This window comes from Physella acuta, unplaced genomic scaffold, assembly GCF_028476545.2.
Source record: "Physella acuta isolate Inbredline_101_S28 unplaced genomic scaffold, ASM2847654v3 ptg000014l, whole genome shotgun sequence".
NCBI lineage: Eukaryota > Metazoa > Mollusca > Gastropoda > Physidae > Physella > Physella acuta.
The window spans coordinates 12623-84711 of record NW_026731534.1 but is presented as its reverse complement, the minus strand read 5'-3'; the positions used below and the strand labels follow the sequence as shown (position 1 = coordinate 84711).

At 36.0% G+C, this 72089-nt stretch overlaps 5 protein-coding genes and 2 long non-coding RNA genes across 7 annotated transcripts in view; all 7 read left to right on the top strand.

Annotated features, from left to right (window-relative positions):
* Nucleotides 1-1589, top strand: part of LOC131936298 (uncharacterized) — a 3103-nt gene extending 1514 nt beyond the window's left edge. The window contains exons 3-4 of the mRNA XM_059293221.1: nt 793-1007; nt 1456-1589. Coding sequence (XP_059149204.1) covers nt 793-1007; nt 1456-1495 — 255 coding nt within the window. The 3' untranslated portion in view covers nt 1496-1589. The remainder of the gene's footprint in view (nt 1-792; nt 1008-1455) is intronic.
* Nucleotides 1590-9996: 8407 nt separating this feature from the next.
* On the top strand, nt 9997-12754 carry LOC131936392 (uncharacterized). Its single transcript, XM_059293360.1, has 4 exons — nt 9997-10096; nt 10280-10452; nt 11727-11941; nt 12697-12754. The coding sequence occupies exons 1-4, from the start codon at nt 10060-10062 to the stop codon at nt 12734-12736; spliced, it is 465 nt and encodes a 154-aa protein (XP_059149343.1). The 5' UTR covers nt 9997-10059; the 3' UTR covers nt 12737-12754.
* A 5187-nt stretch (nt 12755-17941) lies between these two features.
* LOC131936276 (CD209 antigen-like protein D) lies at nt 17942-24456 on the top strand. Its single transcript, XM_059293190.1, has 8 exons — nt 17942-18043; nt 18850-18982; nt 20093-20253; nt 20358-20413; nt 21353-21447; nt 22402-22497; nt 23945-24086; nt 24359-24456. The coding sequence occupies exons 2-7, from the start codon at nt 18901-18903 to the stop codon at nt 24055-24057; spliced, it is 603 nt and encodes a 200-aa protein (XP_059149173.1). The 5' UTR covers nt 17942-18043; nt 18850-18900; the 3' UTR covers nt 24058-24086; nt 24359-24456.
* A 7462-nt stretch (nt 24457-31918) lies between these two features.
* On the top strand, nt 31919-34564 carry LOC131936268 (uncharacterized). Its single transcript, XR_009386041.1, has 3 exons — nt 31919-32022; nt 33487-33585; nt 34450-34564. It is a non-coding gene; the product is annotated as an uncharacterized LOC131936268 (long non-coding RNA).
* A 2806-nt stretch (nt 34565-37370) lies between these two features.
* On the top strand, nt 37371-40411 carry LOC131936261 (uncharacterized). The gene is made up of 3 exons (XR_009386040.1): nt 37371-37451; nt 38594-38696; nt 38876-40411. It is a non-coding gene; the product is annotated as an uncharacterized LOC131936261 (long non-coding RNA).
* Nucleotides 40412-44902: 4491 nt separating this feature from the next.
* Nucleotides 44903-54851, top strand: LOC131936357 (uncharacterized). The gene is made up of 10 exons (XM_059293300.1): nt 44903-45115; nt 46982-47285; nt 48323-48451; nt 49177-49238; nt 49598-49723; nt 49859-49962; nt 52872-52959; nt 53202-53254; nt 54187-54445; nt 54542-54851. Exons 1-10 carry the CDS (start codon nt 45040-45042, stop codon nt 54667-54669), a joined length of 1329 nt encoding a protein of 442 aa, XP_059149283.1. The 5' UTR covers nt 44903-45039; the 3' UTR covers nt 54670-54851.
* Nucleotides 54852-58406: 3555 nt separating this feature from the next.
* LOC131936284 (uncharacterized) lies at nt 58407-68743 on the top strand. Its single transcript, XM_059293202.1, has 3 exons — nt 58407-58514; nt 67149-67203; nt 67943-68743. The coding sequence occupies exons 1-3, from the start codon at nt 58407-58409 to the stop codon at nt 68320-68322; spliced, it is 543 nt and encodes a 180-aa protein (XP_059149185.1). The 3' UTR covers nt 68323-68743.
* Nucleotides 68744-72089: the final 3346 nt, after the last annotated feature.

The window sequence follows — 72089 nt, the reverse complement described above, 5'->3', positions numbered from 1 at the left end:
TTCAGTCATAGGTTCATTCATAGGCTCAGTCTTAGGTTCAGTCATAGGTTCAGTCATAGGCTCAGTCTTAGGTTCAGTCATAGGTTTATTCATAGGCTCAGTCTTAGGTTCAGTCATAGGTTAAGTCATAGGCTCAGTCTTAGGTTCAGTCATAGGTTCAGTCATAGGCTCAGTCTTAGGTTCAGTCATAGGTTCATTCATAGGCTCAGTCTTAGGTTCAGTCATAGGTTCAGTCATAGGTTCAGTCTTTGATTCAGTCATAGGTTCAGTCATAGGTTCAGTCATAGGTTCTGTCATAGTTTCAGTCATAGGTTAAGTCATAGGTTCAGTCATAGGTTCAGTCATAGGTTCAGTCATAGGTTCAGTCATAGGTTCAGTCATAGGTTCAGTCATAGGTTCAGTCATAGGTTCAGTCATAGGTTCAGTCATAGGTTCAGTCATAGGTTCAGTCATAGGTTCTGTGGCTAACTCACTGCATTAAGGCCGACACAATTTTAAACACAACAGTTTAGTGTCTAGTACAGGGGTCGGCAACCTGCGGCTCGCGAGCCGCATGCGGCTGTTTTGATATCAATATGCGGCTCTCCAGCTCCTTGCACTAATACTAAGAATCTTAATAAAAAATAAAATATTTGAAATAAAAAAATGTTTGTGGCTCTTTAAAACCAGGGAAATTTTGAAAATTGTAACTTATGGCTCTTCCGCTTCAAAAGGTTGCCGACCGCTGGTCTAGTACATTGCTTCCATATTTGAAGAGCTGATGATGATCTGTATAAGATTTAATCATGACAGGTGTATGATTACAACAAAGACAACGCTATGTCCATGAACGAGTTTTTTGACTTTGTGTTCGCGAACATCGACACCTCGATCAAGGAGACGGAGAACTGGGGCAAGTACATCGACGTCAACAAGGATGGGATCGTCACCATGTTGGAGTTTGACGCGGTATTCCAGGCTATAGACGGCAACAAGAATGGGAAGCTGGAGAAGATGGAGTTTCTGGGGTAAGCTCGTCCTTGTACTGACGGGAGGGGTGGGGGTTGGGGGGGGGGGGTGAAATAACATGCTGGATTTTCTGGTCTGGAAGTGTTTCTGGGGTAAGGTGGTGGTGAAGGGGGTAGTGAAACATGGTGGGGTAAGAGGATGGTATTCCTTGCGTAATTAGGTGGTTGTTACACTAATCACAAACTCAGTTACTAACCCTAATTCTGGCCCTAATCTCTAGTCTATATAAGAATTTTTAAAGTTTTATATTTGATGCTTATTCGCTCAATCAGTAGTGTCGTCAAAATATTCTTTCGTTTTAATTGGTTGATAGGGTGTTTTTTCATAGATGACATATTTGAGTCTTTGATTAAAACTGTTTCGTTTTTAGTTAGAGTTTAGCGTAATCTTAGAGCGGATAAAAAAATTGCATGTGGAATTATTGAAATGTTTTATTTCTATTCCCAGATACCTCATAAAAATGATACCAGTGCTCATGTTTGGCTAGTGAGGACGTTGTTGAGGCTGATGTAGTTTGGCAAGTGAGGACATGTTGAAGCTGATGTAGTTTGGCTAGTGAGTACGTTGTTGAGGCTAATGTAGTTGAGAAATAAAAAGTTACTTCACAAAATGTAGTTTGTTTTATTTTTTGAACGTATCAATAATAATATATTAGTATTAAAACTGATTTGGTTGTCATTTTCAACGCAGATACATGCGACTTTATAATGGGCGATATTGCTACACAGAGTGGCCACCCCTGCCTGTAAGAAAATGTTACCTAGTTCTATGTGGCGCCATCTACAGGCGCTTTCTTTAAGTTGTTAAAGTAGCTTACCCAGTTCTCGCTCCGGTAGTTGCCACCTAGCGATTTTTTGTTTTTTCAAACCAAATGTGAATATTTTGTTTAAGTTATGAAATCTACTTTCGCTTTTGGAATCAAAACAAACTCCGACGATGAGTTGTTTTATGTAAATTAATTTTAAAATAACACACACACACAAATATATTATATTTTATATAGATAGATCTAGAACACACATGTTTTTTGACGTAGGACTAGACCCTGTATAATAATAATAATTTTTTTATAGATCTAGATCTATGACTAAAAAAAAGTCCTCTTGAAAATTCCGACGTAGACAGTAACATACGACATACAGGATTTTTTTAAAATTTATAGACTAAAGTAGTCTAGATTCTAGATCTAGTTTCTTTTATTTTACAGTGTAGTTGATTGTAGACTTAAGAATTAGGAATTAAATACTAAATTAGGCCTATTAAATAGGCTACTTACTTTAAGATCTACTATCATCTAGAAATCTAGATCTAGCTAGAATTTAGATCTAGATCTAGATCTAGACTTTGACAACAATATTGTTAATAGTTAATAGTAATAGACTTAGACTCTAGCGAGATTACTAGACTCTAAATCTAGATTAGTACTGATTAGTAGATCTAGATCTATTTAATTAATAAGATGTAGAATTGTAGATAGGTGATAGCTAGATCTAGATTCTAGATAGATTCTAGATGTAGATTCCATCTCTAATCTAGATCTAGAATCTAGATCAGTAAGATCTCTAGATTCGATTAAGATTAAGTTGTATTAAGTTGTAGGCTGAGTGAGACTGAGAGTCATCATTTCCCTAATATTTTATCTAGATTACTAAAATACTAGATCTAGATCTAATGAATTCTAATTCATGAACTTATACTTTTAGAACTAGATTAGATTGAAGCAATGTAGATCTAGATCTTAGTAGCAAAGACTGAGTAGAGTCAGAGTAATGTCCCCTATCCTTGGACAAACTATCAACAAAAGAAATAAAATCAATAGTATATTGAATATACTTACCGCCACAAAACTTTTATATTCAGAAATGCATACACATGTATTTGTTCCCATCCATATGAACAAAACAGCGTTGAAAGGTTTTACAATTGTTGCATTTCTGGAACGTTTGATGATTTTTAAATCTTGAAGCGGGGCCTACTAACAAATAGCCGCCATGTTTTTGTTTTCAATGGGAATCCCGTTCACAACAATTGATTTAGTTCGAAAACTTTTATCTCTCCCTGGCTAACCAGCGGTAGGTGGCGCCACATAGAACTAGGTAATATTTTCTTAAAGGCAGGGGTGGCCACTCTGCGTAGCAATATCGCCCATTGTTTAAATTTCTCTAAAATGTAAAAGTAAAAAAAAACAACAGAAATCACGTTTACTACAATTTATTTTATTGTATTTTTCATAAAAATACTAGCAGCATATTCAACATAAAAAAAACTGCTTTGTTAGTACGTTAGTTGATGGTTGTCTAGGAAACTTGTCAATTTCATTGAAACAACAGAGACTGACAAAAATAGCTGATATTTTATCCTGATTAAGTGCCCCTGATTCTCTGGTGTCGTTAACCCTTTTTGATAACATATACATGCCGTGTTTACTGAATACACGCAGAAGAATTCAGCTAATTATCTGCCCCACGGCACATACACCACTCTCTCACCACAACCACCCCCAACCCTGTCACTCCCCTTTTTGACACACGAGCTCCAGACGGAGTTTAAAATCATCAAAAAAAGCGTGACGTCATTTATCGATGACCCATTTGCCTTTCTAAAATTACTGCATTGTAAAACGTTTTACCTCTAACCTTTAACTTGTGCGATTGTATTATATAACGCAACATTAGCTGTTCGGCCAGGAACGTCTCTACTACCTGTCAGACTAGTATGGGTTGAATATGAACAAATAAGCCTCACATCAAAACAAAATAAGGAAACCGCTTTGATTATATTCATACATCAGGTAAAAGAACACACAGGAAAAATCTACTCAAAGTAAAAAGAAATTTAGTTTGCCAACAAAACAAAATGTATTTGCTATAAATACTCACTTTAATAAATCTCCAGATGCAGTTTAGATTTGCTCTATCTTTCTGCCTAGTCTTTATCGTGTAACCTTACTAAAGCTGTGCGATGATAAAAAATTATTAAAATTAAAAACCTGGGCGCCCATTGATGAAAATGTATCATGGGTCTTACATTAAACATATAAAAAGGAAGATGACCTTAACTGATAGTTAATAAGAATTTTGATAGTGGCCTTTTTATATATTTTTATATTCTTCTAAAATTGAATATGACAATAATGTAACTTTCCCTCCCCTTTCCCACTGTCACACATCGTCACAAAAAGCCATACCCAACATTTAAAAAGACGTCATACCTCAGACAACATTTTTTTTCCTTAAAAAACACTGATTTCAGCTCATTGGCCTGAAGTCACATGCGTTTTTTCAGAAATCGGAAATAGCGTAAATGAATACTTGCGCTCAACGGAAATTACGCTACACTTGTCAAAAGGCAGAGAATTAGATCTTTTACTTAAATTTGAAATTTCCTTTATCTATCTGAAATAGTACTCAAATTATCGGCTTTTAAACACAAATTCAAATTTGAAAAAGTTCCACTTCCGGTTATCGAAAATCGCTCAAAAGTTGAAAAGGATCTACAAATGTAATATCATACTTATATATGAAGTTTCATCAAACTAGCCATAACGGTACTCAAATTATCGTGTTTACAGACACACACACACACACATACTTACACACAGACATACGGAAAAGATTGCAAAACTATGTTTTTCCGACTCTGGGAGGTGTAAAACGTCGAGATTTGCAAAAATCTAGATTTTTTTTTACAATATTTTCTCTATACTCTTTATAAGAGAAAGTAAAAAAGACGACGTTTGTTGTTTTTCTTTTAACTAATTAATTTTGGTTTGGTGTTAAAAGCTTCCTCACATCCCCGGATTTGCTTTTAATGATTTCACATTGGTACATTTCCCCCAAAGTTTTAAAATTATACTTGACTACCCGTTGTCTACTTATATAACTGTGGCGGTTAGCCATAAATGACATCACATCTGTCACTTATCATCACAAAATCACCAGACCCCACATTTAAAAAGACGTTTTTTATCTTTTAGAAACACAGATTTCGGCTGAGCATGGCTCTGACCACACTATCCCTTCATATAATGACGTCACAGGTGACCTACGCAACTCTACTTCACCTGCCTAGTGTCCCTTCAAGTCTCAGACAACATGTTTTTATCGTTTAAAAAAATACGATTCCGGCCGAGCATGTCTCTGACCACACTATCCTTTCATATGCCGAGGACAAAGAAACAGGTGAACTCTACATCACCTGCCCTGTTTCCTGCGAGGTTCCGATAGGCAGCTTCATCATTCACGTTTAAAAAAACATAAATTGATAAAAAAAAGTTACTTTGTCGTGATGTGTCTCGAACCCGTACCACCCATATGGTAGCCATTACACTGGATAACTAATGTAGAATTAGTACTATAATTTACTGCAAAGTAAGAAACCAGTTACACGAATAAGTCCTCTTATTTTAAATTTAATTAGGGCCTATATCCCAAATTAGCCAATTCCACAGGTGAACAAAGATTTATATAAAATAAGAAAGGCCTGAAATAGATTAGTATATAGATTCTAGTTCTAGATTCTAGTTTTAGAATTTACGTTAAATCTAGATCTAGATGTAGATGTAGAATTTACGTTGAGTCTAGATGCAGATTTAGTTTTTTGCCGTAACTCTAGATCTAGATTTAGATCTAGAACCTAGATAGATAAATCCCATGCTTTCTCGAATTAGAAGACCATCGAAGCTAAACAAAGATTTATATAAAATAATTAAGGCCTGAAATAGATTCTAGATCTAGATGTAGAATTTACATTAAGTCTAGATCTAGAATTTACGATAAGTCTTGTGACCTAGATCTAGATCTAGTTAGATTCATAAATTTTTCTTCTTTCGACAGCTGATCTGTAGATCTAGAGAAATGTATTGTATAGGCCTATTAAAATAAAAAGTACTGTTAAAAATTGATAATAGTGTTGAAAATGTAAATAAATCATGTGACGTCACAATTCACTCTAAGTAAAGTCATTATTCTGAACTTTTATAATTAATGTGGTTAATCCACCAATGAATAAATCAATAAATTAACTAACGTCTTTAAATTAATTTGTGATTAACAGTCTGTTTGAAAAAGAAAATTGTTCTCTACCTATGTTCTATTTTACAGCTCTAAACATATTTCAGAATTAGTATGTGCTTTTTATACATTGAAATATATTTTTGCCAAAGCAAACAAAGAACTAAATAGCGTAAAAATCGTCGCGTTATGACAGTTATGTAGTTACATTTTTTTTCTCCAAACCAAAACCTATATATACACATATACTTAAACTTAAACTACTGAACTGGAAATAGTCGTATCACGAACTAGTAATTTTAATTTTTTCGAAATTGGAACCATAATTATTACGATTGAAACTGGAAACGAAATAGTATTTAGAGACAGCATTTTAACGGCATTTTAACCAGATTCGGAAATTTAACCGGAAATTAAACCTTAATAATAACCCTAACCTTAAACCTAACGATAAGATGGTGTATATTTTACTGTTGCGATATTTGTTTTCTATGTTTACACGCCTTTCTTATTTTAGACAAATACATTTAATCATTAATTTTGTGTCTCAATTACCCTTGACATTGTGAGTATTGTGCACACCTTTCGATATTCGATTTTAAATTAATTTTTTTTTCTATTCTACATTCAATGACGTCTTTATTTGTGTGTACTTTCCCTAGTTAAATGTTTTTATAAACATTTGTTCATTTTATTTTTATTTTTCATTTTACCAGTGATAGAAAAATAAGTGCGCACTTCGGCTTTTATATATTAGGTGCTGTTATACATCTCAACAGGTTTAGGTATAGGCGCTTATGGGAGGGGGGGGGGCATTAACCCTTTTATTGCTAAACACACACAACTCACATAAAATAGTACCTCTTTTCAAAACTTATATTTTCTTATTCGTTTTAACACATTTTTTAAAGAAATTATAAATAATTTCAATATTTTCACCAGCAATTAGAATTGACTTTGATAAGCGACACGTAATCCTACTTCTCAACCTTATTTTATAAACACTAGCTTATACGTTATTAACGGTTGTGAACTAGCAATAAATAATGATGTAATCATGGTGTGTTGTTGTTTTAAAGTAATTAATGTTCACTTAGGGCGGGTAATACTAGTGCAGTGTGTTGAACTAATCAATTGTAGTTAAAATGGTGAAGCCAAAAAAATGATTTTTTTAAGAATGTGTTGTTAATGAGTAACTTTATCATCTCATTTAAATAGCTGATTGGAACTACGTCACTGAAATGGCTTTAAAGAACTACATCACTGATATAGGAACTACGTCACTGAAATGGCTTTAAAGAACTACATCACTGAAATGGTTTATTTGAGCTACATCACTGAAATGGCTTAATGGAAATAAATCAATTAAGTTGTATCTTGGAACTAGAAAGAAGGTTCTATCATCTACGTAGTACAAAATAAACAACAACGATGGGTGTGAGTTATTTTAACCGAGCATATGTTATATGTAACCGACCACATGTGTATATAATGCTACTATTTTAGGGTTAGGCTAGGATAGCATTGCTGCAGCTCCAGGTCATCCTTGGTTTGTCGTTTTTTTTTTCTTGTGGATTTCAAGTGAGAGAGTAAAACATTTTTTATGCAACAAGCACATTTTATTCACACACAAATGAGACCTGGCAACATGTCCTTACACTACCCGCTGAAATATATCAATTATTTAACAAGTCCTCCATCCCCATTCACTAAATTGAAAACCAAGTCACAATTATCCACACGAGGAGCCACGTAGAACACAACTATTGGGCGCTATTGGTTCAATGACGTTAGATTCAAACTATTATCAGAAACTATTACCAGGCTACATATGGCGCCAGTAAGTGAATTATGGCAATATATCTATAATTAAATACATTCCACCAGAGGCGTAGCGAGAGGGGAGGGGGGTGTGGACCGCACCGGCTGACACCATTTAGGGGGGTGAAACCAAGGCAAGAAATAGCAAAATATATAGAGAAAAATTTGAGGGGGCGGGGGCAAATCAAAAGTTTGAGGGGGGGGGGGGGCGGTGCAAATCGAAAATTTGAAAGTTTGTCCCCGGGAAGGGTCTCTACGCCTCTGGTGGGTGACACCCGACCTAGCTACGCCACTGCATTCCACACTTAAAAGATTTGAAAACACTGAAACAGCATTGAGCTGTAGAACATTGCCAACATTCCTCGCTTGTCCAGCAGACACTACTCCAAGTACAAACAATCTGAAACAATCTCAAACACGTCAACACAAATAACTTTTTTACACTTCTAGAAACGTGTGTTTTCTGTTTAAAATGATGCTTTGGATTACGGCTAGATTTATGTCTAAGACTAGAGTTAGCCATTTATTTTATTTCAATTAGATAGTTATCGAGGTTATTGCTTATTAAACCCAACACTAGCCATCAGGGTTTCTTTCATGCATCTCCTTTTTGTCCACACCCCACGCCTATAAGAATTCAGTTCGCTACTACATCTACAGAACTACCACATAGACAGAACTACCACAACTTTTGAACAGCTACAGAGCTAGCACACTAACACGTTTTGAAATAACAAAGCTAAAAGCAGCAAAATGTAATTTATTGTTCCACAATTTAACTCCGCATTAATGAAAACATTGCTCCAAAAATTTATACCAAATCTTTAAGTTGCCAATATTTCAATCGCTTAACATAATATAGTGATCAAGCTTAGTTAGTAGAACAGAACTTGTAGCACATGTTACCAAACGTTAGCAATATAATTATAAATATTAGTATGGCCTTCATTGAGATTACATTAACATCACCATCAAGTAATTGGATTCTGCCATTATGTCTAGTGGACCACCTGGTATCAACTGAATATGGATGACGTAAAGAGGTCTTTATTGCTGTTCAACTTAATTAGCATACAGCAGCGATAACAGTAAGGTCAATCAGTTTAGCAACTAAAAATGTATGACCTTTGAAAACTGGCGAACTTCAAAAACCATATGTTTGCGTAAAGAAAAACCACCCTAATTTGTTTTATTTATTTGTGAAAAATTTTGAATTTTAAAAATAAATTACCATTTACATTTCTTTTACATTCTTTTATTAAAGTTTATAATTTTTGCAATAATGTAATCAGTTTGAACAAAAAAAAAACAACCACTAAAATAATTTAGTGAGCAGGTTATTATCTAGATCCTACGTAAGAAACCCAATCACAACGTGCGTTTCAAAAAACGGTCTTCACCAGAATCATGTCCAGTACTGAGCAGCACTTTACACTATATAACAGCAGGTAAAAGAAAACCTGCACAAAATATTGCCGTTAGCTAAAATGTTATATAAGAAGCAGCGAGTGTCAATGTCACTTAACTTAACCACCAGGTTATTTAGATGTAATTTTTGTAGAAATATGTCTATGTCCCTTAACATGTTATGTTACATGATACTCTTGCAGAAATATATCAATGTCCCTCAACCAAATTATAATATTTTTTTTAAAAAGGTTACTGTACAGTAATATTTACAGTGTTTACTCAAACTAGAAAATAGGGAAGAAAATATATGTATATTTTATCTGCACAATCACTAACAGTAATAAACTTCGGTTTAAAAAAAAAGGTTAATTTTATAGTTAGAGACCTCTCCGTTGTTTGATGACGGAGCAGATTATCTTTCCATGACGTGTGTAAAGAGATAACGCCCACATTTAGTGTTCCACCTCTCCATTCTGATGGTATGTATATGTTGTGTTCCATCTCTCTACTATGATGGTATATGTATGTAGTTTTCCATCTCTCTAGTCTGATGGTATGTGTATGTGTATGTAGTGTTCCTTATGTCCCAACTACTGTCACATTATGTAGTGATCTCATGCTTGTTACATTAGCTCTGTAGAGCGCTTGTAATCACCACCTGAATTGTTCAGGTGAGTAGGCTACATCTTTGAAGGCTCATTAAGTTAGCATTGGTGAGTGCCCTGAATTAGCATTGGTGAGTGCCCAGAAGAGCTGACCTCGGCATACAATTAAACCTGGGCACGGGCATAAAACTTTGAAGCTGCACATGATGAGAATCGCAATTCACAACGAATACCTTGAAGGTAAGACGTAATTTTTTTGTGTATTATAATGCCACCGTACATTTGTGTATCCCAAAATGTTTTTTAGATAGCTTTAAATACTTTTGTATTTGCTATTATTATAGTGATACCTTACGAATAATTGTGTATCATTCTTGTCAGGCTAGCACATAGCTCTCACTGTATTTGTGTTTTTCCCATCAGCTGTGTTACAGATTGACCTACTGACCTGCATCATGTCGCCACTCTGGGTTCTTGTACTGCTGCCAGCCTTGACCTTGGGAGATACGGTCAGTGACGTGGTGACCTTGCACGCCAAGCTGGACGTCAACAGAGACGGTGACCTGTCCAAGGAGGAACTCCTGTCGGCTGTGAGGGTAAGGCGGGATCCTGGTCTTTGGTGTGGGTTGTGTGGGTTGTGTGGGTTGTGTGGGTTGTGTGGTTGGTGTGGTTGGTGTGGGTTGTGTGGGTTGTGTGGGTTGTGTGGTTTGTGTGGGATGTGTGGGTTGTGTGAAGTGTGTGGGTTGTATGGGTTGTGTGGGTTGTGTGGGTTGTGTGGGTTGTGTGGTTGGTGTGGTTGGTGTGGGTTGTGTGGGTTGTGTGGGTTGTGTGGGTTGTGTGGGTTGTGTGGGTTGTGTGGGTTGTTAGGGTTGTGTGGGTTGTGTGGGTTGTGTGGGTTGTGTGGGTTGTGTGGGTTGTTAGGGTTGTGTGGGTTGTGTGGGTTGTGTGGGTTGTGTGGGTTGTGTGGGTTGTGTGGGTTGTGTGGGTTGTGTGGGTTGTGTGGGTTGTGTGGGTTGTGTGGGTTGTGTGGGTTGTGTGGGTTGTGTGGGTTGTGTGGGTTGTGTGGGTTGTTAGGGTTGTGTGGGTTGTGATGGGCTGTGTGGTTAAGTGGGTTGGTGGGTTGTGTGGGTTGTGTGGTTGGTGTGGTTTGTGTGGGTTGTGTGGGTTGTGTGGGTTGTGTGGGTTGTGTGGGTTGTGCGGTTTGTGTGGTTTGTGTGGGTTGTGTAGGTTGTGTAGGTTGTGTGGGTTGTGTGGGTTGTTAGGGTTGTATGGGTTGTATGGTTTTTGTGGGTTGTGTGGTTGGTGTGGTTGGTGTGGCAGGCAGCTACTGATGTAGTGCTGTCAGTGAGGTAAAATTGTATTATGTGACATGTAGTTGAGGGTCTCTGTCAGTTTGATTTATGTGACAGGTCTATGTCAGTTTATATTATATAACATGTAGTTAAGGGTCTATGTCAATATGTATTATATAACAGGTTGTTGAGGGTCTAAGTCAGTTTATATTACGTAATATGTAGTTGAGGGTATATGCCAGTTTATATTATGTAACATGTAGTTAAGGGTCTATATCAATATGTATTATATAACAGGTTGTTGAGGGTCTAAGTCAGTTTATATTATGTAACAGGAAGTTGAGGGTCTCTTTCAGTTTGTATTAAGTAACATGTAACTGCTGGTTTTCGATTGTCTATGAAGTAAGTATGAGCCCAGTTGCGACGAGCAGACGCTGTTAAGTCTTGATGTCATACGATCTGTCTCTGACTCACTACATTAAGTCAGACCCAAATTGAAACAAAACACTTTGTGTCTAGTACATTGCTTCCATATTTAAAGGGATGATGATGATCTGTATAAGATTTAATCCTGTCAGGTCTATGATTACAACAAGGACAACGCTATGTCCATGCAAGAGCTGTTTGACTTTTTGAACGCGAACGTCATCAACTTGACCAAGGAGGCGATGACCTGGGGCAAGTACATCGACGTCAACAAGGATGGGATCGTCACCATGGTGGAGTTTGACGCGGCCTTTCAGGCTATAGACGGCAACTGGAATGGGAAGCTGGATAAGATGGAGTTTCTGGGGTAAGCTTGGGGTTGTACTGACGGGAGGGGGTGGGGGTTGGGGGTGGGGGTGGTGGGGGTGAAATAACATACTGGAGTTTCTGGGGTAAGCTCGTCCTTGTACTGACGGGAGGGGGGGGGGGGTTGGGGGTGTGGGTGGTGGGGGTGAAATAACATGCTGGAGTTTCTGGGGTAAGCTCGTCCTTGTACTGACGGGAGGGGGTGGGGGTTGGGGGTGGGGGTGGTGGGGGTGAAATAACATGCTGGAGTTTCTGGTGTAAGCTCGTGCTTCTACTGACGGATGGGAGTGGGGTTGGTGGAGGGAGATAACCTGCTGGATTTTCAGGTGGGGAAGGGTCTCTGGGGTAAGGCTGTGGTGTGAAGGGGGTAGTGAAACATGATGGGGTAAGAGGATGGTATTCCTTGCGTTACTAGGTGGTTTTACACTAATCACAAACTCAATTACTAACCCTAATTCTAGCCCTAATCTCTAGTCTATATTATAGAATTTTTAGAGTTTTATATTTGATATTTACTTATATATATATATATATATATATATATATATATATATATATATATATATATATAATTGGTGCTTTTTCGCTCAATCAGTATTGTCGTAAAAAATATTGGTTGATAGGGTGTTATTTGATAGATGTCATATTTGAGTCTTCGAATAAAACTGTTTCGTTTTCAGGTAGAGTTTATCGTAATCTTTGTACGGATAAAAAAATACACGCTGGATAACTAAAATGTTTTATTTCGATTCCCAGATACGTCCTGAAAATGATACCAGTGCTCATGTTTGGCTAGTGAGTACGTTGTTCAGGCTGATGTAGTTGAGAAATAAAAAGTTACTTGACAAAATGTAGTTTGTTTTATTTTTCTAACATATCAGTAACAATATAATCGTATTAAAACTGTTTAAATTGTCATTTTCAACGCAGATACACGCGATTGTAGAATCGTTTTAATTCACCTAAAAGGTAAAAGTTAAAAAAAAACAACAGAAATCATGAAACGTCGTTTACTGCAATTTATTTTATTTAATTTTTTATATAAATACTAGCAGTAAATCCAACACCAAAAAACTGTTTTGTTAGTATGTCAGTTGTCTAGGATACTTGACAATCTCATCGAAACAACAGAGAATGACAACAATAGCTACTGTTTTGACCAGATTGACTTGACTTAGTCCTCTTTGCTCCTTATGGAACATAAGGCCTCCAGTTTTAACCAGATTAAGTGCCCTTTATTCTCTGGTGTCGTTAACACTTTTTGATAACGTATAGAGGTGGTTTAAACTATGTACAGACACAAAGATTCAGACAACGATCTGCACTATGCCACATAAAGCACTCTCTTACCATATATATATATATGTATATATATATATATATATATATATATATATATATATATATATATATATATATATATATATATATATATATATATATATATATATATGTGTGTGTGTGTGTGACCGGAAGTGCCAGACACACAGCATTGGACGAATAAACCTGCCAGTCTGGAAACAAAATGGGGATTGTGGAGATGGCAATTCCAGTTGCCCAGATAAGCGTTGCGATCGTAGTTAAAATGTTAGTAGGATGAAACTCGAGTCAATGGTAAAAAAAAAAAAAGCTAAATTTTTTTTTGTTAAAACATTTAGTTTTTGATCTTTTGAATTTAATGTTGCTGGGATTATTTGAGTTGATGTTTGTTGGTTTTGCTTGATCAGAGCAATGCACTATGTGCAGAACTGTAAAATACGTATTTCATCATCATCATGGGGCAGAGACGAAGGTGAGATCATCTGCCTCATTGAGACCTCGGCTTAAGAAGGGATAATGTGGTCAACATTATGCTCATCCGCCTTTGTTTACCTCACGTGAGTTAAGTACCCATCAAGACGTGTACCCGGTTTCGAACTCGAGACTTTCAGGCGGGAGTTCGGATCTAAAAATGGGGAATCATTTTGGATTAAAGGACTATAACGGGTGGGGTGGGCATATGGAATATTGGTTTGTGTTGTGCAACCGACAGACTGTTTCCAAACTGAAAAGTGGTTCGTCTTGTCTACATAAAAAGAAAGGTTATAGAGTGCGTTTCTGCTTTGATAGCATTATCTAGCATCAGGTAATTCTAGCGGGCTTTATCTAATCTATAGCCCCTGCTATCACATTTCATTACATTACGGTTGGTCGGTCGGTCGGTCGGTCGGTCGGTCGGTCGTCGGTCGGTCGGTCGGTCGGTCGGTCGGTCGGTCGGTCGGTCGGTCGTCGGTCGGTCGGTCGGTCGGTCGGTCGGTCGGTCGGTCGATCGATCGGTCGGTCGGTTGTTCGGTCGGTCGGTCGGTCGGTCGGTCGGTCGGTCGGTCGGTCGGTCGGTCGGTCGGTCGGTCGGTCGGTCGGTCGGTCGGTCGGTCGGTCGGTCGGTCGGTCGGTCTGTGGGTCGGTCTGTGGGTCGGTCGGTCGGTCGGTTGGTCGGTTGGTCGGTTGCCATCTGAGCCAGTTAGAAAAAAGATTGTAATACAGGCCTGCAATTTAAAAAAAACAAAACAAAAGAAACTCTCTATTTACTTAAAAATATAGTCGTTTATGAAATCTCTGAAACAATTCAGAGAACATTACTTGAACTAACTGAAGCTGGAGTGAGCTCCCCTACAACTGCAATGAATATACACATTGCAGCTGGATCAGATACAGTGTCTCTTCCAGACTTTTTTCTTCGGGGGGGGGGGGGGACACTTGAAATTTTCGGGGGGGGGGGGGGGGTTAAGACTTTCTTCGGGGGGGGGGGGAGGGGGGGGAGCGGACACAGTTAAAAGTATATATTTTCTATATAAATTATATAAATTTCATTTCGTTTTGGGGGTGGGGAGGGGACTTTAACCCCCCCCCCCCAGAGATGCCTGGAAGAAACTCTGATCAGATAAGAATGCAGTGGGAATATTAGGGTCATGCAGCCAGTACAACTGCATTGAGGTTATTATGTAGGTCGCACGGGAACACAAATGATTTAACGTACGCCAAGATACATTCGGAATAAATTCAGACGTCACTACACTTGCTGGCAAGGGATGGTGCCATTTGCAATCAGTGTCTGTATTTTACCGAACTGTCTGATTGTCTATATTTTCAAAATTTCCCACCCTCCTACCCCCTGTCACCCTGCCCTTTCAAACAAAATGTAAGATTATATCTATTTATAGCAGAAAACGTGCGAATCCATCGCGCGTATCTGCTATGTCAGAAGACAAGAAAATTCAAACTGATGCAACATTTTATGGTGGTTTTAGAAAAGCGTTACAAATCGTGTGTTTTTAGACGTTTTGACCTTATTGCTAAAACTGAGTAAACGACACCGACGCTATATTATTTGATATTAGGCGCTGGGGCGCGTGGTTGTTGGGGCGCGTGTTTTGTGGGGCGCGGGTTTGGTGGGGCGTGTTTGGTTGGGCGCCAAGCTGTTGTGGCGCGTGTTTGGTGTGACGCTAGTTTGGCGGGGCGCGAGGTTGTTGTGACGCTAGTTTGGCGGGGCGCGAGGTTGTTGTGACGCTAGTTTGGCGGGGCGCGAGGTTGTTGTGACGCTAGTTTGTTGGGGCGCGAGGTTGTTGTGACGCTAGTTTGGTGGGGCGCGTGTTCGGGCGCGAGGTTGTTGTGACGCTAGTTTGGTGGGGCGCGTGTTGGTCGGGCGCGAGGTTGTTGTGACGCTAGTTTAGCGGGGCGCGAGGTTGTTGTGACGCTAGTTTGGCGGGGCGCGAGGTTGTTGTGACGCTAGTTTGGCGGGGCGCGAGGTTGTTGTGACGCTAGTTTGGCGGGGCGCGAGGTTGTTGTGACGCTAGTTTGTTGGGGCGCGAGGTTGTTGTGACGCTAGTTTGTTGGGGCGCGAGGTTGTTGTGACGCTAGTTTGGTGGGGCGCGTGTTCGGGCGCGAGGTTGTTGTGACGCTAGTTTGGTGGGGCGCGTGTTGGTCGGGCGCGAGGTTGTTGTGACGCTAGTTTAGCGGGGCGCGAGGTTGTTGTGACGCTAGTTTGGCGGGGCGCGAGGCTGTTGTGACGCTAGTTTGGTGGGGCGCGTGTTGTTCGGGCGCGAGGTTGTTGTGACGCTAGTTTGGCGGGGCGCGAGGTTGTTGTGACGCTAGTTTGGCGGGGCGCGAGGTTGTTGTGAAGTTAGTTTGTTGGGGCGCGAGGTTGTTGTGACGCTAGTTTGGTGGGGCGCGTGTTGTTCGGGCGCGAGGTTGTTGTGACGCTAGTTTGGTGGGGCGCGTGTTGGTCGGGCGCGAGGTTGTTGTGACGCTAGTTTGGCGGGGCGCGAGGTTGTTGTGACGCTAGTTTGGCGGGGCGCGAGGTTGTTGTGACGCTAGTTTGGCGGGGCGCGAGGTTGTTGTGACGCTAGTTTGGCGGGGCGCGAGGTTGTTGTGACGCTAGTATGGCGGGGCGCGAGGTTGTTGTGACGCTAGTTTGGCGGGGCGCGAGGCTGTTGTGACGCTAGTTTGGTGGGGCGCGTGTTGTTCGGGCGCGAGGTTGTTGTGACGCTAGTTTGGCGGGGCGCGAGGTAGTTGTGACGCTAGTTTGGTGGGGCGCGTGTTGGTCGGGCGCGAGGTTGTTGTGACGCTAGTTTGTCCAGCCTTTCGCCAGACTTGTGCTGTATTAAAACCTTCAGCTGACTAAGGCGCTCTATACAATGATTGTAGGTGCTGTATTAGAGCATCCCCGTATGAGGACCCCCGTATGAGGAAGCAGTTTGCTGAGCCTTTATTCAAACAGTAGCCTACAGATCGCATCATTTCAAACTTGACAGCGGAACAAGACCCGATGACATAAATTTGAATTCATTCTATACCTAATCTCGCTTACATATAAATTTATCTTTGTGTAATTGTCAGGGTGTAACATCATATGATTGTTTTGGGTCCACTTAATGCCCCACAATAGGGGGGGGGGATGTGGGTATAATAGTAATATACAGGAAGCAATTCATCTGAGGGTAACCGCGTTTTGAGGAAATTACCGGAGGTAATTGACGAGGTTAGGTTATATCATGCTCCTATTTACCCGTGATTCAGTAATTGTTGTGATAGTACTTACAATGATTCGGGTTATTGAAATACAAAAGTTTGTGACCGACGGACAGACAGGCAGAGAGAGAGAGAGACAGAGAGACAGAGAGACAGAGAGACAGACAGACAGAAAGACAGAAAGACAGACAGACAGACAGACAGACAGACAGACAGACAGACAGACAGACAGACAGACAGACAGACAGACAGACAGACAAACAGACAGACAGACAGACAGACAGACAGACAGACAGACAGACAGACAGACAGACAGACAGACAGACAGACAGACAGACAGACAGACAGACAGACAGACAGACAGACAGACAGACAGACAGACAGACAGACAGACAGACAGACAGACAGACAGACAGACAGACAGACAGACAGACAGACAGACAGACAGACAGACAGACAGACAGACAGACAGACAGACAGACAGACAGACAGACAGACAGACAGACAGACAGACAGACAGACAGACAGACAGACAGACAGACAGACAGACAGACAGACAGACAGACAGACAGACAGACAGACAGACAGACAGACAGACAGACAGACAGACAGACAGACAGACAGACAGACAGACAGACAGACAGACAGACAGACAGACAGACAGACAGACAGACAGACAGACAGACAGACAGACAGACAGACAGACAGACAGACAGACAGACAGACAGACAGACAGACAGACAGACAGACAGACAGACAGACAGACAGACAGACAGACAGACAGACAGACAGACAGACAGACAGACAGACAGACAGACAGACAGACAGACAGACAGACAGACAGACAGACAGACAGACAGACAGACAGACAGACAGACAGACAGACAGACAGACAGACAGACAGACAACATTAGGCTTACCATCAAGGCCAACAGCACTCCATATGTGGGGCGGGGAGAATGGAGGTTTTATAGCTGCCAGACGTCAAAAAAAGCAGGCGCTGATGCCAAGATGTTGTGCTTTTCTTCAGACATAGATGCGGGGTAAACCCGTCCGCTCGTTCTGTGTTTTACGTTTCTTTAACGGATAATACAAGGTAGGCCTACAACTTGCTTCTCATAACTCGTTTTTTTATCGCTTTGGTGATTTTATTTTGTAGACGAGTAGGCTGGTTTATCAACTTAGCTAGATACTTTTTCAAATAAGTTGTATTCATTTCGATAATTCATTCCATCAAATGCTTATTAATTTAATAATAAGCATTTATAATAAATATTTTAATGCATAATAATTTGTATCACAATCATTTTATTATACATTTCGCATTAAGTTTCTTTTAGAAATGATTAAGTAATTCTCTCCAAAAACAAAAAAGTTTTTATTTTATTTTTTTCCTTTACAAAACTTTATTTTTGTTACAAACAAATGCCAATGATTCCCCGTGAATCACCAGCAATGTATTCCAAGTTATGTTTTAATCGGTGGTTAATTGTGCTAATTAGTTAATTATGTAACAAATAATATATGTTTTGCTTGATTTGATTTATTGATGTTCTTCCGCTGACGTTATTCATCAAAGAATACATAAAAATAAAGTTTGGTTTTTAGTATAATTTATCATTAGCTATTAACGAGTTGTCATTTCAAACAAATGTGTATACATTATGTGACAAATATTAGCAAGATATAATTCAGATAATTAAAATGCGTGTAATAAATAGATTTATGCTATTCTTAAATCTAAAATAGGAACGAAACAATGTCGGTACTACTATACAAGTAAACATGGGCATGACATACATACTTTATTTGCTGCTAATCTATCTAAAAATACAGTGTAATATTTATATAAACTTACTTTGCATCAAAATTAACTGTCAGCAATTACCATTCATCATGTAGGGGGTAATAGAGTTCGGTGTAAGTGTAAATTGCAACGCCTCAAAGCTAAAGATGCAACTGGAAATACGACATATTGTGTGTATTGCAATCATGATGGCACAACTGATTGATGCGGGTCGGGAAACAAATGCAGGTAGGTATATAACAATTTAAGTTTAATAGTCTACCTAAGTTAAAATTTTAAATTCATAAGTGAATTGTTATAAAAAGCAAAAACAAATGGTAGGCTCTATGAAATATATAGAAGACAAAAAACTCTTTCCTAAATTAATAAGTATTAAATCAAGGGTGAAGGCAGTTACGTACGTACACAACACAACACAAACAAACACACACACACACACACACACATATATATATATATATATATATATATATATATATATATATATATATATATATATATATATAATATACCGCGTGTGGTAGTGTGTCTGTCAGTCATTCCGTCATCGCTATAGATTTTGGAAGTCTCTCCCTGGGCGCGGACGGCCGGGAAAACAAGTTTTTTTGGCGGCGGTTTAAATGACGCCTTGGGTTTGGGGAGATGTCTTGGCGGACGTTTGTGAGAGCATCGGCTCTCAATTTTTTTTTTAACAGTAATTTAATTTTCGTGAAGTAATACCGACACTGAAGGAATATTCGCCCTTATGCGGGGACTCCCATCCGCGCGCAGCGCAGTAAACTCTGAGGTGCGGTGCGCTGAAGGATTATCTGACCCATTGCGGGGACCCCCCTCCCCCCCTGAGATAGTATATCCAAACCGTCGTGAAGCACGGGTAGAAGCGTTTGTGTTTAGTTTTGTTCTGATCCCATGTTGGAATATGCGCCCCAATGCAGGGACCCACACTCTGATGTAATATCCATATCCACACTGTGGCGAAGCGCGGGTATAGGCCCTACGCGCAGCGCGGTGCGCTGAAGGAATAAAATGATTCACCATGGCGGAGCATGGGTATGCAGCTAGAATATATATATATATATATATATACATATATATATATATATGTATATATATATATATATATATATATATATATATATATATATATATATATATATATATATATTTATTTATATATATATTTATATATATATATATATAAGGTAGAGGTTAGAAAAGAAAGTTTTGAGAAACAAGTATACTTACATTTCACATAACAATCTAAAAAAAGGTATTTTACTACTATTTCTAATAAACGTGAAGCGCTTGTCATATTCTTTTAATATTCTGTATGTATAGAATCTTGCCCTGGCGGTATTGCTCGAATGTTCTCTGACCACTGCTACTACACGTCACAGACGGGAGTCACGTGGTTCCAAGCCCAGCAGTTTTGTACGACCCTCGGGGCTAACCTCGCCACCCTGGTGTCAGATGACGAGGTTAAGTTCCTAAACTCACAGGTAAGCCAAAGTGGTCCAAGTGATACATGAACCTCTTGTTGTTTTTCCTAGTTGATTTCATATCTTTGATTTTTTTTTCATTTGTTTTGTCTAAAAATGTGAAGGTTCAGAGAGGTATGTCTTGGATTGGATTCTACAGATCGTCTAATCAAACATGGAAGTAAGTTAATCCTATCAAACATCTTGAGGAAAGTAAGTTAATCCTTTCAATAATCTTGAGGGAAGTGAGTTAATCATATCAATAATCTTGAGGGAACTAATTTAATCATATCAAACATCTTGAGGAAAGTAAGTTAATCCTTTCAATAATCTTCAGGGAAGTAAGTTAATCCTTTCAATAAACTCGAGTGAAGTAATTTATTCATATCAATAATCTTGAGAGAAGTAAGTTAATCCTATCAATCATCTTAAGGGGAAGTAAGTTAATTCTATCAATCGTCGTGAACTGCTAATAACAGTTCTTATTATAGCTTCAAATATGTGTTACAAACTAAAAAGTGTATTCATGTTGAACCTTGTCTTTAATAGTACATGCATGTTTAATTTGGGTGGTTTATAGTTGTGTATGGATTGATACGGATTTGTAACACATACCATGGTAACTAGTCAGGGGGAATAATTTGTTATTTATTTGGGTTTGCCCCTGTGGGACCGTAACTGTTGATGTATTTTTTAATTGCTTTTTTGTGAGCGATTTTACCCGTGTTTTCATGTCATGTGACCTCTGGGATTCTGGGTAATCGTACCTGTGTCCGTGTCATTCAGACCCAAGGCTGCTGTGGGCACGGACGGTGCCGTTGCCTATGATAAGTTGCTCATGTAGAACTAATGAAGGGCTACACAGCCGTTATTGGCTTGGATGTTCATGACTAACCGTATACGAGTTTGCAATAAAGCCAGTATCTATCAACAAAAGCGTCATTTCGTCGTGTGTTAGCACTCAGGGTCAGCCCTTTTAAACTCTACACCTTACTCTGATATCATCCCTACTACGGCAGTGTTACACTGTACTTAGTGTATGTATACTTTGAGTATGTTAAAGTTGTGTATGAATTCATACATGTTAAAATGTGTTTTAGCTTTGTATTTAAACTTCCAGATGGGTCGACGGTACTGAAAGTAATTTCACTAGATGGGACAAAGATCAGGGCAATGTGGAAAATGAAGAGTGTGCTCTGGCTTCGTACAGCTTCGGTGAAGTATAATTTTTATCTCAGCGTCATTATGAAGTTAAGGGGAAGGGGAAGTCATTCTGACAAAGGGAGAGATACCAAAAACATTCGCATAAAAAAACATTAGAAATACACAATTCAAATATTAAAAGCGGTAATTATAAATTGACATCAAGTTATTTGTTGCTTTATATAAAACAAAAACGTGTTTAAAAATAAGTTTGCTAATACTTTTAAAATAAATTTTGTACTCTATCATAAAAAAGTTATCTAAACCGTAAAAAAAAGTATTTAAAACGTGGTATAAAGTGTCCTAACGTTTCAATGTAGCTTAATGGGCTTAGCTTAGTCCAGTTTTTAAAATACCAGAACTTTCACATATAATACGAAATCTGAAATCCCAGTCTGTGGTAACAATGTTCTGAATCTCTTAGCTTATTCCAGCAAGAAAGGTCTAAAATAGGAAAACTTCAGCCATGTATCTCTAATAAGAACATTTGGGGTCAAATGATCTATAAAATATGATTGCATCATAAATTGACCTTCATTTATATGCTGGTTTATATCTTCTTAATTTACAAATAGTTTTGTAACAAATGTATGTGTGTATTTATTAAAGTTTTTTTTGGCAATTTTTGTTTTCAATTTTCCACTGTCAGGGTGACCCTTGACCCTAGAAAGAAGTTTATTAAATGATCTTTTTCTACTGTTTCGGTGAAGATTATTTTATCATCATTATGTTAAGCCTTCAATTAAATATTATTTTTTTTATAACCCACTAAAACTTATCAGGAGTTAGAAATGAAAATATTAATCTGAATTATAATTTGTTCATGAAAATGTAAAAAAAAAATTAAAACATATTTTCATTTTTTTTGTTCTATACTATTTTACATACAATTGAAAAAAAATAAGAAATAAAACAATGAATTTATTATGTAATTTCAAATGAAATTGTTTTCAACATTTTTTTCAGACAACTGGCACGACTATCCGTGCCAAACTTCGGCATTTCCGTTGTGTAAGAAACATAAAAACCAAACTCGCTGGAAGCTGGTGGAAAGGACTTCAGGTTTGTCCCAACTGTCTGTAATTATGTTTGTCCCAACTTCTGTAATTAAGTTTGGCCCAATTTCTGTAATTATGTTTGTCCCAATTTCTGTAATTAAGTTTGGCCCAATTTCTGTAATTATGTTTGTCCCAACTGTCTATAATTATGTTTGTCCCAATTTCTGTAATTATGTTTGTCCCAATTTCTGTAATTATGTTTGTCCCAATTTCTGTAATTATGTTTGGCCCAATTTCTGTAATTATGTTTGGCCCAATTTCTGTAATTATGTTTGTCCCAATTTCTGTAATTATGTTTGTCCCAATTTCTGTAATTATGTTGGCCCAATTTCTGTAATTATGTTTGTTCCAATTTCTGTAATTATGTTTGTCCCAATTTCTGTAATTATGTTTGGCCCAATTTCTGTAATTATGTTTGGCCCAATTTCTGTAATTATGTTTGGCCCAATATCTGTAATTATGTTTGTCCCAATTTCTGTAATTATGTTTGTCCCAATTTCTGTAATTATGTTTGGCCCAATTTCTGTAATTATGTCTGGCCCAATTTCTGTAATTATGTTTGTCCCAATTTCTGTAATTATGTTTGGCCCAATTTCTGTAATTATGTTTGGCCCACTTTCTGTAATTATGTTTGTTCCAATTTCTGTAATTATGTTTGTTCCAATTTCTGTAATTATGTTTGGCCCAACTGTCTGTAATTATGTTTGGCCCAATTTCTGTAATTATGTTTGGCCCACTTTCTGTAATTATGTTTGTTCCAATTTCTGTAATTATGTTTGTTCCAATTTCTGTAATTATGTTTGGCCCAACTGTCTGTAATTATGTTTGGCCCAAATATCTGTAATTATGCAATCACATATTTTTTTAAATACTGGAAATAAAATAATCCATATTAGGTTTTCAGAAAATATTCAATTTATTATACTAAGAAATTTTGTATCGATACCTTTAAATTGTGTAGCCTGTTTATATGGGCGTGAAAAAATTAACAGACAATACAAACACGGTTAAACGGCAGTTCGCTTGTTAACGAAGTAGAAACATATACAGTTGTAATTATTTGTTGTAACAATATTTTTTTCTTTTGCAAAAAAAAAAAAACAATTTTGGACACAACATGGTAAACATCAGGTCTAGAATCCTCACACAAAAACATCAGACACAATCCCTTTATTTGGGATTTACATGGAAAAAAAATCAAAACAAAGAGTGGAAAAACCACCAATAAATGTTCTTTGTAATGCATGAACCAATAGACTGTCCTATTTTGTTATATATACTCTTTAAATGTTCGTACACGTTGAATACTATATATATATATATATATATATATATATATATATATATATATATATATATATATATATATATATATATATAGGCATATATGTGTGTGTATTTATGTATGGGTATGTGTACCAGTTATTAATTTTTAAACTCATCACAAAAAGGAAGGACAACTTTCAACGTAACCGTCCCATATTCCAACAAATCAAGTATTCAGGATGTGCTGATGCTACCAAATCTAGTCTTGGCAATGTTTGTTTGCTTTATTCTTTTGTAGAGAGTTGGAGATGTGTATCTTCATTGCAGGTATATTATCCTTTTTCGTGTATATTTTCTTGTATCATTAGATTAAATCGTTTTTGTTTTTTACGACTTAATTTGTCCCCCCCCCCCAACACGAATCTCTAAATCCCATCTAAAATTAATAAGCTACACTCCTCCATATGGCAATGAATTTGTTGTTATATTTTCCTTCCAAAAACATCTAAGTACTACAGTAAATAAAGTGTTGTATAATTTTTTATTTGATTAATGGTAAGCTATTAATGAAAAATGTATTTATTTATTTTTCAATGCAGGAGTATACATAATGGATGGTGCTGTCATTTATTTAAGATAAACAACAGTTTGGGAAATGAAACATTTTATTAATAAATCAATGTAAAAAAAAAAATTCATAAAAAACGTTTTAATAACAAGCTTTTATGTGATGATGCACTAAAAAGTAGAAAATAAATTATAGACTACTATCTAAATAACTATAAAGAAAAGCGTGTGTCACTTTAGTATCTATTGGATACCTTTACTAATGTTAAGGAAGACACCCACGCTTTTCTTTATAGTTATTTAGATAGTAGTCTATAATTTATTTTCTACTTTTTAGTGCATCATCACATAAAAGCTTGTTATTAAAACGTTTTTTATGAATTTTTTTTTCAGTACTTTACATGTTTTATTTACAATAGAGTTACATGACTAAAAACCATTGCGCGCCTACTGAACATCACGTTCAGTAGGCGCGCAATGGTTTTTGAACGCAGCCATTACGTGATGGCGCGGCTATTGAAGGTGATGACGCGTGTGGTGTGGTTGGCTAGACATGCCTACTAATTCGGTCCAAATTTTTATTAATTCATAAAAAATTAATTAGGCATCCAATTAAGTCAAATTTAGTTTCAGATTGCATTGTCTTCATGTCTTGACCCACGTGCCAACTGTGAATCGTATCGGTCAAGTAGAACTGTCCGAATTTTCACTCCTGCGTTTCCGTCAAGACAGACAGAGGAAGTGAGTTAAATAAAAGCTTGTAAAAAAGGCGTATATCTTGCTGTTTTCAAAGCCTGTTATTGAAATGCTTAGATCTACATACCCCGGACATTTCGTTATACTGTATTGTTGAATTGTATATTTATCTCAAAATGTTGAGAAAAGCGTTTAGTGTCAAAATGGCCTGAGACAGAATGTGAATATTATAACTAATCGAAGGTTGATTTGAATAAGGTTATTCATTCATAATTAAATATCATGTATTTTTTAAACTTTCTTAATTGAACATGAATTAGCTTGTTATTGTCTACACACATACAATATGTATCACACATTATATTAAAAAAAAAATTTTTCTAAAACTGTGTTGTGAATTTTTGTATGCTTGATGGTATTGTATGTGTTGTGATTATGATGTTACTGTAGTTATATTGGTTGTGACAGGTAGTTAATTAAAAATATAAGTTTTTGGGTTGTTTGGCAGTTAGGTGAGAGGGTTGTAGTCGGGGTAGTTAGGTTGTTTGAAATGAGAATATAGTGGAGAGTTCGTTAGCTGAGAGCGGAATTCACAGCCGTTCTATCTAACGAATGCTGCAAGTGTTGTTAGAAAAATAAAGGATGACATTAAACATTCATTTTTTTTTTGTAAAAAAAGACATACATATCGAATTTACATATATACTGATTCAGAAATAGATTTATATAAGTTATAGAGGTTTCCACATTACATACAAACCTCTAACGATGGAGCCGGGAACAAATACAGTTGGGAAACATCGTGATGTTGTTAAATATTTTAGATTTTCTACTATTTAATGACACTACCATTTTATTTATATAATACTCTTTAATAAAAACTAGACAACTAGATGTTATTGTGACTAGATGTCATTGTGACAACTACATGTTATTGTGACTAGATGTTATTGTGACTAGATGTTATTGTGACAACTAGATGTTATTGTGACAGCTAGATGTTATTGTGACAACTACATGTTATTGTGACTAGATGTTATTGTGACTAGATGTTATTGTGACAACTAGATGTTATTGTGACAGCTAGATGTTATTGTGACAGCTAGATGTTATTGTGACAAATAGATGTTATTGTGACAAATAGATGTTATTGTGACTAGATGTTATTGTGACAACTAGATGTTATTGTGACTAGATGTCATTGTGACAACTAGATGTTATTGTGACAGCTAGATGTTATTGTGACTAGATGTTATTGTGACAACTAGATGTTATTGTGACAACTAAATGTTATTGTGACTAGATGTTATTGTGACAACTAGATGTTATTGTGACAACTAAATGTTACTGTGACTAGATGTTATTGTGACAACTAGATGTTATTGTGACAGCTAGTTGTTATTATGACAACTACATGTTATTGTGACAACTAGATGTTATTGTGACAAATAGATGTTATTGTGACAGCTAGATGTTATTGTGACAGCTAGATGTTATTGTGACAAATAAATGTTATTGTGACAAATAGATGTTATTGTGACAACTACATGTTATTGTGACAACTAGATGTTATTGTGACTAGATGTTATTGTGACAGCTAGATGTTATTGTGACTAGATGTCATTGTGACAACTAGATGTTATTGTGACAGCTAGATGTTATTGTGACTAGATGTTATTGTGACAACTAAATGTTATTGTGACTAGATGTTATTGTGACAACTAGATGTTATTGTGACAGCTAGATGTTATTGTGACAGCTAGATGTTACTGTGACAACTAAATGTTATTGTGACTAGATGTTATTGTGACAACTAGATGTTATTGTGACAGCTAGATGTTATTATGACAACTACATGTTATTGTGACAACTAGATGTTATTGTGACAAATAGATTTTATTGTGACAGCTAGATGTTATTGTGACAAATAGATGTTATTGTGACAACTACATGTTATTGTGACAACTAGATGTTATTGTGACTAGATGTTATTGTGACAGCTAGATGTTATTGTGACAAATAGATGTTATTGTGACAACTACATGTTATTGTGACAACTAGATGCTACTGTGACAACTAGATGTTATTGTGACAACCAGATGTTATTGTGACAGCTAGATGTTATTGTGACAGCTAGATGTTATTGTGACAAATAGATGTTATTGTGACAACTAGATGTTATTGTGACAACTAGATGTCATTGTGACAACTAGATGTTATTGTGACAACTAGATGTTATTGTGACAAATAGATATTATTGTGACAACTAGATGTCATTGTGACAACTAGATGTTACTGTGACAACTAGATGTTATTGTGACAACTAGATGTTATTGTGACAACTAGATGTTATTGTGACAAATAAATATTATTGTGACAACTAGATGTTACTGTGACAACTAGATGTCATTGTGACAACTAGATGTTATTGTGACAACTATATGTTATTGTGAGTTCTTCTTTCTTCAAATATAGGCGATAAACCTCTGTTATATTTCACAAATCTACAAAGAATACAGTTCATTTCAGTAATCCACCGTTTGATGTAGCACTTATACTTAAAGTGCGTGAATACACAAGATAAACATCACAGGCATAACACGATTATATAGCCTTACAATTATTCTCTTCAGTCAGTTAGCGATCTCAAAAAAGGATACAAAATACAGTGATTGATCGCATTAACTTCCGATGGCCAGGTATTCAACCATCACACACGTTTCATTCCAAATACAATTCATCAATTACAGTATCAGATTTGGTTACAAAGAAATAAGAAGTAGCATACATAAAAACTATCTTACACCCGTGCTTCGTTACCCTGGGGATACGACCCTATATGGATACTACCCCAGAGCACCGCGCTACTCGCGGGTGGCGGTAGCACCTTCGGGGTGAATAGGGATATTCACGAACGTCAGCCCAGATACCTCGCCTCCCCGAACCCACAGCGTAATTTAAACTATTAAACCGCCACCAAACTACATGTTTTCCCGGGCGTCCGCGCCCAGGGAGCGACTTTCCATAGATGACCACGTTATTCATTCTCCAGCTTTGAAGAAGACAAAGTTGATATACCGTTGACGGAAGTGCTAGAATGTGCGAAACGACACTTGCGGCGTATATTATAGACTAGCTGCATACCCGAGCTTCGCTACGGTGAATCTTTTTAAAATAGATATAATATCTATCTATCTATATATATAATTCTCTTCTGGGATCAGTTAGAAAACAAGCTGCAAGCGCGCCTTTGCAGTCCCCTCTCTTCCTCTCTAACACGATCACTACCACCCCCACCCCACCCCACATGATCTGGTGAGCGGTGTTCACTCTGTTTACATTTTACAATCATAGACGCGGGTTTGGTGACGGCTATTAGGGGCAGATAATTTAGTTTGAAACTATTTTAAACTTAGAGGAGGTAACTAAGAGGAGGCTGCTTTCACGTGGGGGGGGGGGGGGGGTTAGTGTTTTTAAGCAAATATTTTCAATGGCAGCATTGGTACTGTCGAATTCACAAATTATAAATTACTGAAAAGTAGAAAAAAACAACAACTAAATAGCGGCGTATGATACGCAGCGTGTCAGCTCGTATATATATAATTCTCTTCTGGGAGCCGTTAGAAAACAAGCTGAAAGCGCGCGCCTTGCAGTCCCCTCTCTTCCTCTCTATTGCTACCACCCCCCACCCCCCCCCCCTCCCCTCACATGGTCAGGTGAGTTGTAGTTCATGCTAAATGTTTAGTTTGGCGACGGCTAATAGGGGCAGATAATTCAGTTTGAAACTTTTTTAAACTTAGAGGAGGTAACTAAGAGGAGGCTGCTTTCACGGGGGGGGGGTGAAATGGGGGTTTAGTGTTTTAAAGCAAATACTTTCAATTACTGAAAAGTAGAAAAAAAAACAACTAAATAGCGGCGTATGATACACCGCGGGTCGGCTCGTAATAATATAATTTTTAAAAACAGAACGGGAATTTAAAAACGCCAATTAACTTGTCGCCTTTTAGGTCCGAGCATGGCAGTATTACATCGACGCCATCATTTGGATTTTCAGGCTTACCTTACCAAGCCTATGTGCAGAACGCTTTAGTGTTCAAAAAACGGGGTGTGCGCAATAGAGCGACACTTGGTACCTCCTGAGACGATTTTTGTCGCCTTTTCCCGCCCCTCTCAGGGGAGTCCCTGCGGGGGTCGGGCGGGGTTTCTAACGTCGTGTCCGCGGGGCCAGGCTAGCGCTAAGGTGCACACCTTGGAACACTCGAATGCTGAACACTAATCTTGGTGTGGGTTTTGGGGAGTCTGATAATAGACTCTTCTTTTTTTTTTTTTAAATTACAGTAATACTTTTCCGATTATAGCCTTGTTGGTCAAGGCAAATCGAAATTTTGAGGGGCGGGGGGGGGGGGGGGGGGGGGGATCGAACGTTTGAGGAGGGGAAGGGGGTGGGGTGCAACTTGAAAATTGAAACTTTGCCCCCGGGAAAGGTCGCTGACACCATTAAGTGCCGCACCGGGGGTACTTATAAGCCTGCATTATTTTTTAATTTAAGATGATTTTTAAAAAAAAATTATTGATATAATTAATAGTATTATCTCCCCTGTGTCACCGGTAGGTTGCGTGATCGATGTTTTTTGAAAACTTTCGATACGGTAGACCCCCTCCCCTCCCACCCCACCCCACCCCCTCCCCTCCCACCCCACCCCCTCCCCTCCCACTCCACCCCCTCCCCCTTCCCCTCCCACCCCCACCCCCTCCCTCCCCCTTCCCCTCACCCCCTCTTTAACCCAAATAAATTCCTGTAAGAACTTGATTAAGAAATATTTTGCAGAATTGTAAAATTTTGGGCCTGTATAATTATATATGTTTTTTTTTTTTAGTGACACATTTATAAGCCGTTAAAGCATTATGGTTTTGATCTAAGTTGATAGATTAAAATCATTTTACATATTTACTAAATATTTAGTAAATCAATATCAATGTCTTTTATACACTATTATAGAATTGTTTAGCTTGTTGTATTGTCAACTGTGCTTGTCAGTAGACTATATTGTCTATAGTATGTTGTAGGTATTAACTTTGCCTGCTTTAAGAGGCTTCTCACATGTGACATTATAGGTTGTTGAGATAGTCATGAGCTTGGTGCACGCCCGGAGTAAAATGCTAAGCCACACTCTGGACCCAAGTGTACAAAATGGATACAATCCACACTCTGGACATAAGTGTACAATCTGGATACAATCTACAATCTGTCTGTAAAAGAGAAAATTCAAACGTTGTTTGGTTTTTCTATAGAAACAACACCAGAGAATATTTATTGCTCGCGACTTGCAGTTGATTACATGAGTACTAGCTGCATACCCGTGCTCCGCCACGGTGAATCTTTTTGTAATGTACTAACTTGGGAACAAAACAAAACTAAACACAAACGCTTATACCCGCGCTTCGCTACGGTGGGGATATGGATATTACCTCAGAGTTTAGCGCGCGGGTGGGGATCCCCGTATTATGGCGAATATTTCTTCGTAGCTGCGCGCGGGTGTCGGTAGCACTTTAGTGCTTATATGGATATTCACAAAAATTAAATTACGGTAAAACAAATTGAGAGCCGATGCTCTCACGAACGTCCGCCCAGCATCTCCCCAAACCCAAGGCGTCATTTAAGCGGCCGCCAAAAAAATTTGTTTTCCCGGCCGTCTGCGCCCATGGAGAGATTTCCAAAATCTACAGCGATGACGGAATGACTGACTAACCAACAGCGTTATATTATAGTTTTTAATTTTAATTTGTTTTTATGGGAGTACAAACTCAGTTTTAAATTCACACTAAGATTACGATGTTTATTATTTTAGAAATAAAGTAAAGGGCAGTAACAAGAAAAAAACACAACTAACAGTGGCTTTGAATCTGGATAATTTCCCTTTAAACGCCGCTATTTTTTGCAATCGTGCAAAAAAAATCTGGTCCGAAAAACTTAGTTTTTCAATATTGTCTGTCTGTATGTCTGTGTTAGTGTGTGTTTGTTTGTCTGACTGTCTGTGATCACGATAGCTTGAGCTTTGTTTCAGTTGTATATATTTAAATATAACAGCTTTGTATTAACTTTTGATTGATTTACGCTAACTCAAAGTGGCATTTACTCTACCGTGGCTGTTAGAAAGTAATAGCACGGTCCTACTTTAGAAAACGTCTATGCTAGATAAATGTTGAACCTTAGCTGACGGCTAAAAATAAAGTCTAACAATCTCAATAGAACAGATGATTAGTCGGAGCCTAGTTCAAGCGAATACGAATGTAGAGAAAGAAAGTGGTTTAAAATGTTCCATGGTATGAAACGTGCTAGTTCTGTGAGCTAGCTGTTGTATAAAATGCTGTATGCGTTGTACACAGAGTTTCTTCCAGGCATCTCTTCGGGGGGGCTTTGCACCCCCCCCCCCCCGAAAAAATTTTACCGCCCCCCCCCCCGAACGAAATGAAATTTATATAATTTATATAGAAAATATATACTTTTAACAGTGTCCGCCCCCCCGAAGAAAGTTTACCGCCCCCATCCCGAAGATTTCAAGTGCCCCCCCCCCGGAGAAAAAAGTCTGGAAGAAACACTGGTTGTACAGTAATCTGCTATGACTACTGTGCAATGCAGTTTTGGTTTCACAACTTTATTGTCATTTAACATTTTTGTTCGTCTAAAATATTCAACGACTTAACACATAATTAGCCGATTTTATTTTTGCGAAAAAATAACGTTTAAATAACGTCATTATTTAATTGCTGGTTTTAAAATCACAGCTATTTGACAGTTTTACAGGATGTGTAGGCTAACCTTGTACAAATCCCACTTAGCATATTATGTAATAACGGGAAAACCCGTTTGGAAATTCTTTTTCCGAGGAAATGAGTTCAGTGCGAGCGATACGTTGAAGCTACATTACTCACTCTCCTAGCGTTAATAGATTTGACAGGAAACAGGTTTAGTTTTTGTACTTATCTACGTTCTTTAAAGGTAGGGTGCTTTTAATTATTAGTAAAATACAAATTTAAAATACACATTTATTTTCGTAATCATCGAAAAAAGAAAACGAGCAATAAAATAAAGCACAAGCCTGCATATGCTCATGTGATGTGTTTGCTAAACACAAGATGGCCTAGTCTAGTTGAACTACACATAGCTGTTTATTTACATGGTGCGTTATGCTATGAGACCTACATTCACCGTACGTATACCAACAAAAACAAGTCTCGCTAGTCTCAGACGTATACTCGTATTAGGCAGTTAGGTTTGACGTAATTGTTCTTTACTGAACATATTTCTGATAGATAATTAAAAGACATGTTATCATATGTTTGTAACTTTTACAAATTAAGCAGGAACAAACATGGCAGCTTCAAAGAGCTGGTATAACCTTGACCTTATAGTGCCTGCTAATGATACTGTGTTTATATTCACAGAAGAGAAGAATGTAATATTTTGTTGTGCCTGTTTTAATTAAACTATTCGCTGGGAAAATGTCGAACGCAGAAGGATGTTGACAATTTAGTAAAAAAAAAAAATCGGGTTTTACTTTGTGTAGCTTGGTTTTAGGGCGTGGGTGGTGTACATGGTGTAGATGGTGTAGATAAGGAAGTACGTTAGTTGTGATAAGGATGTAGTGACTATATTTAGTTAGGGAGGGGGGTGATATCTATAAATAGCTTCGTATAGAAAGGTGTATCTACGCGTCTTCGTTGTATCATATACACTTGGTGTAAGAGAGCCAGCAGGCTAGCACTATAGTGGAAACAGCTGAACAGAGTGACAGAAGACCGTGGGTAGTGGGAACCTTCATCAGAGGAGATATGCTTCGCCAGGAAAAACAGGAAAAATGGTTATATATTTGGTGTAACTAGCAGTGGTATTTCTAGGCCGAGTGACTCTAGGTTGTGTAAACCGGGGTGTCACCCCCCCCCCCCACACACACACCCAACCCCCCAACCTTCGCTGACAATTATCAAACATATGGCCTACATGTGTTATACCACAACTAGAGGCTATTTGGTGTCACCCTATCCCCGATGATCCCGCCGTGCGCCTAATGATGCACTTAACGCGACAGGAAAAAGACTTTCTGAATAAAAGTAGTTAAGTTTTGTTTGGGTGTCATCCCCCCCCCACCCCACCCCCGCTTCCAACCTTGTGACGCTACTTGCAAGTCGTAGGTTGAAGCTACGCATTATGTCAGGCGTCTCCCAACCTGGTGACGCTACTTGCAAGTCGTAGGTTGAGGCTAGCATTATGTCAGGCGTCTCCCAACCTGGTGACGCTACTTGCAAGTCGTAGGTTGAAGCTACGCATTATGTCAGGTGTCTCTCAACCTTGTGACGCCCCTGACTGCTCTACTATATTATGTATTGCTGACAAAAAGTTTTAATTGATGTAATTAATCTTATTTTGTTTGAAATTTTAAAAATCCATCATCGTCTGGTTTAGATGCGACCCAAGCATTTTGAAAACATCGTTCAACATCACAAAACTTACCTGGATCAGAAAATTATCGATCTTCAGTACGTGCTTCAGATACTTAGAAACGTAAGAAAAGTATTTGTGCTAAATAAAAATATAGTTTTAAAAAGTATCTGTGTTAAATAAAAAATATATTATATACAAGTATCTGTGTGTAATAAAAAAAATATATTTTATAAAAGTATCTATCTATAAAAGTATCTACTGGGTTAAATAAAAAATAGAATAAAAATGGCTTAAAATCTACTGAAAGCTTTTACAGCTTGGATAATGCTGCTTAGTAATTATCAATCTGCCTGTTTTTTATTAATATATGATTTAAAGTGCTATGTTCAAAGCGTTTAATTCCTTCTGAATATACATCTCAACTTATCTATCAACAATATACACATTTCGACCTACGTCCTTTACACAACAAACATGTCGTCAACATCCATTACAAATTAAAAATCTACACAACAGGTCGTAAACTATAAAAATCTCCCTGACATATTTTACAGAATACACATCTCCCAAACATACAATTACACAGTACACATCGCACAACATCACACAGCACACATCTCCCCAACACCAATTACGTAATACAATCTCCCCAACCATTACGTAATACAATTTCCCCAACCATTACGTAATACAATCTCCCCAACCGTTGCGTAATTCAATCTCCCCAACCATTACGTAATACAATTTCCCCAACCATTACGTAATACAATCTCCCCAACCATTATGTCATACAATCTCCCCAACCATTACGTAATACAATCTCCCCAACACCCATTTTGTAATACAATCTCCCCAACCATTACGTAATACAATTTCCCCAACCATTACGTAATGCAATCTCCCCAACCATTACGTAATACAATCTCCCCAACCATTGCGTAATTCAATCTCGCCAACCATTACGTAATAAAATCTCCCCAACAGGCATCAGACTTAAGCAAAGAATGGCTGGAGAATCCTCACCACCATTTAGGCTATACAGAACTCAATCAACAGATTGAACATGCGATATCATCTCTATGTAACGAGGCCATGAAGATAACACGTAATGTGTAGATTTGTTAAAAATGTTGTGTCTATAGAGATAAAGATATTTTTATACAACTGTAGTTTGTCTAAGATGTTAGGAACATGTTTTGAAATAGTTTTAACTTTGAAATATATTTTAAATCCCGATTTCAGCCAATACAAATTTAAAAGCAACAAAAAGCTGTCTATTTATATACCAAAGTTGTGTCTTTCATCCTTCGATAATTGTATTGAATAGATCAAGAACCAGACAACCAATCCAAAGACGTGACAATAGTTGCCCAGCCAACACTACAGATAGACACAACTGTCAATGCCAACATTTCTACAGCGGCGGCGCCATTGGAGGAGAAAGTCAAACATGCTAAAGGTATGTCCATATTGGTCTCTTACAGTCAGGGGCGGAACTACAGTGCCGCCAGACCCCGCAATGCGGGGGGGGGGGGCACGCCATTTAGGGGCCCACGGCCGACCATAATAATTTTTTTATAGTTAAATTTTTTTCAATGTTCTTGCATTTTTTTTACTTGATGATTGTTTTGTAAAAATATTACCGTAGCTGCGGTTGAATTATCTTTATTCTATAGACACCACCCCCACGCACTTGTATATTCTCTTCCCCTTTGTTTTTAAACCACTGTGAAAGCCGAGTCCTTTCTCCTACAAACAAACTTATCAAAGAAAAGCAAACGTTCAAACCACTTCCATAACTTATTTCCCTTTTTTAAGTAGTCAAATAAGGGTACTCATAAGCTCCTTTTAATAGATTTGTACTAAAAAAATTAAAAAGCAATTACTTCTCTTAATTATTACTTTTTTATAAAGTACTTACTAAAGAATGACATTGTATAAAAAGGAAATTTATTAATAATATAAATTAAAAAAAAACAACATAAAAATAAACATAACACGAGACACCATTACTTATATACAAAGCTTTCATGGTTTATATTCTTTTGACCGACTAGAGGTTAAGGGGTCTTATAGCAAAGATAAAATAAAACCGATTTTCACAAAACACACTAATGCACTTACAATCATGACATGCTGATGTAATTTGTTTTGATTTTTTTTCGAAACTCGAACAGGCCATGATGAGTATCATGTGTTCGTAATTTGAGTTTGTATATATATATATATATATATATATATATATATATATATATATATATATATATATATATATATATATATATATATATATATATATATATATATATATATATATATATATATATATATATATATATATATATATATATGGGGGGGGCCTAAATATTTTTTTGCGGGGTGGCCCTTTTTTTCTAGTTCCGCCACTGCTTACAGTTCATATATTCTCTACAAACTGTGGTAGAACGTGCGCTATAAATAGACTACATCTTTACACAAGTGTTGCTTTTACACATATGTATAGATAATTAGTTTATTAAATTTATCAGTTACCATGTGTGTGTATCTGCAGCATATTATTGGAACTAAATTTAGATTTAACCTATTATTTTAGTCAATTATATTTACAAAAAATTTAAATACAACATATGAACAATATATTTGGTATCTTTATTACTTTTTACGCTTTTAAAAGTTTGTTCATATAAAATATTTTATAGTTTAAAGGTTTTATTTGTATTTAATTTATACATTTCAATTACTAATTACAGGAATTTTAAAAGCTAACTGTTGGGCAGCGAGTTCCTACCATGATCCCATGTAAGAAATTTAAAATCTAATCAAATATTTAACATTGGAATTGATGAAAGCGATGCAAATTAGCCTTGAATTACTTGCATTCTATATAATTGTAAAGTGTGGCTATAACTTTTATAATTCGCACTATGCAATTTACAAATGTAAAGATGACATTTAAGTACTTTGCCTTTTTAAAACGCAGACATATGCCAACGTGTTATACAGGTGTCATCAACCCAAGTTTTTCGGAAGAGTCTAACAGGTAAGGTAACATACAATGGACAGACCATATATTCAGTGAAAGTTGTAACAGACTGTTTGGTAAATTGTATTCGGAATGGTGGTTGAATACCTGGCCATCGGAAATGAAAGTGTGAGCGATCAATCACTGTATTTTGTGTGTTTTTTGGACATCACTCACTGACTGAAAGGGAGTGATTGTAAGGCTATATAATCGGGTAAATGAGATTTTCGAGAGGACCACATAGAATGGCCTAGATAAATGCAAGGGGAAGCTATGTGTTTCGAGTGTTAGAACTTGAAATGTATTCAGTACGAGCCGGCCCGCGGCATAACATACGCCGCTATTTAGTTGTTTCTAATTTTCAATAATTCATAATTTGTGAATTCGACAGTACCAACGCTGACACTGAAAATATTTCTTTAAAACACTATAAGTAGCTCTTTAAGGACCATAACCCCCCCCCCTTCCTTCCCCCCCTCCCCCCCCCTACGTTTAAAATCGTTGGCTCTGCTTGTAAACATTTAGAGTGAACACAGCTCACTAAAACCATGTAGGGGTGGGGAGGTAGGGAGAGCGTTTGCAGCTTGTTTTCTAACGGCTCGAAGAAGAGAATTATATATATAGATTACTCCTGTGATTTTAAATTGTGTATTCACGTACTTTAATTATAAGTGCTATACCAAACGGTGGATGTTTGATTACTGTATTATTTGTGGATTTTATTTGTGTAAATAAAGTTGTGAAATGAACCAGCAGTTTATCGTCTATCTTTGAAGAGAGGAGAACTCACAATAACATCTAGCTGTCGCAAAAAGTGTTACAAAAGGATTATGCAGCTTTATGTAAAGAAACAACTCTTGTGAAGACTACTTACATTTTATTGCAGCACGGAATGCCTCTTTGACGATGAGAATATGTCGCTACTCAATGAAGTTAGCAGCGTCAGTTCAGTGTCTACATATGAGTGAGTTTTTAGTTAACTGTTCAATGTTAACATTGAAATAAGTTTTAACAGTTCAGTGTCTGCGTTTGAGTAAGTTTTTAGTTAACTGTTCAATGTTAACATTGCAATAAGTTTTAACAGTTTAGTGTCTAACTATCAGTAAGTTTTTAGTTAAGTGTTCAATGTTAACATTAAAATGAGTTTTAACAGTTCAGTGTTTGAGTAAGTTTTTAGTTAACTGTTCAATGTTAACATTAAAATGAAATTTAACAGTTCATTTTTTGAGTAAGTTTTTAGTTAACTGTTCAATGTTAACACTAAAATGAGTTTTAACAGTTAATTGTTTGAGTAAGTTTTTAGTTAACTGTTCAATGTTAACATTGAAATGAGTTTTAACAGTTCATTCTTTGCGTTTGAGTAAGTTTTTAGTTAACTGTTCAATGTTAACATTGAAATACGTTTTAACAGTTCATTGTTTGAGTAAGTTTTTAGTTAACTGTTCAATATTAACATTGAAATTAGTTTTAACAGTTCAGTGTTTGAGTAAGTTTTTAGTTAACTTTTCAATGTTAACATTAAAATGAGTTTTAACAGTTAATTGTTTGAGTAAGTTTTTAGTTAACTGTTCAATGTTAACATTGAAATGAGTTTTAACAGTTCATTCTTTGCGTTTGAGTAAGTTTTTAGTTAACTTTTCAATGTTAACATTGAAATACGTTTTAACAGTTCAGTACTAACCTTCAAGAACATTTTAAGAACGATTCAATTTGAAAATTAACTACTGGACATTACCAGATACAAATAATGAATACAAAAATTAATCAAGACGACCAAGAACAATTCTAGATTGGATTCGTTCAAAACGTTTTATAACCCTCTTATTACCCGTGTATTCACCACATTACATTTAAAAAATTAGCCAGTTTGTCTAGATCTGTAGTTACCGTGTGTGACTCATGAAAATATTGCAATATGTTAGATACAAGTTTGCAAAAAGTCTGATGGCTTACTCCGCAACAAACAGCTTATATACTACAATTCGCTGTTTATAAAAACTCACCTACATATTGTTATTAGTGAGTTATATCACTCAATATAGAGTATTACATAGTTTTGTTTTGAATATGACATTATGACAATTAAAGACAATTAAAATTCATCAGGTTTTGCATGAAAGAAAAGATCCAGGTACAGGAATGTTTTCTCTTCAAAACTAAAGTGCGGAAATTTACCAGACGCATACAAGAATTTTTTTACAATATTAAGGTAGAGTTACTGTACTTTTATTGTTTAATGGGTACTGTAGAATTGACTAAGTGTTGCGAAAACTAAACATTTACTGTAATTGTGTATAACCTTGAAGTCTCTTTAGCTGATGATGTAAACATATCGTTGACACTTTTAATTTTCTGCAATATATTATTCTTGACAATCTTTTTTAAAAGGTAAAAAGGCAATGGAAAAAGTTTACCTGAAGAGAAATTCTGCGCAGTTTGAAAGAGACGCGAGAAACAAACACGTATCTGGGAAGCCTAGATGTCATCCATTTTATTTTGTGAATTAACTTCTTGTAATATGATTTTGTTAGGTTGAAACTTTATCTTGTATGAAATAGATCATAGAAGGTGTCGAAAAACAACACACAATTATTTTTTAGACCCAATGTGTTCTGAATGAGTTCATGTTTGTTAAAAAACTATGTGTAGAATTGCTCAAATCTACTACTTCATGACGTCGAATACCAAAATATGTATTTTCATTTACGACTTAATGTTTAAAATGTAACATATGATGTATCCTATAGATAGAAGTTTTGTTGTTTATATGTAGAAAATATACCAACCTACCCTCACAAACTGATGTTCATTAGATTTGAAAATAATTAAGTTCTTGCGTTGATGATAAAACTTTTCAAGATAAACTTTTCTTACTGGTGCATTTTGTATTCACATTTTTACAGTTGCCATCCTCAACATTTGTATATAAAATATTCGTTTATTTATGTCATTTAATTTCTCCGTATATTCAATCAGAAAACATTTTAATGACATATTGGAACTCTTTTATTATTAAAAGAATCTTCATCAACATTTCTACTCTTCAGAAAATTCCATCCTGTTTGTTAGCTTTATATTGTATCAATGTCATTGCTACATTATATGTTCCGTTTATTTAGATTAGCTTTATATACTAATCCCCACAACTTAACTTAAAGATGCATGGACATTTATTAATTTCAAAAGTAAACGTTGACATTGCCAGGTGATTGAACTACTTAGTGCCTTCATAATGTGGTTACTGCCCTGTTTACAATGGTGTGATTTCTATTCCACCGAAGTGTAATTCAATTCTTTGATCTTTTTTACTTATTGTTACTGTACTACTATCTTCAATTTTGAATGTAGTAGCATTGTGAATTTTGTGCCTTATTGATATTGTACACTATATGTTTAAAAATCTAACCTTAGAATGACATCGATTTTTACATTGTGATTAGTAGAGCTATGTCTGATGGATTAGCTAACTTGATATCTAGTAGTGTTTCATATTTTATGAATCAATCAATACCATTTCAACCATCTTGTTGATGAGCTTTAATAGTCACTTTCTAGAGATTATATTGTGGTTTACATTTGACCTGACCTGACCTTACCACCACCTCACCCCCTCATTAACAAACACATACACGTTTTTCTCAAAACTCAGTACCAATTATCGTAGACAGCATTTGTGCGAAAATGGGAGCAGTTTCTTGAAATATGTTGATAATATGTTGATAATATGTTGATAATATGTTGATAATCTGTATATATGTAATTATTCAGTTTAAGTTTGTACAGCTTCTGCAGATAATTAATTAAAGATTTTAAAATGGCATGTCTGTATCAAAACACTAAGTATTAAACTTCAAACATTTTTTCCCTTCTTAACTTCAGACGTAAATCATAATTCCAGAACATGTTTATGTATCTAGATAACTGACCATCTTCTAAGAATGTTACATTATACATCAATGATCTGAAATATTCACATTTATTAGTTGTTTGCGAAAGCAATTATTTTTTTATACCGAGTTATAAGCTATAACTTTTGTAAAACATGACAATATTATAATGCAGCTCTTATCTTATATGTATAACATAAATGGCAAAACTATATTATTACTTTTTTCTAAAATCATTTTCTTGAACAAAATTGAAGCTTTTAAATTTTCTCTAGCCAAATCTACTCAAAAATGTTTTTTTTTTAAAGAAGGATTTTAGCATTTAATTTGATCTAAGACACTTTATTTATATTTATAACTTAACGTTCTGCATGTATATACACACTAGCACATTCAAAACATTTTAGGTCTGCTATTAATAAAATTTACTTGGCTTGTATTGCCATAAAATATGTATATAAAAACGTTCGTAGTAAAATGTCCCTAAGATAATTTAAACCCCATTTAACGTACTACTATTTGGATGATATTAAATTTGTTAAATGGTCTTACAATCAATAATTTTTTTTTGTATCAGGCATGTTATTTTTTTATACGTTTTGTAATTCAATATATACCACGTACGATTTGTTATCGCTAAGTTTTTTAACTAGTATTTATAACATTTATTTCTCTATTGCTGAAAATAAGAATTTCCAGATCTTATTTATTTTAATTAGTAGGCCTACGGCGTAATATAACTTTTTCTTTGATTAAGAGAAAGTCTCAGTAAGATTAAAATGTGTTGCACTATTAAAAATTCATTGAAAAGTATGTGTTCCTTATTTTTAAATTTTAAAAAAGCAAATGCGAAGTTTTATTATTACTGTGTCTTCCGCTATTCTTTTTATAGCTTACAACGTATGAGTGAAAAATACATTGTGTAATGTGAGACTATAGCTGAAAAACCAATATACATTTGTTTAATGAATGTATTTATAAGTGTCTTTATAAATATCTTCATAAATGGGTTTATAAAGTGTTTATATATATATATATATATATATATATATATATATATATATATATATATATATATATATATATTAGTAAGATATTCGGATTAAGTTCTTACTCAAGATGCCTTAAAATTTGATGATAGTTTACAAAAATCATTTAGCTGAGTTTCAAACTTAAAATAAAAACAAATGTTTATAAATAATTGAATAAGAAATGATTATGAAACCGCAGCCATTTTTAAACACAACTGTAGACTATAGAATGTTGTCTCGTTATGTCATTAATAAATACACGATACCCGATTACATGTCAACAAAAGAAAGCAACTAATTGCAATTTTTTAAACAAACTCAATAATAATCACAATTTTGTACCTCTATTGTATAGTAAATATAAACTAGAACAACCCCACAAAATATATTTTGAATACAAAACATATTTTAGAAAACTATACATAGAACGAATAAAAGCACATTGAACAAGATGTAATTAAACATAACACACCAAGTGTCTTATAGTATTTCGTTAACTTCTTCATATTGTTTTCTACGAATTCAAGTTAAAATAATTTTAATTCAGAAATTTAATAATTAATAGATGTGGTTTTGTGCAACCTTTGTGATGATGCGACTGGGCATTATGCTGGCCAACAATGTACGGGCTATTGAAACAGATTAGCTATACTACATAATAAACCTTATTTTCATTATAATTACGAGAAGAAATCGCTTTTTAATTTTCTTAGTACAAAATTATTAAAACGAGCTTTTTAGGCACCTCTATTGGATTAATTTAAGATTAATTTAAGAAGGGCACATGGAAGTGTCTTGAGGTTTATCTAACTGTCACAGCTTATGTAGATTTATTGTCTATGCAACTCTGTATGGTAGTTACATTAGATCGATCACCATCGTAGTACATATGATGTGGTTTTTCTCGGATTTTGGTTCCCCCAAACGGCCTGGCTCTCCCCCTCCACCCCCACCCCTATATAGCGGGTTCTGGCCGAATGAAAGTTCCACCAGTTGCTGATAGTCTTTGCTACACCAATACAAAAAAATAATATGTTTTTAGAATTGTCCCCATTTTTCAAAACAATATGAACACAATTTTAAAAGGGAAACTACTCGCAAAATCTGCTAAAATATATTAAAATAGATAGAAATCCATTTAACGAACAAAAAAATAAATAATTTCATAAATATTTTTTCACAATATAATAATTTGTACGTACAAAGTTAAAATACAAATTGTATATAACTGTATTTAATTTTCTTATATATATGTATATTTATTCAAATTAAATACAGATGTATATATTGCTATAAACAAAAAGTATTAATAATATAACTGATTTTGGTAGATCAATGATTTATGATAATACTTCTCGTTAATTTTTTTCAATAAAAAACAAACACATAATAAAAATAAAAAAAAATAAAATAAAAAAAAACTAAACACTCCAAGTCGACAAAGGGCAAAAACGAATCACACTTATCATGACATCAATAACCAACACAGAAGACTGACCCGTTATACGTGTGTGTGTCGGCTGATATATATATATATATATATATATATATATATATATATATATATATATATATATATATATATATATATATAATACAGTTGGATGTAGTATAGTTTCTGTATAGTTAACACGTTTAGGTCATGGTGTCACACCCCCCCCCCCCCCAATGGATCTGGTAAAAAGGTATTTTTCTTCTGTACATTTTGCAATATTTAGGCTTGGTGTCACCCCCTTAAATGATGTTATATGGTGCTCTCCACACCCCCCCCCCCCCTGCCCCGTCCTCGCCACGCGTCTGCTTAAAAATGTTAAAAAACAGCGAAAAACTTGTACACGAAAAATCACAAAACATTTGCAAACAGTTACAAAACAAAACTCTCAACCCCATTATACAACATATCCAATGGTGTAGGAAATACGCTCTAACAGACACAATAGACGCCTTTAGGAAGCTTCACCTCAAAACCATCACACCCAAAGCCAGGGAAATAACATACAGACTCATCTACAATTTAACACCCAAAGCCAGGGAAATAACATACAGACTCATCTACAATTTAACACCCCTAGCAAAACAACAGAAACATTATTGCCCACTATGCAGACAAAACACACATGTATTTAGAACGCCTCACCATAGAAAATATGAAAAAGACGTTAGAAACCAAAATAACGACAAGAAACGAGACCTTCAATATTGACATATATAATTCTATACAAAAATCCCTAAATAAAGAGAAACGACGGACCTAGAGCAAAAAGCAAGGCCGTTATCTATATATAGACAGACTATCTGGAACAGTAGAATAAGAGCAAGACACGACAAGGTACAGTTCTTGGGACAGATTTATCGTAGACGACTTGACAACGACAGTATTCAAATACATCAGAGGTGTAGCGCGCGGTGGGTGGGGGGGGGGGGGGGGCGGGGTGCGGACCGCACCGGGTGACACCATTTAGTAGGATGACACCAAGGCAAAAAATAGCAAAATATATAGAGGAAAATGATAATTCCACTTAATTAAGTGATTAATTCGAGTGTCAAATAGTCTTTTAAGTGGTGCAAATCGAAAGTTTGAGGCGGGGGTGCAAATCGAAAATTGAAAGTTTGTCCCCGGGAAGGGTCGCTACGCCTCTGGGGGGTGACACCATTAAGTGTTGCACCGGATGACACCCGACCTCGCTACGCCACTGAAATACATATACCTTAATTAGCAACACCACAACGTGAAGAACATATCACTTTGCTCTGGTCGCCTGGCCCGCCCAATCCTAACCGACACCTCCCTTTTCATCACACCCTCCCCGCCCCCGCAACCCAGGAACCCCATATCATATTGCCCCCATATCTGCATCTCCTTCGTCCGCATGACCCCACCCCTTGTGTTGAAATACTATACTATATACTGATGATGATGATGTATTACCAAAATAAATAAAGATGAATGTTACTTATGCGATTGAAATATGTACTACAAACACCCCTCATTAACCAGTTATTCTTAAATTCCTTTCTAAACCCAGACAATAACACGCACTCTCATTCTATACAACTAAACCAGCTCATACAAAACGATGATGGAAGACTTGCCTACGTAACAGCATATTTCCCCCCTCCCCCCACACCCCCTTCATCACATGCCCCTTTTTACTTGGTGGGCAATTCTTTTTTCTACGAGATTCTATTCTATTTTGAAAAGTCTAAGTAATTAAAAATTGATTAAAATCATGTCTATATCACGAGTTGCCTTACTCCGTAGTGTTATATACAAATATTCGAGAAAGTTTAGGGGAGATCACTCCTGGTTTTTTTTAAATTTTATATATAATCAAACCAAGTATTATTTTCTTTTCTCGAAATTCTTCAACTAATGACGTCATTGACTGCGGCGTGAAAAAAACTCCGAAACAATACATTAAAGACTTGGTGCGCAAAAGCTAACAGAAAAAACAGAAACTCACTAGGCGCTGGTTTACACGAGCTTTGAACAGACCCACCCTGCTTGGATACTGATATCCATGTGCAACCTTCAGCACCTAAATATGTTGCCCATATGTTTCCTGAAGTTTTGTACCAGCGTGTGAAGGCTAATCATTTATTGTGTACATAGAGCATACAAGCAAGCATTTTTATGGCTCCTACACATTTTTCAAGGATGATCACCATTTTAGCTCTTGTGTGCTTGGGATTAATCTCGAAGGTTGAAGGTAAATCTGTCGGGACTCTAGACCCATAAATCTAAGTCTTTGTAGACATTAGAAATCGGCACATCCGGTTTGCAGTTAGCATCAACCTAGAATCCGTACTTTGGTAGATTCTATATGTAAAACTGACCTAATATCGTAACAAATAAGCACCATAACCCTTTCGCCATAACCTAAATGACTTAACAACTAAAGCACAGATGCACTTGAATATTGGTCAAACAAACATTAGTAGCCGTAAACAATGCAGACCTCAAGAGTTTACTTAACACGACCCAACTAATATTAATGGATTGGTCAAACAAACATTAGTGGCCGCAAACAATGCAGACCTCAAGAGTTTACTCAACACGGTCCAACTAATATTAATGGATTGGTCAAACAAACATTAGTGGCCGTAAACAATGCAGACCTCAAGAGTTTGCTAAACACGGCCCAACTAATATTAATGGAAAGGTCAAACAAACATTAGTGGCCGCAAACAATGCAGACCTCAAGAGTTTGCTAAACACGGCCCAACTAATATTAATGGATTGGTCAAACAAACATTAGTGGCCGTAAACAATGCAGACCTCAAGAGTTTACTCAACACGGTCCAACTAATATTAATGGATTGGTCAAACAAACATTAGTGGCCGTAAACAATGCAGACCTCAAGAGTTTACTCAACACGGTCCAACTAATATTAATGGATTGGTCAAACAAACATTAGTGGCCGTAAACAATGCAGACCTCAAGAGTTCACTCAAAACGGTCCAACTAATATTAATGGATTGGTCAAACAAACATTAGTGGCCGTAAACAATGCAGACCTCAAGAGTTCACTCAACACGGTCCAACTAATATTAATGGATTGGTCAAACAAACATTAGTGGCCGTAAACAATGCAGACCTCAAGAGTTTGCTAAACACGGTCCAACTAATATTAATGGATTGGTCAAACAAACATTAGTGGCCGTAAACAATGCAGACCTCAAGAGTTTGCTAAACACGGTCCAACTAATATTAATGGATTGGTCAAACAAACATTAGTGGCCGTAAACAATGCAGACCTCAAGAGTTTGCTAAACACGGCCCAACTAATATTAATGGATTGGTCAAACAAACATTAGTGGCCGTAAACAATGCAGACCTCAAGAGTTTACTAAACACGGTCCAACTAATATTAATGGATTGGTCAAACAAACATTAGTAGCCGTAAATACCGCAGACCTCAATAGTTTACTTAACACGGTCCAACTAATATTAATGGATTGGTCAAACAAACATTAGTGGCCGTAAACAATGCAGACCTCAAGAGTTTACTTAACACGGCCCAACTAATATTAATGGATTGGTCAAACAAACATTAGTGGCCGTAAACAATGCAGACCTCAAGAGTTAACTCAACACGGTCCAACGAATATTAATGGATTGGTCAAACAAACATTAGTGGCCGTAAACAATGCAGACCTCAAGAGCTTACTTAACACGGTCCAACGAATATTAATAATGGCAAATGAGAGCGTATTGTTCTGTCGCATCGGTCTGCCTGATTGCGTGTGTATAATGTGCATTTGTATTGATATATATATATATATATATATATATATATATATATATATATATATATATGTGTGTGTGCGTGTGTGTGTGTGTGGTTTGTGTGTTTATGTATGTGTGTGTGTGTTTGTATGTCTGTCGTTACTCGCTGAATTTCCACAGTAGATTCCATCCTATATTCTCTAATGTTCGCTAGTTTTGAGTTTCTAACAGATCAAGGAATTATAGATCTCAGCTGCAGCGTTGGCCAATGATAGTGAATAAACTATAACTAAAAATAGTTCAAATATGATACGTTCACAAGCTCCACATTTTCCCCCACTACAGGGCAAGCTTCACAGATGGGAGTAGAATTTCAGGTACAGTTCCCATACATGCCTGAAGGCCAACCCATTCTTATGATGAACTCACCCATGCTCGACACGTTTGATGTTTATGTCACCGCTCCACTATCGGACCACCCCGTTTCTGAGAGGATATCAAGAAGTGACACCACCACGTCTATTGTCGCCAAAGGAAAGTTCCAGTTTGGGATGACGGTGTTTATGCCGGTGTCGTTCCACTCGGCTGCTAGTTTCCAGGCCATACCAACTTCCGGTTTCGGCGCGGAGTACTATGTTCTGGCACCAAAGTAAGTCTTGTTTTGTTTCGTCACACAATAATTTGTTCTGGCACCAAAGTAAGTCTTGTTTTGTTTCGTCACACAATAATTTGTTCTGGTACCAAAGTAAGTCTTATTTTGTTTCGTCACACAATAATTTGTTCTGGTACCAAAGTAAGTCTTGTTTTGTTTCGTCACACAATAATTTGTTCTGGCACCAAAGTAAGTCTTGTTTTGTTTCGTCACACAATAATTTGTTCTGGTACCAAAGTAAGTCTTGCTTTGTTTCGTCACACTAAAGTAATCAATTTCATTAATTTGTTACCTTAAATAATAATTCTAAAAAAGAAAAGTCAGCACCTTCTTGTGTTCGGTTATCGTAGGGAATAATTCTTAAATACAATTAATACTTTTCTTAACGTTTCTTAACGTTTATTAACGATAAAAAACCTTGCGAACAATATAACCAGTGATGACTTGAATCTATGCGTGATGAATAATCAAAGTTCCAATGATCAAAGCCACTATGGTCAAGGCACTAATGATCAAAGCCACTATGGTCAAGGCACTAATGATCAAAGCCACTATGGTCAAGGCACTAATGATCAAAGCCACTATGGTCAAGGCACTAATGATCAAAACCACTATGGTCAGAGAAAATATGTGTAAAGCCACTATGGTCAGAGAACATATGTGTAAAGCCACTATGGTCAGAGAACATATGTGTAAAGGTTCTCGTACCAATAAAATGTTTCTCACTATTCTTAAAACAATTCTGTAGTATAATATTGTTTTAAAAAATTAAACTTTATATCAATAAAAAAAATCAGACCGAAGTTTAAAGTTGTCTGAATAAACCCAGATAAAAAAATTCGTCTGTTACATTGATACATGGCCAATTCATACCGTGATATGGTCGCCTCTACTCTACAGACCTTAAAATCCCTACCTCCTCATGTTTTATACCCTGACATCCCCACCCCTACGTTTCACACCCTACCATCCCCATTCTGTATCGCAAACTCAAATGATTTACGACAACGTTAACTGGTGTTCATTTCTAACAGGACGGGGCCCTCGATTGTACTCATTTCTTTAGTTGAGGAAAATGAAATCAGCGTACGATTTACTGAACCCATGGAGCAGCTAGAAAGCAAATTCACTGATGCATTACTCTCCACTATCACACTCAATAGGTGGGTAGCTAACTTTGTTTCCTACCCAATAATTGGGTAGCTAACTTTGGTGTCTACCCAATAGGTGGGTAGCTAACTTTCGTGTCTACTGCTACATTCTTGATCTCAAAGTTAAAAGTTGTCCAAGTCAGCAGAATATACTTGAGTGACGCGATTTATTTTCTCGGCCATTTGTAGAGCTCTAGATCAGATCGCTTGGATTAGTTAGATTCTATAGTTTAATCTAATCACGAGTCATTTTCTCGGCCATTTGTAGAGCTCTAGATCAGATCGCTTGGATTAGTTAGATTCTATAGTTTAATCTAATCACGAGTCATTTTCTCGGCCATTTGTAGAGCTCTAGATCAGATCGCTTGGATTAGTTAGATTCTATAGTTTAATCTAATCACGAGTCATTTTCTCGGCCATTTGTAGAGCTCTAGATCAGATCGCTTGGATTAGTTAGATTCTATATTTTAATCTAATCACGATTTGAAAAAAAAATATTGGTGTTTTAATTTAAAACTTTTAAACTTAATTCAAATCTGTATTAAAACCAGACGATTTGATTAAATGTATTACAACTAGTCCGCTCAACCTTTCTTTCTTTAAATGTTTTGACAAATGTTGACCCATTTAAGATTGTGTAGTCAGTTGTTATTGATTAAGTAGTTATCAATCTGAAATTATTTGTGTCGTTTTTTAAAACTCGGGATAAAAGATTGAAATTTGAATTTCCCAACCAGGAAGGAGGCGTACATCATGCAGAACTGTACTAGAAGAACAGTCGGAGAGAAGCATCTCGGAGGTGAGTACTTCACGGGAACTTTAATTCTTTGATGGTAGTGTGAGTACAATGTGTAAAATGTAGGTGTAATGCAGGCAAATGACTTATTTACTTATTTTTGTGTGCAAGATTGTGATTTGATTTAGCTTACTTTTAATTGTTCCTGTTACGGACATTTTTGTTCGCGAATGAGATTAGCGTACGTCGCTGTAATATTTCATTACGTGACATTGATAAACACGACTACAGCAGCAGATTGTTCTTGTTGTGCATCTATGTGTAGTAATCTTACTAGATCTATGATGAGATGTGCATTTTTTTTTACCTCGTGGACAGTCATACCCCAGACAACTAACAAAGTTGACCTACTTTCTTCTTAGCAATCACACCAGCTAAAATAACAGCGTTGTATTCGTTTGGCGTTATTGTTGGCACTTGCGAAGAATACGAATTTGAATCAGAATGTCAGAGAAAGAATGTCAAGACCGCTGGCGGCGTAACGGCAGGTAACATACACAAATATACACACACATACACACACATTTATTTATATATATATATATATATATATATATATATATATATATATATATATATATATATATATAAAATTAAAATTACTTATTTAACTGATGTTTCAGAAATGCTTATCCCCTCAAGAACTGGGGAAAAACAGTTTGTTATACCTGTTACTATTAACGAAGAAACACAGGTGATAAACGTTGCTGTTGGACGTGTTTTGGAGGTGAGTTGTTGAGCTTCCTTACACTCGTCAGGTGGGTTGTTGAGCGTCACTAAATTAACTAGGTATGTTGTTCAGCTTCACTACATTCAATAGGTGAGTTGTTGAGCTTGAGTATCTGGCATGTCTATAAGACACGCTGAGCCAACCCAGCTCTAATGAGTAGCTGGCATGTCTATGAGACGATCTGAGCTGAGCCAATCCAGTATCTGGAATGTCTATAAGATGCTCTGAGCCAACCCAGCTCTAAAGAGTATCAGGTATGTCTATAATCGCGCTGAGCTAACCCAGCACCTAAGAGTATCTGGCATGTCTGTAAGACGCTCTGATCTGAGTTAATCCAGCACTAATTGGTATCTGGCTTGTCTACAAGACACGCTGAGCCAACCCAGCACTGGTGAGTATCCGCAGGCTTTTGTATTACTGACTTCACTGGGGTAAAAGTATTCCTGCATCACTTACTTCATTGGACTCCTACCGGTTACCATCGATTATCAATGCGAAAAACAATTATATTCCGCAGGCTTCATTAAATCATCAACGTGCTTTGTCGGCTTTCTAAAGATGTATTGATTTTATATTGTCGCCTTTGTTATATAAACAAATTTGTCAAAATATTTATATCAGTCCGTTTTCTTTGTCATTTACGTCATCTGGTCGTTTTTTGTCAAAACACTAAAAAGATTTGGTTGTATTTATACCTTTTCAGTTCTCTTGGTTTCCTTAAACTTTCTTCTACTAATTCTCTCTAGACCCCCCCCCCCAGGAACAAAGGGCTGCAGTAGTAGCGTAGCCAGGATTGTCTCATGGGGGGGGGTTCAAATTTTTACGATTTGCACCCCCCTCAAACTTTCGATTTGCACCCTCCCCCCTCAAACTTTCGATTTGCACCCCCCTCATGCTTTATATATATACCAAGGGGTCTATGTGGGGGCTATGACCCCCCTGCTTACGCCACTGGGCTGCAGACAACTTCCCCACATGACTTGGTTTTGGGCAGCTCTCAATATTTGCTCCCATGTTCGCCCTGTAGCGCTCGCCTTTATTTCTATTGTTCTTCTTTAGTATATTATCTATTTTGTCCTCTCGCTCATAGAAGCCTATTTGCTTTTGTTATCTTATAAGCCTTTTTGCTGTCGTTATCTTATAAGCCTATATGCTGTTGTTATCTTATAAGACTATTTGCTGTCGTTATCTTATAAATCTATTTGCTGTCGTTATCTTATAAGCCTATTTGCTTTCTTTATATTATAAGCTATTAGCAGTCTTTATCTTCAAAGTGTATTTACTGTCTTTATCTTATAAGCCTATTTTCTGTCTTTATCATATAAGCCTGTTTGCTGTCTTCATCTTATGTCGATTTAATCTTTAATATATGCATTAACTTGTCGTCTTTGTAACTATCATGTATTTTGTCGTTTTTGTAAATGTCATGCTTTTTGTCGTTTTTGTAAATATGTATTTTGTCGATTTTGTAAATATCATGTATTTTGTCGTCTTTATAAATATGTATTTTGTCTTTGTAGTCATTATACATTTTGTCTTTTTTATAAATATCAGTCACCTCGACGTGTTTGTAGTAGTGACCACCCTAAGCCAGAGAGAGAAAACAAGAATAGAGCTACGTTTAGGGTGGGTGGATGGGAGCTAAATTTAGCGGGATGAAGAAAGATGTTGTATTCATTATCCTGTTGTTGTCCTCGTGATTTAAATACAGGTTTAAACAGAATCTGCTTGTGTGTAAGATAGAAAGCTCTGATTGTATGTAAGATAGAAAGCTCTGATTGCATGTAAGATAAGAAAGCTATGGTTGTATGTAAGATAGAAAGCTCTGATTACATGTAAGATAAAAAGCTCTGCTTGTATGTAAGATAGAAAGCTATGGTTGTATGTAAGATAGAAAGCTCTGCTTGTATGTAAGATAGAAAGCTCTGATTACATGTAAGATAAAAAGCTCTGCTTGTATGTAAGATAGAAAGCTATGGTTGTATGTAAGATAGAAAGCTCTGCTTGTATGTAAGATAGAAAGCTCTGCTTGCATGTAAGATAGAAAGCTCTGATTGCATGTAAGATAAAAAGCTCTGCTTGTATGTAATATAGAAAGCTATTGTTGTATGTAAGATAGAAAGCTCTGTTTGTATGTAAGATAGAACGCTCTGATTACATGTAAGATAGAAAGCTCTGCTTGCATGTAAGACAGAAAGCTCTGCTTGCATGTAAGATAGAAAGCTCTGCTTGCATGTAAGATAGAAAGCTCTGTTTGTATGTAAGATTGAAAGCTCTGCTTGCATGTAAGATAGAAAGCTCTGTTTGTATGTAAGATAGAACGCTCTGATTACATGTAAGAGAGAAAGCTCTGCTTATATGTAACATAGAAAGCTCAATTTGCATGTAAGAGTGAAAAAAAAAGAAAATAAATAAACAATAGCAGACTTTAATGACGCGAGCTAGGCATTACTCAAAATAATCCAAGACAGAAGAGAGGTATAATATTATAGGTCAGTTAGGCATTGGTCAAGCAGTACCAATCAAATTGCCCGACAAATTAGAAAGGTCACATGTGATGGTCAGCTGATCAACACTAGTGTTAGTGGGGGGGGGTGTGGTCGGTCAAGCGTGTGAACATACATCAGGTATGTAAGCAGTTAGGCATAAATATCGTGACTAGATAGCTGAAGTAGACTAGCATAGACTAGCTAGGATGTAAGTGTCATAGTAGAAGTAGAGTGATTATAAGTATCTAGAGTTGTGTATTTAATTAATACAATTAGAATATCTTTTAATTGGATGTGTGTCAGTTATTAGCTCCCACTGTAGAGATTCTGGCACAAACACTTGACCGTATGTAGATTGAGCCGTTACCGACAGAATATTCGATACACGGTTACAGATCAATTTACATTTTTTTACAGAACTCTGAGGGATCAATTACTCGCATCAACGATGGGTTAGATAACGACTGCGATGGTTTTGTTGATGAAGAAAGAGAGATTATAAAAGGTACTATAAATATACACTGTCTGTTTATTCATAGCACTATATAAACATCAGTTAAATATAATAAATCAATATATATATATATATATATATATATATATATATATATATATATATATATATATATATATAGGGACAAGTAAACGTACAATATACATTGACATTTATATATACAATAACATATACATATTTATGGTTGTGCTTTACTTGCTTGCCATTTACATTTGACCTGTAATGTCTCATAGCATGGCCCTTGGGCATTTTGTTTCTTCCATGGAGCCAAAACAAAGTTTTGAAGGTATGCATGCAATTCATAGATGGTTGGTTGAACGAATGGATGGACGGACGGATGGATTGATGGACGGACGAATGGACGGATGGACGGACGGACTGATGGACGAATGGACGGATGGACAGACTGACGGACGGACTGATGGACGAATGGACGGACGGATGGACGGATGGACGGACGGACTGATGGACGGACGGACGGACGAATGGACGGATGGACGGACGAATGGACGGATGGACAGACTGACGGACGGACTGATGGACGAATGGACGGACGGATGGACGGATGGACGGACGGACTGATGGACGGACGGTCGGACGAATGGACGGACGGACTGATGGACGGACGGACGGACGAATGGACGGATGGACGGGCGAATGGACGGACTGATGGACGGACGGTCGGACGAATGGACGAACGGACTGATGGACGGACGGTCGGACGAATGGACGGATGGACGGACGAATGGACGGACGGATGGATGGACGGACGGACGGACGAATGGACGGGTGGACCGACGAATGGACGGATGGACGGACGTACGGACGAACGGACGGACGGACGAATGGACGGATGGACGGATGGACGGACTGATGGACGGACGGACGGACGGACTGATGGGCGGACGGACGGACGAATGGACGGATGGACGAATTGACGGACGGGTGGACGGTGGACGGATAGACGGATGGACGGACGAATGGACGGATGGACGAATGGACGGGTGGACGAATAGACGGACGGATGGACGGACAAATGGATGAACGGATGAATGGATGAACGGACGGATGGGCGGATAGAATGAATGGGGTGAATGGGTGGTGGGTGGAAAGTTAGGTGGGTGGGTGACTGGGAGGTAATGTAGGAGGTTGGGTGTGTAGATGGCGTGGACGTTGGGTGGCTGGCTGGCTGGCTAACGTTTAATATTTATATTCCAGATTTTTTTAGTCCTAGTTTTATTTTCTTCAACTTCAACAACAACCGCCGCAGAAGTTCCACCAACGGACGATCAGTGTGAAAGATATAAAGCAGAGTACCCAGAGTTGTTTGAACAATACACACGTCCGTTAAGGGAGGAAATAGAAAAACGTCAGCAGGAAAATAACTGCCAACAAACCTGTGGCCCCTCCGAGATTTGCCTCTCAAGAACCACTGTTGTAATTGGCCTAAGCGTCTACTTCACTTTCATTTTCTGTGGTAAGTCATATTTCACTTGTATAATTAAAATATTAGTTTACATAATCCAAGACTATATTATACATTATTTTTTGTTGTCTTAATTGTTTTTTACAGCAGGAATCTACGTGGCAATCTTATTAAGCCGAAGAAATTCGTTGCTTGCTGAGCTGATGTCCATCGAAGCCGAAGGTGATAAACACACGCCTCAACCTGAACATATGTCCGAGGACCAAGCTAAGTAGTGTATGCTCCTTGGTTAGCATAATATACCTAGATAATTCACATCAACTCTTTTGGAAAATTACATCATAGAACAAAAATATTTACATGAACATCAAACATTTTTATTTAAAAAACGCCACAATTATTTTATCAACTTTACACTTCTCTTTTGATATAAATAAAAATGAATGATTGCAATTTTATACAGTTGTCCTTCTGTTTTTTTTTTCATTATTTTTCTGTTTGTAAATACTATGACAGGCTTACAGTCGTGTTGAGTACATGACGCGCGAGTACATTATTTGATATTTTACATGTGTCTAACAACATCCATATCACAAATAATTGATTAGAGTTCACACGCACACATACACACGCCCACATACACACACCCACACACACTAGCACACACATCCATCACAGATATTAAAGTAATATTATCCACATTCTAGGGCGAAACTTTGGGTATCGGAACTATTTTAACGCAATTACTACTAAGCGATGTTATTAAAATATATAGAAAAAGACAAAAAAGTAAAACTGCCCTTTATACACAATGTACTGTCACTCATCGATTACAATGTTCCTAGATTTCCGACTCTACCCACATACTTGTTCTGTGCCATTGGAGAAGGGGGGGGGGGGGGGGGGGTAACACCACAGCCAACATTTCAAAACTTAGGGCAATAGGATTCGTCAGTAAATGTGGAGAGCTTATACACGTGTGGGTAGCATATGAAATGTATTAAGTGAGGACAGCATAATATAAGTCTGCATGTTTTGTTAGGGGTCGGCGTGGTCGAGTCGGTAAAGCTCATGGTTGCTAAACCGAAAAGTATCGAGTTCGAACCATCGGGCAGATGAGGCTCGTTAGCTGAGGACAGCCCCTCATCTAGGAGGGACAACTCCAAAATCAAACAACTGCTGCCTTGTAGTTTGTTCTTGGTTGGACAAGGGCTATGGAAGCAGGCTGAAGCGGATTTTCAATGGCGCATAACTAATTGACACGTATCATTAATTGTGATGGAGGCGTGGTCGAGTCGGCAAAGCTCATGGTTGTTAAATTCGAAAAAGTCTCGAGTTCAAACCCTCTGGCAGATAAAGGCTCGATCCCTTCCAACACTTAAAATAAAGAACGAAGAAGAAGAAGAGTTAGCATACAAAAGTGTGCAAGTGTGGATGGCGACATTTTTAACTGTGCATCACAGATTAGTAAATATGGGGCCTGGCAATAAAAGAAATAATTTCTAAAAGCCCCCTCCAGAAATTTAAAGCGCTCCTCCAAACTTACACCACATTTAGGTCTAGCTTAACTAGTTGTATCTCCACACTACACCACATTTAGGTCTAGCTTAACTAGTTGTATCTCCACACTACACCACATTTAAGTCTAGCTTAACTAGTTTTATCTCCACACTACACCACATTTAAGTCTAGCTTAACTAGTTGTATCTCCACACTACACCACATTTAGGTCTAGCTTAACTAGTTGTATCTCCACACTACACCACATTTAGGTCTAGCTTAACTAGTTGTATCTCCACACTACACCACATTTAAGTCTAGCTTAACTAGTTGTATCTCCACACTACACCACATTTAAGTCTAGCTTAACTAGTTTTATCTCCACACTACACCACATTTAAGTCTAGCTTAACTAGTTTTATCTCCACACTACACCACATTTAGGTCTAGCTTAACTAGTTTTATCTCCTTCTAACCACATTCAGGTCTAGCTTAACTAGTTTTATCTCCACACTACAACACATTTAGGTCTAGCTTAACTAGTTGTATCTCCACACTACACCACATTTAAGTCTAGCTTAACTAGTTGTATCTCCACACTACACCACATTCAGGTCTAGCTTAACTAGTTGTATCTCCACACTACACCACATTTAAGTCTAGCTTAACTAGTTTTATCTCCACACTACACCACATTTAGGTCTAGCTTAACTAGTTGTATCTCCACACTACACCACATTTAGGTCTAGCTTAACTAGTTTTATCTACACACTACACCACATTTAGGTCTAGCTTAACTAGTTGTATCTCCACACTACACCACATTCAGGTCTAGCTTAACTAGTTGTATCTCCACACTACACCACATTTAAGTCTAGCTTAACTAGTTGTATCTCCACACTACACCACATTTAGGTCTAGCTTAACTAGTTTTATCTACACACTACACCACATTTAGGTCTAGCTTAACTAGTTTTATCTCCACACTACACCACATTTAGGTCTAGCTTAACTAGTTGTATCTCGGCATTCAAGTAGTGAAAAAATGTGTCATTTGCAATAACGTTTTGCTAACTGAATCATATTATGTTACCCTTAGAGTGTAAAGTAATAATAAAACATGCAATAATAAGGTAGTACAAAATGACATAGATGGACAATAATAAGGTAGTACAAGATGACATAGATGGTCAATAATAAGGTAGTACAAGATGACATAGATGGACAATAATAAGGTAGTACAAGATGACATAGATGGACAATAATAAGGTAGTACAAGATGACATAGATGGACAATAATAAGGTAGTACAAGATGACATAGATGGACAATAATAAGGTAGTACAAGATGACATAGATGGACAATAATAAGGTAGTACAAGATGACATAGATGGACAATAATAAGGTAGTACAAGATGACATAGATGGACAATAATAGGGTAGTACAAGATGACATAGATGGACAATAATAAGGTAGTACAAGATGACATAGATGGACAATAATAAGGTAGTACAAGATGACATAGATGGACAATAATAAGATAGTACAAGATGACATAGATGGACAATAATAAGGTAGTACAAGATGACATAGATGGACAATAATAAGGTAGTACAAGATGACATAGATGGACAATAATAAGGTAGTACAAGATGACATAGATGGACAATAATAAGGTAGTACAAGATGACATAGAGATGGACAATAATAAGGTAGTACAAGATGACATAGATGGACAATAATAAGGTAGTACAAGATGACATAGATGGACAATAATAAGGTAGTACAAGATGACATAGATGGACAATAATAAGGTAGTACAAGATGACATAGATGGACAATAATAAGGTAGTACAAGATGACATAGATGGACAATAATAAGGTAGTACAAGATGACATAGATGGACAATAATAGGGTAGTACAAGATGACATAGATGGACAATAATAAGGTAGTACAAGATGACATAGATGGACAATAATAAGGTAGTACAAGATGACATAGATGGACAATAATAAGGTAGTACAAGATGACATAGATGGACAATAATAAGGTAGTACAAGATGACATAGATGGACAATAATAAGGTAGTACAAGATGACATAGATGGACAATAATAAGGTAGTACAAGATGACATAGAGATGGACAATAATAAGGTAGTACAAGATGACATAGATGGACAATAATAAGGTAGTACAAGATGACATAGATGGACAATAATAGGGTAGTACAAGATGACATAGATGGACAATAATAAGGTAGTACAAGATGACATAGATGGACAATAATAAGGTAGTACAAGATGACATAGATGGACAATAATAAGGTAGTACAAGATGACATAGAGATGGATGTTAACAGTCCAACTGAGACAGGTGCTTGCAGATACCAGACAGTCAACATTTATTGTAACATGCAGGTACAGTTAAGATACAGATGCTTGCAGATACTAGACAGCCAACATTTCTTGTAACATGCAGGTACAGTTAAGATACAGGGCGTCCTGTTAACATGGCTCTCAAAGATGATTTAGTCTCTTACAAGAAAACTACACAAATCTATGTCACACAGTCCACCACTCATCAAAGTTCCAGACAAGGACCTAATTTCGATCATGGGGTAATCTTAATTCATTTTCAGATTGTTCTAAATAAATTTGATGAAACTGCATTTGATTCAATACTAAAAAATATTTTATTTAATTTAGTGCAAAGGAAAATGTAATGCATAACGTAATGAGAATTACCCCAGTTGATAATGAACTAATGAAAAACAGCGTTGTAAATAGGTCTACATATTAAACTATTATTGTAAACACAGACATGCCTTTCGAGTGATCCGTTGCGTAGCGCAACATAGATCTATAAAACATCAACAAACGAGTTACAAAATAAGACTGAATGAAACAAAGGCTCGTTGAGACTAAAAAAAAAATAATATTAGCTACACTATCTACACAAAACACAGTCTATTCTAAACACAAATCACACAAGCTAGTAAAACTATGATACAGCGGCTAAAAACTAGTATAGATAGACCTAACCTATACTAACCTTGGAGATCTGGACGAAACTGAGGTAATCACACACGTTTTCATACACCTTATATACCCTTTCATAAACTGGTACAAACCGGACTATTACAACTCACGGCACGAGAACTGAACAAGGACGAACGGAGTAGGGTACCATGTAACAACAACATTCACCCCCCATTCATCACCCTTCACTCGTTCACTACAACCATAGTCTGAAGAAGTTAGCTTTAATGCACATGTTGTAACATAATTGTTTGGTGTTCGTTAACATTTTGGACTGAGTTCGTTGTCTGTGATTATCAAAGGTTTTAACTAACACCACAGTAAGCAATTTTCGTGGACTGTGTCCGTAGTCTAGGATTATCAGAGTTTCTTCCAGACATCTCTTCGAGGGGGGGGGGAGGGGGACGTATTTAAAGAACTCTGAGTTGGTTCCCCTCCCCCCACCTCACCACCTAAAACAGGACAGGCCTTGTGAGTGGAGCGAGATTAAAATCACACCTAGGTATTGGTAGGATAATTGACCTAGAGTGTCCGGACAGTAGTGAATGAAGTTGATCCCCCTAAAGAGGTGTGGGATCAATACAGTGATCTAACCCATACATTATCATAATGTTAAAAATTATCTTTAAAGAACGCAAAAAAAACCAGTAGCTAATTAAAAAATGAATTATCTGAATTGCAAGACCGATATTTTAGTTATATGTATTCTATTATTTAGAATGTTCCATCTAAGTTTGCAAAGCGTAAGTGTAATAACTTTATACCAACTCTGATTTAAAAAACTGTCATTATGCTGTAAAATGTTAGCATTTATAGAGACAACATATATATGTATAATTCTGATTTTAGACAACATATTTTTGTAAATACAAATAGTGTTTAGCTACTTTATTACATACTAAAGTAATTATTGGTCTGTTGTGACATTTACAATTAAATTTGTAGAATTATAGATATTTATATTAAGAGAATGATTTCCCCCATGTTTGTCTGTCTTAATTATTATTCTAGGAATCATTATGTAACATTGGTTATTTTTAACAAGGATGACAAAACAGATTATGTTGCGTTCATTGTTTTTGGTCGTATTGTGTGTATATTTTTTTGTTTAGAGTGATACATCACCTTTTTTTTTTGTTTAGAGTGACACATCATTTTGTTTAGTCGGCCTGCATTGTGGGATTTTTCTTATTTCTTCAGAGTGCTACTTTTAATTTATTTTACATCATAGCGAGCAATGACGTAAAGCTAGCATATATATATATATATATATATATATATATATATATATATATATATATATATATATATATATATATATATATATATATATATATATATCAGGGGCGTAGCGGGGGTGCGGACCGCACCGGGTGACACCATTTAGGGGGGTGACACCATTAAGTACCGCACCGGGTGACACCCGACCTCGCTACGCCACTGATATATATATATATATATATATATATATATATATATATATATATATATATATATATATATATATATATATATATATATATATATATATATAAAAATAAATATAAATATATATATATATATATATATATATATATATATATATATATATATATATATATATATATAATGATGGAACAAATTTGAACCCCCTCAGCCCATAAGCAACTGCTCCAGTTTGTAAAAACAAATTGCTGCTGTCTTCTTATTCACCCGTTGAGCTAGTGTTTTTTGACACGAGAACTGTCGATTTAACTAATACATGTGATATGTAGTTTTTTTTATCTTTTATTTTATATATATATATATATATATATATATATATATATATATATATATATATATATATATATATATATATATATATATATTATTTAAAAAAAAGTTTGTTTGATGTAAGTATTTTGATGTTAAATTCAACATTCAGACGTCCACATGGACCCATGGATAACCTCTAAGACAATGAAATCTGCGACAGTTCTGTCCCTTTTGTTATTTAGGGTTGTAGCGGGATTTCCCGCTTATTTCCTTTCAGTTTCACAAGTAGCCTGGAAGTTCTGGAGCGATTGTCGATTTGAAAAACCAAAAACCAAAGAACACTTGAATCTAGATCTAGATCTAGATCTAGAATCTAATCTAGATCTTGTTAGAATCTATACAGATAGCAGTTTTTATTAAAGTAAGTTTAATTTTAAAATTTGCATAATTCAGAATCAAATTTATTAATTTAATGTGCTAACAAAATAAAAAAGAAACAAAATAAAATAAAATGATTGGTAAGTACTAAGTAATGGTAATCTATCTAATAATACTAATATTAATATCTATTAGATCGGTAATCTATCGCTTTGGGTACGTAAATCGCCCGCAGCTGTTAATGTACGAAAACGTTACCTCATTGTCAAGGCTGTAAAATAGAAGTATATTGTGATATGTTTGTGTCAAATATTATAGATAAATGTAAATGAATAATAAACATAAATCAATGGCTAAATATATTAATATAGGCCAGAAATTAACTTTAAACAGCAGAGTCTGCAAGCAAGATTTGCTATATAAACAGCAGCCATTTGTAAAATAGAGTGACTTCCGCCTGAATCTCGCTATAAGTCTATAAAAATAAAACTTTAACAAGATGGCTGCTATAGTAAATGAGCATGGTTGCATCTGTTGGAAACATCGCTGGTGTTCATTTATTACTGAAAAGTTTTAATTCAATTGTTTTAAAACAGGTACATAAATGAAACAAGGAAACATTTTTGTATTTTTCAAAACATAAATCCTCCTCAAAATGTGAAATAATTCTTAAAATGTAAGGAGTCACCTGTTTTTCACATTGCTAGTCGCGGGCGATTTTACGTACCCAAAACGATAGATTACCATTAGATCTAGTATTATCTATCGTTTTGGGTACCTAAAATTTTTATAGATCTAGATATCTAGATCTAGACGTCTAGTAAAAAATACTAAAATCGCCCGCGGCTAGATCTAGATCTAGTAATGTACGAAAAAGTTACGTCATTGTCAAGGCTTTATTAATAGAAGTATATTTTGATATATTTGAGTCAAATATTATAGATAAATGAATAATAAATCTAAATCAATAGCTAAATATATCATTCAATATAGGCAAGAAATTAACTTTAAACAGCAGTGTTTGCGAGCAGGAGTTCCTATATAAACAGCATCCATTTGTAAAATAGAGTTGCCTTCCCTGAATCTCCTGCTATAAGTTAACAAAGAAAGAACTTAAACAAGATGGCTGCTATTGTAAATGTCAAATGAGCATGGTTGCTATAATGGATTGACGACAGAAGCCTGTGGTTGTATATAACACGTTTATTGGGTCTAACTACATCACGATGGTAACACACAGAGAGGACGGAAGGAAGTACACAAGGGACATCACTCAAGATAACAATATTATAAATATAACTAATACAGAAGAGTGAGTTCCCTTGACCTCACAATTATTTCAATCTATTACATCCCTTTACCCTTAGAACACAATAACACATCTCTCAATAGAACAATTGATAGTATCCTAAAATCACCAATTATATTGTAACATGAACATTATGGTAGATTACATCCTTACAAACAATGCACAATATGCCACAACATAATCAAGATACAAAACAATGATGTCAAAGTCCTTTTGACCTTTAAAATCATAGGTCTAACTTATTTGGGGCTTTGATTGTCCTGCTTGACCTTCTCAGTGGCTTTTGATTTGGTGACTCAAGATTCTGACCATCTGGATTCTCTATCTCAGGAGGTCTAGGATTTAAATCATTAACTCCAGAATTTACATTTTCTGACTCCAGACAACTTGGTTCACTCATATCAACAGAACTTGGTTGTGGAACAAACTGAGTTGGTGTGAACTGATCAGACTTGGTGGGATTGACAGATTCACACTTATTATCTGCACAAGTTATTTTTAACTGGTCTGCATGTCTACGGACAATAAGTCCATCATTTGTTTTTACTTTATAAAACACAGGTCCTGTACATTGAACAATTTGACCTGGAATCCATTTTTCCTTTCTCCCATAATTTCTTAGATACACATTATCATTAACTGCAAATTCTCTTTCAATGGATGATTTGTCATGATTTACTTTTTGTGTATGTTGATGTTGGGAAACAGACCTTTGAACAGTTGGATGTAGTAGGTCAAGATGAGTTTTAATTTTCCTACCACATAGCAATTCACATGGTGCAACACCTGTTGTTATATGAGGAGTTGTGCGGTATTTGGTTAAGAACCTGTTTACTCTTTCTCTAAGAGAAAACTTGTTACCGGTATTCATTTTTACCATAGCGGTTTTGAATATGCCTACCGCTCTTTCAGCTAAACCATTCCCAGCAGGATGATAGGGGGATGTGGTTATATGCTCAATACCATTTGCCACACAAAACAGTTTAAACTCATGAGCTGTGAAACTAGGCCCATTATCTGAAACAATTTGATCTGGTAATCCATGAGTTGAAAATATTTCCTTAAGTTCTATAATGGTATCATTTGCAGTGATTGTGTTCATGATTTTAACTTCTAACCATTTAGAATGTGAATCAATAACAATTAAGAACATTTTGTTCATGAAAGGTCCTGCGAAATCTATATGTATACGTTTCCATGGTTCAATTGGCCAGTCCCAGTTTTGCAAAGGTGCTGTAGCTGGTTGATTTGAATGTTGTGCACAGCTTGAACAAAGTTTTACATATTTTTCAATATCAGCATCCATATGTGGCCACCAGAACCATGATCTTGCTAGACTCTTCATTTTGGAAGAACCAAGATGAGTATCATGTAAAGTTCTTAAAACTTCTTTTTGTAACATTTTGGGGATAATTACTCTTGACCCCCATAGTATACATCCATCTTCTAGACTTAACTCTGTTTTTCTTATTTTATATGGCTTTAAGTCCTCATTCACTGACTCTTCAGGCCAACCATTCTTACAGTACTCATATACTTTTATTAAGCACTCATCTTTTTGTGTTTCTCTTTTAATATCATTCACATTTATATTGGAGTTATCCATGATAGTGAAGAGAACAAATACATCTTCTGGTACATAGCTCAGGCTTTGGTTTTTTAAAGGTAATCTACTAAGACTATCTGCACTATTCTCAGATCCAGGTTTGTATCTCAATTCATAATTGTATGCAGTTAGTGTGATAGCCCATCTTTGAATTCTTGGTGAGGCATGCTCAGGTAGGGTTTTGTTTTCTCCAAATAAACCTAGCAATGGTTTATGATCTGTAAAGATGGTGAACTTCCTACCAAACAGAAACTTATGAAATTTCTTAACACCAAAAATGATGCCTAAGCCTTCCCTATCTAACTGAGAATAATTTTTCTCAGCCTGGTTCAAAGATCTACTGGCAAAAGCAATGGGTCTGTCACCCTTCTCATCCATGTGGGACAAGACTGCTCCTACACCATCTGGTGAAGCATCACATGTTAATATAAGTCTTTTCCCTGGGTCATAGTGAGTTAGTAAGGTGTCAGCAGACAAAGCCTCTTTTGCTGTATTAAAAGCAGCTTCTTGTTGTTTACCCCAGTGCCAAGTTGCATTTTTCTGTAGCAGCTTGTACAGTGGTGATAGTTTACCAGACAGATTTCCTATGAACTTTGCATAGTAATTTATCAAGCCCAAAAAAGCTCTTAGTTGTTGGGTATTTTCAGGTTTGGGTGCTTCTTTAATGGCTTTTGTTTTCTCAGGTTGAGGTCTGATGCCTTGTTTGCTCAATATATAACCAAGAAAACTAATTTCTGTCAGCATGAATTGACATTTATCTTTGTTTATCTTTAAACCTTTTTCACCAACAATTTTCAATACTTTATCAAGTGTTTTAAGATGTTCAGTGTCATTCTTACCAGTTATGTACACATTGTCAAAGTACACACAAACATTTGGAATATCCTTAAAAATACTGTCCATGACAGCTTGGAAAATTCCAGGGCTAGATGATATGCCAAAACATAGTCTTTCATATTGGTAGAGTCCTTTATGTGTGTTTATTGTCGTATAGACTTTTGAATCTGGATGCAGTTCTAGTTGAGTGTAAGCATGACTAAAGTCTAATTCAGTGAATTTGTCTCCTCCTGCCAAATTCAAAGAAATTTCCTCAATGTTAGGTATAGGGTACCTATTTAGCTCTATTTGCTTATTCAGTGTAGTTTTATAATCTCCACAAATTCTTATAGAACCATCCTTCTTTAACACTGGCACAATGGGTGTCGCCCAATCGGAATAGTCTACCTTCTTTATGATGCCATTAGATTCCAATCTACTTAGCTCATTTTCAATTTTATTCCTCATTGCATAAGGTGGAACTCTAGCTTTGCAGTATCTTGGATTTGTATCTTTAATGCTTAACTTCACTGTTCTATCATTTAGTAATCCAGAGTTACCAAAAACACATTTATTTTCAGATATTACTTTATCTAGTGAAGTAAGACTAGATTCTTTTACATTCCTCAATGAACAAATACTCTCCCAATTTAACTTAAGATCACTTAACCAGTTCCTACCTAGTAATGGCGGTCCATTTCCTTCAACCACAAGAAGAGGAAGTTTAACACTTTGACCATTATAACTTACATGAACCATACACTCTCCTATTACCGGAACATTGTCACCAGTGTATGTTGTTAGACACTTGTGACACGGCTGTAGAGGCACTGATCCTCCTGTGACAGCGTCAAACTCTTTCTTTGTTATGACTGTTAGAGATGCTCCAGTGTCAAGTTGGAAGCTGATGCTCTTACCGTTGATATTAACTTGTACATTGATGGGAGCATGACTTATTGATTTAACAGAGAACAGGTTGAAATCCGGCTGCAAATCAATTTGAGCATTTTCACAGGTAGAGTGGTTCATTGGTTGGGTTAGGTAGTCTTGGTGAGAGTTAACATAGTGCTGCTTTTGGTTGCGGTACTGTCTTGACTGGCTAGATTTAGCAACAGACGAAGACTTTGCAAAGCAGGCCTTGGCAATGTGACCTTGCTTACCGCACTTATAACAAGTTGCAGACTTGAACTTGCACCGATGAGATGCATGGGGACCTTTGCATCGATGACATTTTTGATAATTATTACTAGATTTAGATCTAGGATTTGAACGAGCAGGCTGTTTAGCATAAGTTGGAATGCTCTGATGGGGATGATGTTTATTGACTAACCTGCTGTTTACTGCATGGATCTCTGAAGGTGCTAAAGATCTCGCCGCATCTGATGACTGCTGGAATGACATTGCAAGTTGTATTGCTTTTTCCAATTTTAGATCTGACTCGAGCAGCAACTTTCTTTGAATATCAGGGCTGTTTACACCTGTCACAAACTTTTCACATAGTCTGTCAGCCAGCGTATCGCCGAATTCACAAAATCTACTTAAATGACGTAAAGCAGCAACATATTCTGTTATTGACTCGTTTGGTTGACGAGTCCTACTGTCAAATCTAGCTCTACATAGAAACTTTGATGGGGTAGGCGCATGGTGGTCTGTTAGCAATTTGCTCAGCTCGTTAAAGCTCTTGGTAGTTAGACTAGCTGGTGCGCATAAGTCTTTTAGTAGCCTAAATTGTTGAGGCCCTATGACTGTTAACAAAACAGCTCTCTTTTTGGCTTCTATCGTCACGTCGTTAGCTTCTAGGTAAAAGCTTAACCTCTCTAGGTAATCTTGAATGATTTCATCATTCGCATCAAATTCTTTTATTTGGCCATACAGCGCCATAATTCTAGAAATAATTAGCTAATAAGCTCTAGCAAACCTCTTTTTTGCGTAAGTAGGTGCTCTTTCTAGTAGATGTTTATCCTTCGTCGCCAGTTATAATGGATTGACGACAGAAGCCTGTGGTTGTATATAACACGTTTATTGGGTCTAACTACATCACGATGGTAACACACAGAGAGGACGGAAGGAAGTACACAAGGGACATCACTCAAGATAACAATATTATAAATATAACTAATACAGAAGAGTGAGTTCCCTTGACCTCACAATTATTTCAATCTATTACAGTTGCATCTGTTGGAAACATCGCTAGTCTTCATTTATTAATGAAAAGTTTTAATTCAATTGTTTGAATACAGGTACATAAATGAAACAAGGAAACATTTTTTATATATATAATATTTATGCACGTAAGCCAATTAGCTAACAAAATTAAATTGTTTAAATGTGATTATTTGCAAGTTAATGATGTGCATTTTACTAAAGGTTTTGACCACACAAGACAATGGTTCCAGCCTTTTAAAGGGAGCTCTTCCTAGTTGTAAGTTAAGTGATTGTTTTATATTCATATATAAATAAATTTAATAAAGATGTCACAGGGTGGGTGTGTGTTACACGTATACGTAATTTGCTTGTGTTTGAACCTCACCGGTTATTAGGCAGAATATGTAAAATGGTCAGCAACTGAGACTACTTAGGTTTCATCTATAATCTAGGATAATATGTAGCTTATATAAGCTTTGTGTCAACGGTTACGGGGTAATGTATACTGTATAATAAAGATGTAAAAGATTCCTCTTTAGACCTTATGATCCATTGCGCAGATGAAGTGGAGTTCATATGTTTCTTGACCTATAGAGGGACAATGTGATCAGCACTATGCCTCAGAGATAAGTTACTCTCACATCTCCACCCTGACCGGACAGTCTAATAGTCAGGTCAGAGATTGTTGCGCATGGGAGTATCCGCTCAGTCAGTGGGTGGTGGTTGCACTATTTGGTAGGAAATGGTTTGCTAATGGTTTTAGTATTGTATCGTTCATTCCCTGTATAGTTTGTTTGACAACATTATATTTACTAATTTTTGTGTGAAACACTGTATATTAGCTACTGAAAAATTAACATGGTAAGATAAGGTAAGAAAGAAGACAATGCACTTCATACGTTTTGTATTGCTCGTGTTTATTCAAATTAATCGTTTATATATACAATGGGTTAAAATGAATGAAGCATGCCCTCTTTGCATATAACTTGACTATCAGTTGCTTTTACTTTTGACAGTGAATCCACCAGCGACCAAATCTAAGGTGGGCTTCCAAGCTTCAGGTGGATACAGGTCACCATACAGCGGGGTGCTAGAATTTCGGGAAGTACAAGGTAACGAGGGAAACTATTTTAACCCCAGTACTGGCTTTTTTACGGCACCTGTAAAAGGCATGTACAGGGTCAGTATTGCCATAGCACCAATTGGTTTCAGTAGTAGCAAGCGTGTGGATGCAGATGTTTATCGGCTCTATAACCAATCACTTACGGTTTACTCCCTAGAAGATTTTCATGGTGGTTCCAAGACATTTGTAGTTTACATGGACGCCGGTGATCAAATATTTGCAATGTCTGAATATCTTGTTAATTGCGGGCATTTTTCTTGCTCACTTCTATAAAACATGAAGTTAGTTATTAGATGTTACAGTTTACTTTTAAACAAACAGCATTGTGGATACTACTTTCAATACTAGTATATCAATAATAACATGATATATGTATCATATTAAACATAACAGCTGTTATTACAAAAACAAATATTTAAAATTATTTCATTTTAAAAAGTTGCATAAATTAGACGGCTATAATATGGATTCGAGGTAAATACTACTTAATTCGGTTATTAGGATTTTAGGGCAAGCTGTCACATAATAATTGGGTAGTTGCTTATTGAAGACTACAGTAAAGTCAAATTGTCAAGCGTTTAATTCTTTGTATCCGTTTACAACGATGATTTTTAATTCATAATTTGATTTAAAGAAAATTTTATGATTTATTTAACATAATAGTTTGTTCTCCATTATTTTATGTTAATGTTATAACTTTAGGAAGTTACAATTTTAAGTGTTTTGTTTAAAAAATGTTAAATTTAAATGCACTATCAGTTGTATCTCTTAATTTGAATAAAATATGTATATTAAAAGCAATGTCTGTGTTATGTACGTTATTTATTTCATTCATTTATCCAAGAAATTGACAATATAGGACATGCTATTTCATAGTTGTCGATGGGTTTTAATGGTATCGCTAAAAAAATCAAATTAGAATGATATTACAGTAGTTAGTTAATTGGTCATTCTAATTTACTAGCCGTCGGTACCAGTTACACGTGAATTATCGGTCTTTATATTTTTAATGGCATACATTTTTTAGAATATTGTTTAATAAAATAGTTATTGGTCTAAGCGCAATGTGCTTTAATACATGTTTAACGATATTAGCGATAAAGCAAAGAAATAGCTAAAAGTCCGACACATTTAAAATAACATAGGCTAACAATTCATAATACTTTTAGAAAAACCAATATATTTACAATATTAGTCAACAGAAAACCATATTAAATGCACACACTGATTAAGAGACTTTAATGATTCCGTTAAAAATCCGGCTGTTCAATGGTGTTTATGTTGTTATTCAAATGAGTTCAGTAATTTAATACACACAGCCAATCAAAGGGAGTTAATCAAGACATTGACTATTGATTATGTTCCTTATTTATTTAATCTCATGCCCCTGATTAATCTGATAGAGGTAAAATAGTTATTTTTAAATTTTTCGAACTAAAATATATAACGCATTAAAAATTATTTTGAACACAAAAAATACTATATATATAACAGAATATAATACGCATAAAAAGGTAGTGGATACGGTGTTTTAAAAATTCAACATGCGCCAATTGTGTGTTGAATTTCTATAATCTAAATATAGCGCAGCTACTTTTGCTGGATAACTTTGCGTCTTTTGCTGCGCACACTACCATCAAGCGAAATTCTTCACCTTTCTTCATGTCAACAATCGTTGACCCTGAACTGCTTGAGTTCACACAGTCAACCTCGATAAACTTCTACCCCCCCCCCCCTCCTCCAGTCAACACACCAAATGTTATCCGTTTATCTTCACTTTAATATAGAGTCTCTCATCCCAGATATAAACCATCATGTGATGATAAAAATGTTCCTGCCATTTGATTGAAGTGCGGACCGTTATATTCATCACCAAATGTTAACATGGCAAATGGGCTGACTTGTGCGTTACTAAACTTTTTGTGACAAGCATATCTATTTCATACACGTTATTAAACTTTATGTGACAAGCATATCTGTTACATACACGCTACTAAACTTTATGTGACAAGCATATCTGTTACATACACGCTACTAAACTTTATGTGACAAGAATTAAATATGTGACCCTTAATTTTAACTAAACATCATTTCTTACAACGTCAACAATGTAGGCCCTACTGCTGTAAATGTAATTATTTTAAAATAAACTGTAAACATCTTTATTTTTTAAATTAAAAATACAGCAAACTAGTATTAAAATATTAGCTTAGTACAGTCCTCCGTTTTAGCAGTGTTGGTTTTATCGTTGCTTACGCTTAGCAGATACTTACCCCCCCCCCCCCCCACTACCACCGAGAAACCAGAATGATATCTAGGACGTAACATATAACGTCACTATACTGTGTCTAACCAGCTGTTGTCTGCAGCTGTTATGCCGACATTTTGATTTAATATTGCAAATTTTGAGTGATATTTGTTAAACTTAAAATTAATATTAAAATATTTACTTGAGATCAAATGTGCTTCAATAGTATCCTTTGTAAGATAGAAGTAGTGCTGGTAAGACTACAACATAAGACCAAAAAAATGTATTATATCAGAGCAATAACTAAAAAACAGATTGATGCAAACTTACATATATATATATATATATATATATATATACATATATATATATATATATATATATATATATATATATATATATATATATATATATATATATATATATATATATATATATATATATATATATATATATATATATATATATATATATAATGAGAGCGAGGCAGAGAGATTTATAAATATTTATTTCCTCATGAAGTGAACATGATTTGTCCTTTAGAGGATTTGAAATAGTTGCGCTTACCGGTCAGACCAAATCTCCTAGTTTACTCTGTACAAGGACCTACATTTTTTCTAGCTGCTCTAGCACATTTTTTCAGATGCTCGAGTTTTGATTTGTATTTAGACATCTCTAAAATACATTTGAGGTTAAAAATCGTTTATACTTGATGTTAACTTACACAGAATGAATTATTATGGTTTATTAAAATGTATTTAAGAAAGGTCAGTTATATTATTAAAGTACAGTTCGGACCTTCTTTTAAAATTAAATACCACATATTTTTCAGATACTTTTTTTAAAAAGTCAGCCAACAACATAAAACGATAGGCCTACATTTCAAACAGAATGAGTATTTTCTTGATACACATTTCGGTACAAATTGTATTAGATTTTTTTGCACTTAAACCAAATGTGTAGTTATTTTTATGTGAAATATATTTCGATGATGCATTGGTATGCATTTAATTTTTTTAAAATAAATATATTATTGCAAATAAAGAGCTGTAATGCTTCTATTATATAATCAAACGTGTATTTTGTTTATTAGTTTTAATATTCACATTGTAATGTATAAAACATCGTCATTTGTTACTGCTTGTAAAGTGTAAATGAATTAAGAATTAAACCGTTTGACAGGCTACACTTAAAAGTGCTATAATTAACGACTTATTTATTGGCTACTAGAGAAAGATTCGATTTAAGTTTTTAATTTGTCGGTATGTTTATATTTTATCTATGTTAATGTTTGTGTCCCCGTACAATTGCATTATTTCGGTATAATGGAAGTAAATTATTTGTATAGTTGATTAAGATGTAATTTGTCTGATCGAAAAACCAAAGTTAATCTGGTATTTAATGTCCAACAGTCACGGCTCACAAATATATATATATATATATATATATATATATATATATATATATATATATATATATATATATATATATATACAGACATTAGTAAGTTAGGGAGTTCGACGTTGTAACTTTGCGAAGTGAGGCAGATAAGTTCTCTAAAGGAAAAATCAATGGGAAGTATACAAGCTATAAGATGAAATACTTTGCAACCTTGTATGATATAGATATTTGGCACTTTTATACTTCGTTACATATATGTATTATAGAAAACCTTCCTAACTTACGCGATCCTGATATTATATAGCTTTTTATAGCTTTGCGACATTAGAAAAATGTAAAAAAAGAAAGAAAAAAAAAATTGTAAACATTACGCTCAGTTTTGATTAAAGAA

Coding starts and splice junctions, on each gene's coding strand:
- LOC131936392 (XM_059293360.1), top strand. CDS start 10,060: ATGATGAGAATCGCAATTCACAACGAATACCTTGAAG. Junction 10,097..10,279: donor TCACAACGAATACCTTGAAG/GTAAGACGTAAT, acceptor TTTTCCCATCAG/CTGTGTTACAGATTGACCTA. Junction 10,453..11,726: donor AACTCCTGTCGGCTGTGAGG/GTAAGGCGGGAT, acceptor TAATCCTGTCAG/GTCTATGATTACAACAAGGA.
- LOC131936276 (XM_059293190.1), top strand. CDS start 18,901: ATGCAACTGGAAATACGACATATTGTGTGTATTGCAATCATGATGGCA. Junction 18,983..20,092: donor GGGTCGGGAAACAAATGCAG/GTAGGTATATAA, acceptor CTGTATGTATAG/AATCTTGCCCTGGCGGTATT. Junction 20,414..21,352: donor TCGTCTAATCAAACATGGAA/GTAAGTTAATCC, acceptor TTAAACTTCCAG/ATGGGTCGACGGTACTGAAA.
- LOC131936357 (XM_059293300.1), top strand. CDS start 45,040: ATGGCTCCTACACATTTTTCAAGGATGATCACCATTTTAGCTCTTGTG. Junction 49,963..52,871: donor CTGTTGGACGTGTTTTGGAG/GTGAGTTGTTGA, acceptor ATTTTTTTACAG/AACTCTGAGGGATCAATTAC. Junction 52,960..53,201: donor AGAAAGAGAGATTATAAAAG/GTACTATAAATA, acceptor AATGTCTCATAG/CATGGCCCTTGGGCATTTTG.
- LOC131936284 (XM_059293202.1), top strand. CDS start 58,407: ATGGCTCTCAAAGATGATTTAGTCTCTTACAAGAAAACTACACAAATC. Junction 58,515..67,148: donor GACCTAATTTCGATCATGGG/GTAATCTTAATT, acceptor ATTTTACTAAAG/GTTTTGACCACACAAGACAA. Junction 67,204..67,942: donor AAAGGGAGCTCTTCCTAGTT/GTAAGTTAAGTG, acceptor TACTTTTGACAG/TGAATCCACCAGCGACCAAA.